We start from the raw sequence: 72,089 nt of genomic DNA, 5'->3' as shown, positions 1-72,089 counted from the left end.
TTTCAGCCAGTGTTAGTCCACGTCTGGGTTTCTGGGTTGAAGGTAGGGGTTATTCTGTTGTTTATTTGAACTTTGACCAATTTTGTTAAAATCTGAGAAAATTTACTAAGTTATTTTAAAAATTGATTATAGAATTGAATAAGTGGTAGAACACTGAACTTAGTTTCAGTATTTTGTGTTTAAAAGGAGAGAGAAAATTGTTCCATTCACTCAATAAAGATTTCCATCTTAAATGACTTAAACAGTAAAGAAAATTGTAGCATGAAATTGTAGCTTCAATTATATGAAAAGTTCATCTGTGTCAGGATCTTAAATATTGCAAGGTAGAAAGACACATGAGATTATCTTCAGTAATGAAGGTTATTTCAAAGAAACAGGGGAATATGATCTAATCTTGTGTCATGAAGAATTAGACAAGAAATATGAACCATTCAAGTTATAATCAGGAGTCTTGTTTCTGCAGAGTTTTGATCTCATTACATCACAGAGGGAAGCATTTTATAAACTAATTAAAATCATATAAATTTTATTATATAACCTAATTAAACTCACTCAAGTTATGAGTGATTCATAGCTCCCATATCATGACCACTTCAATGTATTTTTATTTTAAATATTAGGCATTGGAAATAAATGTTTTACTAAAAGGAATAAAACTCAACTTTACCAGGTAGAAAGAGAGACGATTTTTACTTAAAGGCAGGGAAGTCATTTTAGTGTCAATAAAACAGTGTTTTCTAGGCAGCTACCTATCTGTGCCATGGATGTACACCCCCAAAATCATAGCACTATGACAGAAGCTTCATCTAGGTAGGGACATGTGAAACAGTGTCTTATTTTGCTTACTAGCATAGGTAAATTACTCTGTCTTCTCATTCTCATAGTCAAACTTTGTTGAATAATTCAGTTCTTACCCTAAGATTTTAATAAATTTGGTTAAAGTTCTATTTTTAAAAAAACACCAGAATTATTCCCTCCTTGACCTTGATGTGTAGGATCAGTGGCTGAAAACGTCCTTTGAATATAACTAGATGTTGCAGGAATTTAAGAAGTATTATTTATAAAAGCAAATGACAATGCACATTTTTCATTGGTAATCAAAAATATTTTACTTCTATGAGTCAAAGACATTTTCATAAAGTAATTGAGCTATGAAAAGATATTCTGCAACATGCATAAGGCATTGATTTTCTAGTAGAATATAATGAAATAGAACTTGAACAATTTGCTTTCTCTATAACTGTGATGCATAAAAATTACACTCAGGCCAAACTTTCAAGCACAAAATCAATAACACTCTGATATCGCTGCATTCCATTAAGTATAAATGATTACTTGGAATATTATTAGGGCAAGTATAAGGACTCAAAGAACAAAAAAGTAATTTGATTAATCTGTTTGTAATGGTTTACATAATTTAGTCAATTTTAGTTTTAATATTCTTAACTGTATTCATTATAGTTAACCAAAAAGCTACATATCAATGAAACAAGAAGCTGTAGGTTTTTTAGGTAATATTTTAAAAAATTATTTGAACCTTGCAAAATACAATATGACCCTGCCATCTGAATAAGATATGAGTATAATGGCTACTTCACATTCATTTTAATTATTAGTTACCATTTTCTTTTTCACATTGGTTAATTACATATTATAGTCTCCCTCTTTGTCTATGAAAACCATCATAGTAATGCAAGAAATCCTAGCGCTTTCATTTTCAAAAACCTGTTTTAAAGAAGCAATCTATGTAACCTTCAACAGTAACAATTATTTTTTCCTGAGAAGGCAAGAAATGCTCTTTCCCAGATATGAACATAGTTTTCTTTTTCACTTTCTTCAAATACCTATTTCAAATGTAACCACACTGCATATGATTTCTCTAGTCACCGTATATAAAATAGCAACCTCATTCACATCCAATTACACATCTTTCATCCTTCTTACTCAGCTCCATTTTTCTCTGTAACACTTATCACCAGACAGAAGGCACAGAGAGTGCAATGGCCCTGAGGTCTGCTTGGCATTTTCGATGAACAGTGAGGAGGCCAGTATGGTGACAATTTCATAGAGGGAGTTGGGACCCAAATCATGTAGCTCAATGAACAATGTTGTAACATGATTTGACTTGGATTTTAGCCAGATCACCCAGGCTACTATGCTGAGAATAAGCTGAAGGGATCAAGCACAGAACAAGGAAGATCTAGAATAAGGATACTATGGTTGTCCAGATGATCAAGGACAGCTTTTGGACAAGGTGTACAGCAGTGAAGGTGGTGAGAAGTTTTTAGAATCTGGATATAAATTGAAGATAGAGTCAAGATGATTTGTTGATAATTTGATATGGAATGAGAGAAAAAAGGATATGTTAAAGACAGCTAGACGATTTTTGGTTTGAGCAAGAAGGAGTTGTTATTTACTGAGATTAAGAACATTATGAGTTGAACAAATCTGAGGGTGGAATTCAGGAGTTTCACCTTAGGTATGTTAGGATTGAAGTGCACATTAAACATTAAAAGGAAACATCAGGAGGGAATTATGATACACAGGTGAGGAATTCAGAGGTAAGGATCAGAAAAGACATAATTCATAAATATAGTCTTAAGATGATCTTTAAAGCCATCATACTGGAATAGGTCACCTTGGGAATGACTGAACTGAGTTTGAATTGAGCTTGAACTGTGGGTCTTGGGTCACATAGGTAAATGGGAGGGAATAACAAAAGAGGCTAAGAAGTAAAAGCAATTGAGGAGGAGGAAAACAAGGAATGTGTGGTATCCTGGAAACTAAGTGAAAAAAGAAGTGTTGCTGATAGATCAAGAAAGATAAATATCATATTTAGTAATATGGGGCTATTGGTGTCCTTGAAGAGAACTATTTTCAGTAGAGTGGTTGGTAGCAAATGCCTGATTGGAATGGGCATAGAAAATGGGGGAAGAGAATTTAGGAGATGAAAGGTTTAAACAACTCTTGAAAAGTTTTGCTTAAAAAGGTGTTGCCTGGACTTCACTGGTGGCACAGTGGTTAAGAATCTGCCTGCCAATGCAGGAGACACCAGTTCAATCCCTGGGCCAGGAAGATCCCACATGCCCCAGAGCAACTAAGCCCATGCACCACAACTGCTGAGTCTGTGCTCTAGAGCTTGCAAGCCACAACTACTGAGCCCATGTGCCACAACTACTGAAGCCTGTGTGCTTAGAGCCTGTGCTCTGCAACAAGAGAAGCTACCCCAATGAGAAGCACACACACTGCACTGAAGACCCAATGTAGCCAAAAATAAATAAATAAACCATAAGAAGTTATTTTAAAAAAAGCATAAAGATGCAGAATACAGTAAAAGACATAAAGGCATTTAAATTAAAATGGAAAACTTAAAAAAATTAAAAAATAAATAAAAAAATAAAAAATAAAAGGTGTTGCCAGCAGAAATAGAAATGAGTTTTTTTTCCTTTCCTGATAACTAGGGAAAACAAGGAAACAATGAACAGGATGGGGAAACAACATAAACAGGCCTGAAAGAGTTAAACAATCTTGGTTATTCTTTAGCTGTTACTACTAACAAACACCTGTAGCTAGACTTGTCCTTCAAAAAGCTGATTACTCTGTGACTCCATACAAATTACCCTTTTCACCTGCCATTTCTTCTCCCCCTACACTCCCTTATAGCACTCTTCATTTCAGAAAGAAAGTCATGGGCCAATGACTTCAAGGACACCAGACCTGGTTGCTATGCCACCTGATGCCAGCTTTGGCAATGAATTTGTAGAAGAAAAGAAATGCAAGACCTTTACTACTTTTAACCCTTATCATATTCCCCAGACTGTGAGCTCCACTTATAAAATCTTCTCTGATTCCCCAAGCAGGGCATCACAGTTCTTAAGGCACTAGCCTACTGTGTCTTCCATTTGCCTGGCAAAGAAAATAAAAAGCCTCTCTATTTCTTATTTTCCAATTCTCTGTCTCCATATTTTATTCAACATCAGTGTACAGGGAGTCAGATTTGGCAACAAAGGGAGTAGAAATATGCTGAAGAGTGATGTGGGGTTAAGACAGGCTATTTTTTAAAGCAGACAGTGAATGAAGCATACTTATTTGCTAATGGGCTTGATCCAATAGAGAGGGAGAGATTAATGATGTGGGAGAGAATTGAGAATTAGTGAAACAATGTTGTTAAGTGGGTGAAAAGGAATGGGAATTCTAAGTAGAGGGCCTGCACTTAGGTAGGATCATGATCAGTTAATCCATAGTAATATCCTTTCTAGGTAGAATATATGTGCACAGATACAGACAGGTAGGGGGTGGAGGGGCATGAGAAACTTCTTTTCTTACTGCTTCCATTTTCTCAGTTACCAAGGAATCAAGGTCATCAGATTGGAATGAGGAACATGAGAAAGGTTTTGGAGGTGTGAAAACATCAAACTGCCATGGCCATCTAGGAGAGTGAAATAGTTAATGGACTAGAGGAAGAGACTAGAGAGAGATTGAAGGGCAACACTAATGTCCTACTTGAGGTTAGTGGTCATGAATTTAAAATGAAACTAGTCAACATAGATGTGTGTTTTTCTTCACTATGTTCACCTGTGTGAGTGTGGCCTTAGAGTGTTGGATTTAATTAGGGTTGAAGTTTTGCATGGTAAGTGAGATGAAGGAAGGAGGGTGTGCATGCAAGGGAGTGACCATAATCATGGGCCATAGCATCTAAGCTGGATAAAGAAGTATATAGGGACATAAAACAGGTGACAGACAGTGTAAAGGTGGTAAAAATCAATGGAAGACAGTTGCTAGTGTGGTTGAAGGATAATTGGAATTGGGACCCTGCAGATAATGAGTTGGAGATACTGACAATGGCTGCTTGAGATAGAATTACATAAAATTGAGATTATGGGAAAATCTAAGGAATGAATCCTCAGCCATGGAAGGGAATGGATAAGTGTAGGTGGAGGACCAATATCATTAGAGGAGAGGAGGTTCAAAAACTCAAAATCCAAAACCTCAAAGGAATTACTAAGAATTATGATGAGTAATATTTTAGAATACTATAGTGACTCAGGAGCTAAAATAGGTGGGAGAGGGAGGGAAGTAAACAAATTGTCTATAACTGGCAACTATCATACTTCCAGACCCGTGACATGAGATTACATACATAAAGTGCTTAGCACAGTATTTGGAATATATTAAGGGCGAATAAGTGTTAGTTATTGCTAAATATATTAACTTATATAATATTTTTAAATTTATAATGCTTTTTGAATTTAAATGATTTCCTTCTTCCCAAAAATCTTTTAAGACAAAAATTCATACTCTTCGTTGTACTATAAACATTGTTGCACTGGAAACAACAGGATGGAATGAATGACTTTTAGAATCATGATGAGTTGCAACTCATAAAAATTGTTATATTAGAGGCAGCAATATGAGCCAATTCTAAGGTTTGGTCATGGTCAGAGAATGTCTCTTCAGTGCAGGACATCACATATCTCACCACACACTAGTCTTGCTCTCAGATAGGTACATTTTGGCAGCAGTGTCCAGGCAACAAAGCTAGGCTGCTGGGGAAATTTTAAATTAAATAATGCCATGTTGGTTAACAGAAGGAGGCTTGGTAAGCATAGACAGATGCTACGGCTGGATCTGAGGGGGTTATACTATTTCTCTACTTATCCTACTAATGCCTCACTCTGACATCAGTCATGGAAGCCTCTGGTCTGATACAAAAAGCAAAGAGTTTACTTCCTCTTCTCAGATTTCCATTCAGAAAAGTTTTATAAAAATCCTACATTTTGGAGTGTGCTGATTGCCCTCCACAATGTGGGTGGTCATCATCCAGTCCACTGAGGGCCTTAATAGAACAAAATGTGGATGAAAGAGAATTAGACTTTTTTTTCTGTCTGACCATTGATCTGGGTCATCAGTCTTCCCCTGCCCTCTGACTGAGACTTAAACCATGGGGTTCCTTGTTCTCAGGCTTTTGAATATGGACTGAACTATACCACTGGCTATCCTGGGTCTCCAGCTTGCAAATGGCAGCTCTTGAAACTTCTCAACTTCCATAACTGCATGAGCCAATTCCTCTAAATAAATAAATACATATCCTATTGGATCTGTTTTATCCTATTGATTCTGTTTCTCTGGAGAACCCTGACTAATATAAAGTTTTGAAGTTCTTCAGAGGGTTTCAATTATTTACTTGTAATGAATACACTAAGTCTAACATTTTATAAAGCAATACTTTTGTTAGTGTGATTGCAGTTACTATATGTATCTGAGTCAGAATTTCTCTCAATAATGTGCCATTCAGGCTGTACTTCTTTACCAATGAGACAGACTAATAGAAGTTCTGCTTCCTTATAACACATTCCACAACTGAGCACAAGTGATTTGGACATGATTTGTGCCAAGGTCTTCTTCATCAGCACAGATATTTAAAAGGTTTTGGAAGCTATTGATAACTGATAACCCTGAGGTGGTTCAGGAAAGATTAGTTCTAACCTGTCAGTCTAAAATCTAAGTTTATTCCTGAAAAAACATTACCCTTTCAATGAACTTATTTTCTTCACTGAGGGCCTGTTCTGGTAAAAATAAAAATAAAAAGAAAGAAAGAAAGAAAGAAGAAAAGGAAAGGAAAGGAAAGGAAAGGAAAGGAAAGGAAAGGAAAGGAAAGGAAAGGAAAGGAAAGGAAAAGAAAAAAGAAAAAAAGAAAAGAAAAAATTCTTGCAGGAATTAGACTACATGGAAATCTTTCAGTATAAATAGCTTCATATCAATGCCTATAAAGGCCCCTTGAAGTTAAAGTTAAACCTTTAAGGAACTAAAATTTTTTAGTTCATGGCTTTGCTAAATATTCTTTTCTTTTATAGAACACCCATATAGGAAGATGAAAATATTAATAAAATATTAGACTTTATCTTTCCAATAACATATATTTCCTGAATATGAAAAAGGGGCTTACCAACATTCATCTAAATGTCCTCTATGACAGCATGATATAGTAGAAAAATACTAGACTAGGACTCAGACAACACAGTTATAGTCTTATCTCTGCTAGTGCCAGGCAACCTTAGAACAAATTATTTAAAGTTCTTATGCCAGTTTTCACATTAGTAAAAGAAGATAGACAAGTTGATTCTATACTTCCCTTCTGGCTCTAACATTCTATGATTATTTTTTAATAACTCATGGAGAAATATTTGGATGATACTTACATTTACTTCTAGGTTTGTTTATTTTTTTGTTTTTGTTTTTTGCAAATAGGATGTTGCTTCTTGTAAATATTTTATCTAGTATCTGGTCATCCCATTAGCTTTTCATCTCTATAAGGGCAGAGGCATCATCTTAACTAGTTTGGTTCAATTCCATATCACTAGCATATGGCACATAATACATATATATTTAATAAATATATTTAAAATGGATGAAGGGAATTTAAATGTTTCATTTGCCAAATGAGGTAAACTCTTCATTTCATTATGTCTAATAATTGTTTTCCCAGTGTTTTTAGATATTGAAATAAGAAAGTTGTCCTTTCCACTAGGATGTCTACTATACTATAAGCTTCTAGTTTGACACAAGTATTTCAGTTCTTCTCTGTTTACAATTTAAGTTGGACACACCTTTGCAAACTTCAACAGCTTCATGATGAGGCAATTTCAAGAAAAAATAATCTTTTGAAGAAATGGAATATATGTCAAATGTTGTAAAGATAAAACCTAAAGCTGAGCTCACAAGAGAGCAGTAACCAATACTGTTAGTCTTTGAAATCATTAATGAAACATTTTAGGTCACTAAGCATCCAATGAGTGTATCTGTTAATCCTCTCTATTTTTCATCTATAATTTGTTGTTAATAAAAAATGTAAGAACCAGGGTAATAATAGGGTTGACTTAATAAAATGCACAATGTGAGAGTTGTGAGTCAAGCTTTATTTGGGGCAAAATGAAGAATATAGCCCAGGGGACAGCATTGTATAAAGCTCTGAGAAACTGCTCCAAAGAGGTAGGGGGAGAAGGTCAGTATATATATATGATTTTGGTGAAGGGGCAGTACATGCAATCAAGCACATTTTTTTTTTTTTTTGCAGAAGTTTACTGCTAGTCAAGAGGAGTAGATGTCACCATGAAGGATTTTAGTGGTTTTCTAGATAGGAGGAGATACAAGAATTGGGCTCATAAAATCAGCTTCTGAAAATATCTAACTATATGAAGACCTGTTCTGCCAGTTTTTCTCAGAGCACAGAGTGCCTCATTTCTGTTCTCCACCCTGAACTCCTTTCAGGACATGTTGAAAATCAGCAGCTGCAGCAGCATGTAATTTAATCCTTGTAGAGGTAGATAGCAAGTGCCAATGGCAAGTGCCAATTTGTAGTTGACAGGGCCTCCCTATGATCAAAAATTCAACCATGCTTTGGGAGGCACTTCATGACCATTTCATTCCATGGTTCTAGGAAAGCTCATTCCTAGGTCTGGTGAAGTTTTCACTCATAGGCTGCTCAAAGTGCTATCACTGGACTAAGTCTTTTTACAGTAACTAAGGTGTCTTGACCAACTGTCTTACTAATCTGTTATGGTCCAGGAAAATTCCCTCTTGTTGTATCCTTCCATATCTAGAGTTACACTATTATAATCAATTTATCTCATATGAAACTATATATTTTTGTCAGAGGCTCAGTCACACATTTAGTAATGCAAGAAACAAAAATCTCATTAAACGGGTAAAATACAAATAACATAGCTAGCAGTATTATTAAAGTCATAAGAAAGAATTAAGCCAAGAACTTCCATTAGTTGCAGCCCAATATATCTTCAGGTCATCTGACTTAGTCTGTTCTGTACCAATCCTTATCTTTCCAGGAAATGATATATTGGCACTGTCCATAAGGCTCTCAGCCTAATTTCCTAGTGTTACTTGGCTGGTTATCCTTAGCATAATTTGATTCCAAGATAAAGGGGGCTTTAAAACTTAAATGACCATAACCTGGTGTTAACCATATAAATCTATCCCATAATTGTGGGAGGTTTTATTCCTTGGCTGAAATTTTGCTTGTTGCTCTGATTGAGCTTGAGTAACTTTAGAGGAAAATGCATTTTTATGCTCAGGGTCAGAGCAAGTATTATTAATTGTCTAGGTGAGGGGATCACATCTAGTAATATCAAAAGTAGCCTGAACAGGACTGAACTTTCTTTCTTCTAAAATAAATTTCCTAAGGGCCATCCAAATGTGCCTTGCAGTGGAGAAATCCACCAAGAAAATCCAGAAGCACTAGACACAGGTAATTGGCCACAAACTCAACAATCAGGTTGATTTTTTAAACTAGCACAGGATTGTGTCCATGATAGAAAAACATTTGATTTATATGCAAAGCTCCAAGAAGTCAAGAAAACTTTATAAATTATCATATGAATCAGGTCCAGCATCTTGGGTAAGCTGTCTACTTCTGATATCATCTTATTCTCATCCTGGTGTGACTGTAGCTTCCTCTGTTTGAGGATTAGCCATCATCTCTATAGACCAGTCTAATACAGGGGCCATTTTTAAGTAGCAAATATGAATCCAAGAGTCAGTTCCCTTTAGTTTTGCTGCATATGAGCTAGTTAAGAGTACCTGGTGCTGGAGGAAAGATGGCGGCAAAGTAGAAGGATGTGGAATGCATTCTTCTCCACAGATGCATCAGGAATACATCAAAAGATGCAATAATTCCCACAGAAAACCAGCTACACAAGCATAAGACCTTGGACACCAGAAGGGACTGCAAAGATCCCAACATAACTGGGTAGGACAGAAAGAAAAAAAAAAGGAGAAAGAGGAGGAGAAGAAAGGAAAGGGTTTGTCCCACACCTTGGGGCAGGGGGATCTGAAACAGAGAGAAGATTGCTGAATTCGGGGAAACGTCCCCTATCTGATGGGGAAACCCCTTCTCCAATGGGGAATTTCATTGGGTCAGAAGGGAGGAATTTGGAACTGTTCAAAGAGGGTGAAGTGCCTGATCTGTGGCAGACAGGAAAGAGTGAGAAACACACAGAAGGTCCACACCACAGCTCAGCTTGTCCTCACTGAGACATGGATTCACAGCTGAACAGGGGGTTTGTGAGCTGGAACATGGGAACCAGAGAACTGGTTCAGAGTGAGAAACATTGTTGGCAGTGGGGAGATGGACTGAGGGGACAGGAGGGAAGAAATCCGTGGTGAAGAAAGCCTACCGTGGAAAGCTGGGTGGCCATAGTGATGGCTCAATACCGCTGACTCACAAGCTGGGGGGAGGAGCCACATGTGTAGGCTCTTTCTCAGCACCTGCAATGAACAAAGGGAGACCCCCTCTGGGCCTGGCTATTGCAGTCAACAAGGGATAACAAAGGCCCTCGGATAGGGCAGGCCTAGAGTGCCTGCAGCTGAGAGCCAAAAGTCCACAGAGTGGCCCAACTCTAGAGACATTCTGTTACATCTGAGCCACCAGCTTCCATATGCAATAGGCACTGCCACCACCACCAGGGCTCCCGCGACCCAGGCAGGGTGCTACTGTAGAGTCATACACAGTGAGCAGGAGCCGCAGTTGCAGTTTCTCTCAGCCTGAGCTGCCAGCTTCCCTCTGCAACAGACACAGCCACCACTGCCCAGGATCCCACAACCCAGGCAGAGTGCTACTGCTCACTCACTCCCAGGGAAAGAAGCCACTATTGTACCCTCTCACTCCCCACACACCAGTGCTTACAGACAAACAATAAAGAAAGCTCTCCTGGTCACAGAGTAATACAAAAAGCCCAAGGTGGGTAGAAGGACACTTACAGCTGAGACCCCAAGGAAACAGAAATATTATTATTAATTCTATTGATCTGGTCCATTCAGGGGTCAGTTCTAGCTTTTTATTTTTTTTAATTATGATCTTAGTCCTAAGGGAGATACACATTTTATAACATATTTTTATTCTATTTTTTCTTCTATTTTTATTTTTAGCCTTTTTATATATTTCTATTTCTAGTGAAGTTCTTTGTAGTGCTGATTGTATCACTTCTACCTTCTTTTCTTCTCTATCTTTTACACATTTCTATTTTTTTTCTTTTTCTTTTCATATTTCCAGTCACACTACACTCTTCTGTTGCCCCGTCTTCTATTTTTTTTAGTTTATTTTATCTTAATATACTTTTAATCAATATTATTGGTCTGCTCTATTTCCTTGATTTATTCTCCAGATGACACACTGCTTTGATTTTTCTTATTAGGTTTTGTCTTTATCTTAGTTCTAATTATAATTGCCTGATTTTGTTTTGGGAATCTTCAATCCTGCTCTTTATTATATTTGATCCTCGCTTTCAAAATTTCCCTGGATTTGTGTTTGTGAGTGTGTGTGTGTGTGTGTTTTGTTTTGTTTTGCTTTGTTTTGTTTTGTTTTGGTTTTGGTTTTGAATTTTTGTTGGTTTTCTCTTTGATTGTCTGATTGCATACTGGGGTTCTCCTGTCAGGTTTTTCTAATGTTTTATGTTCTATTGGGTTTGGTATTTGTGTGTTTTGTGCATGTATGTGTTTTCTTCATTTAGTATTTGTTTAATTCAACACTCTGCCATTAGTCTGGGACTTCAACAGTCTTTTTTAATCCCTTTTATTCCCAGGACAAGCAACCTCTGAGGTCTGGAGTACTCAATCAGAATTCAAGTAGTAGGCTCTGAGGAGCACCAAATCCAGGATGCTAGACCACTATGGAATCCTCAGCCACAGGGAAGATTAACTTCAGAGAATTCTCACAGAGCCCTGTATCAGAGTCTAAGATCTGGCTTCATCCAACTGTCTGCAACTGCCAGTGCTGGAGACCTCACACCAAATTACAAAAAAGAGAGGAATACAAACCCACTCATCAGCACACACACTACCTAAAGCCATATTAAGCTCACAGATACCCTAAAACACACCACCTGACATGGCCCTGCTAATCATAGAGAAAAGGCTCAGAGACACACACCAAACAGCAGGCACCAGACCCTCTCACCAGGAAGTCTACTCAAGACACTAGAGAAACCCCACTACAGGAGGTAGAGAGCAGAAATAAAAGGAATTACTACTAGGCAGCATAGGGAAAGGAGACATCAAATTCTATAAATTAGACAAAATTAGAAAACAAAGAAACACCTTGCAGGCTAAGGAGCAGGAAAAAAAGAAACACAAGCCAAATAAATGAAGATGAAAGAGGAAAATTGCCTGAAAAAGAATTCAGAGCAATGATAGTAAAGATAATCCAAAACCTCAATAAAAAAATAGAGAAAATACAAGAAACAGTTAATTAAGACGTAGAAGAATTAAAGAGCAAACAAACAGTAATGAACAACCCAATAACTGAAATTAAAAACACTCCAGATGGCATAGACAACAGAATAACTGAGGCAGAAGAACGAATAAGTGAGTTCGAAGATAGAATGGGGGAATAACTGCCACAGAGCAGGAAAGAGAAAAAGGAATAAAAAGAATGGAAGACAATCTCAGAGACCTTGGTGACAACATTAAGCACACCAACATTCAAATCATAGGCATCTCAGAAGAGGAAGAAAAAAGGAAAGGATCTGAGAAAATATTTGAAGAGGTTATAGTGGGAAAACTTCCCCAACAGGGGAAAGGAAACAATTAATACAGTGCAAGAAGTGCAGAGAGTGCCATACAGAATAAACCCAAGGAGAAATACACTGAGGCACATATTAATCAAACTAACAAAAATTAAACACAAAGAAAAAATATTAAAAGCAGCAAGAGAAAAGCAACAAATAACATATAAGGGAAAACCTATAAGGATAACAGCTGATCTCCCTGCAGAAATTCTGCAGGCCAGAAGGGAATGGCAGAATATACTGAAAGCCCTGAAAAAGAAAAACCTATAGGCAAGAATACTCTACCCAGCAAGAATCTCATTCAGATTCGACAGAGAAATCAAAAGCTTTCCAGACAAGCAAAAGTTAAGAGAATTCAGCACCACCAAACCAGCCTTACAACAATTGCTAAAGGAACTTTTCTAAGTAGGAAACACAAGAGAAGGAAAAAACCTATAAAAACAAACCCAAAAGAATTAAGAAAATGGTAATAGGAACATACATGTCAAAAATCACCTTAAATGTAAATGGATTAAATGCTCCAACCAAAAGACACAGACTGGCTGAATGGACACAAAAACAAGACCCTTCTATATGCTGTCTACAAGAAACCCACTTCAGACCTGGGGACACATATACACTGAAAGTAAAGGGATGGAAGAAGATGTTCCATGCAAATGGAAGTCAAAAGAAAGCTGGAGTAGCAATACTCATATCAGACAAATTAGACTTTCGAGTAAAGACTACACAAGAGACAAGGAAGGACACTACATAATGATCAAAGGATCAATCCAAGAAGAACATATAACAACTGTATATATCTATGCCCCAAGCATAGGAGCACCTCAATACATAAGGCAAATGCTAACAGCCATAAAATGGAAAATCGGCAGTAACACAATAATAGTAGACTTTAACACCCCACTTACATCAATGGACAGGTCTTCCAAACAGAAAGTAAATAAGGACACACAAGCTTTAAATGACACATTAGACCATCTCCTCTTCATTGATATTTATAGGACATTCCATCCAAAAACTACAGAATATACTTTCTTCTCAAGTGAACAAGGAACATCCTCCAAGAGAGATCATATCTTGAGGCACAAATCAAACCTCAGTAAATTCAAGAAAGTTGAAATTGTATCAAGCATCTTCTCTCACCACAACACTATGAGACTAGATATCAATTCCTGGAAAAAAACTGTAAAAAGTACAAACACATGGAGGCTAAACAACACACTATTAAACAACCAAGAAATCACTGAAGAAATCAAAAAGGAAATCAAAAAATGCCTAGAAACAAATGACAATGAAAACACAACAACCCAAAACCTATGAGACAAAGCAAAAGCAATTTGAAGAGGAAAGTTTATAGCAATACACTCTTATTTCAAGAAAGAAGAAAAATATTGAATAAACAACCTAACCTTACACCTAAAACAATTAGCGATAGAGCAAAAAACCCCAATGTGAGCAGAGGAAAGAAATAAAGATCAGATCAGAAATAAATGGAAAAGAAATGACGGAACCACAAAGATCAATAAAACTAAAAGCTAGTTCTTTGAGAAGATAAACAAAATTGATAAACGATTAACCAGACTCATCAGGAAAAAAAGGGAAAAGATGCAAATCAACAGAATTAGAAATGAAAAAGAAGTAACCACTGACACTGCAGGAACATAGAAGATCATGAGAGACTACTACAAGCAACTATATGGGAATTAATTGGATATACTGGAATAAATGGACAAACTCTTAGAAAAGCATAGACTTCCAAGACTGAACCAGGAAGAAACAGAAAATATGAACAGACCAATCTCAAGCATGAACATTGAAACAGTGATTAAAAATCTCCCAATAAACAAAAGCCAAGGGCCAGATGGCTTCACAGGAGAATTCTAACAAACATTTAGAGAAGAGGTAACACCTATCTTTCTCAAACTCTTCCAAAATATAGGAGGAGGAACACTCCCAAACTCTTTCTATGAGGCCACCATCACCCTGATAGCAAAACCAAAGACATCACAAAAAAAAAAAAAAAAAAAAAAAAGGAAAATTACAGGTCAATATCACTAATGAATATAGATGGAAAAATCTTTAAAAAAATACTAGCTAACAGAATCCAAAAGCACATTAAAAAGATCATACACCATGATCAACTGGGGTTTATCCCTGGAATGCAAGGAATCTTCAATATACATAAATAAATCCATGTGATACACCATATAAACAAGTTGAAGGATAAAAACCATATGATAATCTCAATAGTTGCAGAAAAAGCTTTTGACAAAATTCAGCATACATTTATGAAAAAAACTCTCCAGAAAAAGGGCACAGAAGAAAATTACCTCAACATAATAAAAGCAATATATGGCAAACCAAAAGCCAACATCATTCTAAATGGTGAAAAACTGAAAGCATTCCCTCTAAGAACAGGAACAAGTCAACGGTGCCCACTATCACCATTATTATTCAACATAGTTTAGGAAGTGTTAGCCACAGCAATCAGAGAAGAAAAAGAAATAAAAGGAATCCAAATTGGAAAAGAAGTAAAATTGTCACTTTTTGCAGATGATATGATATTATACATAGAAAACCCTGAAGATGCTACCAGAAAACTGCTAGCACTAATCGATGAATTTAGTAAAGTAGCAGGATACAAAATTAATGTGCAGAAATCTCTTTCATTCCTATACACTAACAGCAAAAGAGCAAAAAGAGAAATTAAGGAAACTCTCCCATTTACCACTGCAACAAAAAGAATAAAATACTTAGGAATAAACCTGCCTAAGGAAGCAAAAGACCTGTATGCAGTAAACTATAAGACACTGATGAAAGAAATGAAAGATGATACAAACAGATGGAGAGATACACCATGTTCTTGGATTGGAAGAATCAACATTGTGAAAATGACTATACTACCCAAAGCAATTTACAAATTCAATGCAATCCCGATCAAATTACCAATGGCATTTTTCACAGAACTAGAACAAGAAATTTTACGATTTGTATGGAAATGTAAAAGACCCCGAATAGCCAAAGTAATCTTGAGAAGGAAAGATGGAGTTGGTGGAATTATGCTTCTTGACTTCAAACTATAGTACAAGGCCACAGTGATCAAGACAGTATGGTACTGGCACAAAAATAGAAAGGTAGATCAATGGAACAGAAGAGGGAACACAGAGGTACATCCACACACATATGGGCACCTTATCATTGACAAAGGAGGCAAGAATATACAATGGAAAAAAGACAGCCTCTTCAATAAGTGGTGCTGGGAAAATTGGACAGCTACATGTAAAAGAATGAAATTAGAACACTTCCTAACACCATATACAAAAATAAACTCAAAATGGATTAAAGACCTACATGTAAGGCCAGACACTATAAAACTCCTAGAGGAAAACATAGGCAGAACACTCTATGACATACATCAAAGCAAGATCCTTCATGACTCACCTCCTAGAATCATGGAAATAAAGTCAAGAATAAACAAATGGGACCTAATGAAAGTTAGAAGCTTTTGCACAGTGAAAGAAACCATAAACAAGACAGGAAGGCAATGCTCAGAATGGGAGAAGATACTTGCCAATGAAGCAACTGATAAAGGATTAATCTCCAAAGTATACAAGCAGCTCATGAAGCTTAATACCAAAAAAGCAAATAACCCAATCCACAAATGGGTGGAAGACCTAAACAGACATTTCTCCAAAGAAGACGTACAGATGGCCAACAAACACATGACAGGATTCTCAACATCACTAATCATCAGAGAAATGCATGTCAAAGCCACAATGAGGTATCACCTCACACTGGTCAGAATGGCCATCATCAAAACATCTAGAAACAATAAATGTTGGAGAGGGTGTGGAGAAAAGGGAACCCTCCTGCACTGTTGGTCAGAATGTAAGTTAGTACAGCCACTATGGAAAACAGTTTGGAGGTTCCTTAAAAAACTAAAAATAGAACTACCATATGATCCAGTAATCCCACTCCTGGGCATATACCCAGAGAAAACCATAATCCCAAAAGAAACATGTAGCATAATGTTCATTGCAGCACTATTTACAATAGGCAGGACATGGAAGCAACCTAAATGCAATCAACAGATGAATCGATAAAGAAGATGTGGCACATATGTACAATGGAATATTACTCAGCCTTAAAAAGGAATGAAATTGAACTATATGTAATGAGGTGGATAGACCTAGAGACTGTCATACAGAGTGAAGTAAGCCAGAAAGAGAAAAAACAAATACAGAATGCTAACTCATATATACGGAATCTAAAAAAAAAAAAAAAAAAAAAAAGGTACTTATGAACCCAGTGACAGGGCAAGAATAAGGATGCAGATGCGGAGAATGGACTGGAGGGCACGGGGTTGGGGTGGTGGGGGGCAAAGGGGAAGCTAGGACGAAGTGAGAGTGTAACATAGACATATATACACTACCAACTGTAAAATAGATAGCTAGTGGGAATTTTGCTGTATAACAAAGGGAGATCAACTCGATGATGGTTAATGCCTTAGATGGCCAGGACAGGGAGGGTGGGAGGGAGTCATGGAATGGAGGGGATATGGGGATATATGTATAAAGGAAGCTGATTCACTTTGATGTACCTCAAAAACTGGCACAACTGTGTAAAGCAATTATATTCCAATAAAGAGCTTAAAAAAAAAAAAAAAAAGAGTACCTGGTGAGGGCCTTTCCATCTGGATTATAGTGAGTCCTTTAAATGATGTTTTTGTGGTATACATAGTCCCCTGATTGCAGGTCATGGGGCATCTAATCTTCATCCAAAGATAGATTACTGAGATAAGCTTCAGAAACATACTTAGAGTGTTCTTTTAATAATTCAATTTAACTTTATATCAATGTAACGTAACAGCAAGGAACTATCTGGGAAGTGAGTCTTTGTAAATACAGGCCTCCATTAACAAGACTGGGATTTAACATGCATTGAAACATCTTTTTCTTTCTAAAATTACCCTCATTTCCACCAAATATAACCAAAGTAAGACTAATTTGTTTGTAAAATAAGTCTGGTCTCAAAAACTTGGACTGATAATTATATAACTATTACTGATCATGTAGGCTTTTTGCTTTGCTGAAACTTTTATAAGGAGTCTCAAACTGAGCTTTTAAAAACCTCTCAGGGCTAGGAAAGTCACACCAAGGGCTACTCACAGATTTTGCCTAACAGATCTAGGTGAATTTCTTCCTTTTTTTTGGTCCCCAAAATACCTTGAGGTTTCTGTACCTGTTACTGAGTGGCCTTCCTAATTTATCTGATAAAGCTGCTGTGAACCTAAGATTACAATCTCTGGAGGAAGCAGATAGAGAAAAAAGATGAATTATTCAATTCTGCTTACAAAGGTATAATTTACCAAATTACTGTAAGCATAATTAGTTTGAGGGAAATATTTCCTTATACCTGGAAAACACAGATATAATCCAGTAATTTTTCAGATAGAAACCATAAAAATTACAACCATATTCACCAGTTTACTCAGTCTTATGTAACTAACTCTTTTTGTTAATAGTTTATAAAGTCATCAGTTTTCTCATTTGGATTCTTCAATTTCTTACCCAGTTCAACATTATGGTCTAAAAGTCAGAAACTTTTATTTATCCAGAAGTCCTTTTTACAAATCTTGAAGAGGTACCATTTTTGCTAAGGCATCAGAGTAAAACCATAACTGTCTAAAATAACATAAGACTTAAGAAGACAGGTTTAAAATCTGATTACAATGCAATTGACAAAGAAACTTGTTTACTGCTGTGACATATAACACTTTAAGATAATAACTAGAATTATGACTGATAACATTTTACTAGAACATATCAGAACTTTAGGAACTCCATATAATTTCTAGGATATCTATATTAGTAACATTTACCATAAAATATAACCTAAGAAGATTTATTACTCATTTGACCATCCTTTCCATGTAATTTAATACACCAAATGAACTTAGTTTAATATCTCTCTTTTGGCTGTTTCAGGAGCTCTTTGAAACATCCCAAAGTTAGCTAGAGGTCAAAAGAACCTCATTAGAATTTGCTTTAGGAAGTTTTGTCAAAAAATATCAAAAAGGGTTTAGAACACTCAGTCAGATAGGATCACAGGTCACTGTGAAACAATAATTATTCACTTAGCCAAAGCACAAATAAAATATTTCAAAGGCAAATATGGAACAGATCACTTAAAAAGTAAAGAAACTGATGTCTGTTATCAAAGGTAGTTCCACATTTTAAGAAATCTTGTCCTCTTAAGAAAGAGGAAAACAAAATTCAATTTTGCACCCATTTACATTTAAAATTCATTTACTCAAATTTATTTTAACCTTAGTCAATCCTAACCATGCACAAAACTCTTTTCTCAGGGTCCACTTTCCACAAACCTTTCTTCACTTTCTGTATCCATCACTATATTTTCCCATCAGAAACAGCCACCTGTAAGTCAGACCGACTTCCTTTTCTCTTAATAAAATGTAATTCCATCCCTCATATTTTTTTTTTCTGAAAACACACATCCTACTTTCCTACTGTATACTGAAATGTTTCCTTTATTATTTCTATTATCTTTAATTACATTTTAAATTAGAATCCTCTGCTACTAAAATCTTAATTTCTTGTGAAAACTAGGAAGTAAGCAATTATGACTTGTTCTTTACATTAGCATTCTGTAGATTGGTGAATACAAATACCTGTGATATTTTCTAAAAACATTTGCTTTCTTCAGAGAATGTGGCATCAAACATCTTCATTAATAGTCCTAAATACCTTTTGTTTCTGTTTAAAGGAAGCCAGTGTACAGTAATTAATGCTTCAGTGTCTGATTTCATTTGGGAATGATCCAGCTATTCAATAATCTTCCATCACTTAGCTTAATATAGCACAACTCTAGGATTTCAAGTTACCAGAATCTGGAGAGACTATTTTAGATAAACATTCCTAAAGCATAATTATTCTTAATAGAGTTTATCTAAAAGCTCTTATCTCATTTACATTTTTTCCTTAAAAGTTTCTTCACATCTAATTACTTTCCTTGCTGACAAATTTGTAACAGATATAATAAGATTTTATTTAGCTTATATTAAACCTAGGCACAGGTATTGTATTTAACATTGATGACTCTAAAGAAATGTCTATATTAATTAGATCAACAAACATTAATATCAGGTAACAATTTTTTAAGCTCTTTATTGGAGTATAATTGCTTTACACTGTTGTGCCAGTTTCTGCTGTACAACAAAGTGAATCAGCTGTATTTTTACATATATCCCCATATGCCCTCCCTCCCATGACTCCAGGTAATAATTTAAAACTATTTCCCAGTTCACGTGAACATGAGATTCATTTAGCTTAATTTCTCTTGTACTTAGAATTGTTTGATTTGTAAGTGCTTAATTTTCTTTAAGCCAATTAAATAGAGCTCATTTACAAGTTAATATTATCCAAAGACAAAGACGCATGCTGAGACATACATATATCCAGACACATCAAGAGATCTAGCTTCATTTTCTAAACTTAGTCTTGAATCAGATATCATAACATGAAACTAGTTTGTAAATAACAGTTGGAATAAGAAAAATTTTAAAGGCTTCATTCTCTGTTTTATCCTCTGTTTAAGAAGTTAGAGATGGTCTAGATAAGTGTTCCTGAGAGTCCTGGTCTCAAGGCACAGAGAGAGAAAATCAGGTTCTCCTAGTAGGACTTATTTCCTCAGGGTAAGAATTCTGAAGAGATTTCTTTCCCTTCAAGCTAGATTTCTCTACTGGTTGGGAATTAAAGGGGGTCAGTTAACCTTCAACTGGCATTACATACTTTATTGGCTCAATTGAAGGTTCATAATTTTCATAGATACGTCCTTTTCTTTCTTTTTTTCTGGTATAGTTTCAAGAAGTTACTCTATCATTTCCTTTTTTAGAAGCTTCTAGATACCAAAGTAAGCATTCCTTTCAGTTCATTTGATCTTACAGCTGGCTTTTTTCCTAACTGCACACAAAAATATCAACTTTGGAATATCAAAAGAACCTCAACTTGGCCATCTTAAGTTGAGATCTCCTTTAGTATAATTTCCCCAATTAAGTAGGCACTTGCAATTATGAGTTTTATACATACATAAACCTGGCTGAGGTGTTAGAGGCTGGCTTTCTGAGGGCCCTTGATTCTGTGTTTGAGAGGTGCTATTTCCCAGTTTAAAGTTGAATTTGTCAAGGATAAAATTTACTAGTGAAATTGTGTGGTAGGTGTCACCCCAGTGTCATTTCAACCCTCCTACATGTCTCAGTGTCTCCCTTCGGTAGTCTAAGACCACTGCAGGTGCTCGGATCACTGAATGGCCAATTCTTATTCACTACCTTTTGACGAGCAAGTGTTTTAATTAATGAGTTGTGTTTCCCTATGGGACCACTGCCTCCTCCACTCCCGCCTGAGAAAGCTGTAACAAGCTGGGAGGAGTCTTGTCTCTTTTCTTTGGAGCAAAGATCTCAAGTAATATCTTCACTTTTATCCTGACAAATTCTATTAAGGTAGCTGAACTGAGGAAAAGCAGCAGATCAGCCTCTTACCCAGGCACTCAGTGTAGACCACTCATTCTCCTACAACTGAGCAAACACTGGTATCTTTCAAGCAGCCCCCTCCCCAGTATCTTTCATCTAGGTGAGTATTCCCCAGTATCTTTCAACCAAGCATCCCCCCAGCATCTTTCAATTGGACCGGTATTTTCCTGGTATCTTTGAGACAGTACACCCCCCCCCCCCCGCCACCAAGTATCTTTCACCTGGGTTGGCATTCCCTGATATCTTTTGACCAAGCACCCCCCCCCCCCCAGTATCTTCCAACTGGGAGGGGGCAGATGCCTGCTATACACCTCCAAATAAAACTCAAGAACATTAACCAAAGTGGGACATCCAGGAACCAGGAGAGACTTACTCAAATTCGTCCGGACTCTCCAAGGAGGCAGATGGGCGCAAGGGGCCTCTGTTGGTACCAAGGCTCTGGTTCCTTGCAGAGTTCAGGTGAAGCAAAGAAGTGCACCCTGAGTCCCTTCATGGTCACCATAAAACTGTCAACTTAAAAAAAAAAAGCACAATGTGAGAGTTGTGAGTCAAGTTTGATTTGGGGCAAAATAAGGAATATAGCCCAGGAGACAGCATTTCATATAGCCCTGAGAAACTGTTCCAAAGAGGCAGGGGGAGGAGATCAGTATACAAATGATCTTGATGAAAGGGGAGTATATGTAATCAAGCATGTACTTTTTGCAGAAGTTTTCTGCTAGTCATGAGAGCTAGATGTCACCACGAAGGATTTTAGTGCTTTTCTAGATAGGAGGAGATACAAGAATTGGGCTCATAAAATCGTCTCCTGAAAATATCTATCTATTAAAACCTGTCCTGCAAGTTTTTCTCAGAGCACAGATTGCCTCATTTCTGGTCTCCACCCTGAATTCCTTTCATGGGGTATTGAAAATCAGCAGCTGCAGCAGCACATGATTTAATCCTTGTAGAGGTAGATGGCAAGTGCCAATTTAAAGCAGACAATAGCATTCGTGGTAAAAGATTTGCTTTCTCCATCCAAAGAGCATTTAGAAGAAATAATAGAAGCATTATTTTTTTAAATAAATTTACTTATTTATATCATTTTTTTTCTTTGCCTGCATTGGATCTTCATTGCTGTGCATGGGCTTTCTCTACTTGCAGCAGCAGGGGCTACTCTTCTTTGTGGTGGATGAGCTTCTCATTGTCATGGCTTCTGTTGTTGCAGAGCACCGGATCTAGGTGTGCAGGCTTCAGTAGTTGCAGCACATGGGCTCAGTAGTTGTGGCTAGTGGGCTCTAGAGCACAGACTCAATAATTGTGGTGCACAGGCTTAGTTGCTCTGCAGTGTCAACTATAAATTGGAACTTGCCATCTGCCTGTACAAGAATTAAATCACTTTGTGCTGCTGTAGCTACTGACCTTCCACATCCCTGAAGGGCATTCAGGGTGGAGACCAGGAATGAGGCACTCTGTGCTTTGGAAGATGGGCAGAACAGGTCTTTAGATAGTTAGATGTTTTCAGGAGCTGATTTTATGAGCCCAACCCTTGCATCTCCTCATATCTAGAAAAGCACTAAATCCCTACATGATGATGTCTGCTCCTCGTGACTAGTAGAAACCCCCTACAAAAAAGTGTTTGATTTCATGTACTCCTCCTTTACCAACAATACATATATCTTCTCCCCTGCCTCTTTGGAACAGTTTCTCAAAGCTATCTGGGATGCTGTCTCCTGGGCTGCAGTCCTCATTTTGCCCCAAATGAACTCAACTCACAACTCTCATGTTGTGCATTTTTTGTCTACAGTGTTGGCAACCATGAAGGAACCCAGAATGGACTTCTCTTGTTTTCCTGAACTCTACAAGGAACCAGAGCCTTGGTACCAGCAGAGTCCCCTTGCACCCTACCCACCTCCTCAGAGAGTCCAGATGAATTTGGGTAAATTTCTCCTGGTTCTCAGATCTCCCATATTAGTTGATGATCCTGAGTTTTATTTGGCAGTATAGCAGGTACCTGCCTCCTCCCAGTTGAAAAATACTGGGGGGAGGGGGGCTAGTTGAAAAATACCAGGGAAATACCCACCCAATGGATAAATACTGGATTGGGCTCAGTTGAAAGATACCGAGGAATACCCACCAGGTGAAAGACCCTGTGGAGGCCTGGTTGAAAGATACCAGGGGAATTCCCACCCAGTTGAAAGATACTGGGGGGAGCTTGGTTGAAATATACCAGGGAAGAGCCACCCAGGTGAGAGATACTGGGGGGAGCTCGATTGAAATATACCAGGGAAAATCCACCTAGGTAAAAGGTCCTGGTGGGGGGGGGGGGGTTCTAGCTGAAAGATACCAGGGTTTGCTCAGTTGTAGGAGACTGAGTGGTCTTGGCTGATTGGTTAGATAAGAGGCTAATCTGATGCTTTTCTTCAATTTGGCTGCCTTAATTGAATTTGTCGGGATAAAAGTGAAAATATTACATAAGAGCTTTGCTCCAAAGACAAGGGACAAGACTCCTCCCAGCCAGTACGGCTCTCTCAGATGACTGAGAGATTTATAGGAGTGGTGGAGGCACAGTCCTCATACCATGCAGTGGTCCCATAGGGAAACCCACTCATTAATTAAAACACTTGCTCACTGGGGGTTGAAAAATAAGAATTGGCAATTCAGCAATCCAAACACCCGCAGTGGTCTTAGACCACTGAAGAGAGGATCAAGGCACGTAAGAGAGCTGAAACTACTCTGCGGTGATGCTTAGAGGAGTTAAACTCACAAGCAGCACACTGGCCCACCACACAATTTCACTAGTGTTTTTTTGTCCTAGACAAATTTAACTTTAAAGTGGGAAATAGAGCCTCTCACAGAAACATGGGGCATCAGAAGGCAAGCTTCTTTCTAACACCCCAGCCAGGTTTATGCACGTACAAAAACTTATACTTGCAAGTACCTACTTAATTAGGAAAGTTATACTAAGGGAGATCTCAACCTAAAATGACCAAATTGGGGTTCTTTTGATATTCCAAAAAAACATTTTTGTGCACACAGTTAGAAAAAAAAAAAAAGCTGGCCTTAAGATCAAACAGATTGAATGGAATGCTTACTTTGATTCTTATCTAGAAACTTCTAAAAGAGGAAAACAAAGAAGAACTTCTTTGCAGGAAACCCAACAATTAATTACTTGAAATTATATCAGACCAGCTTTTCAAAACCATTAAAAAAAAAAAAAAGGAAAAGGGGGTATCTATGAAAATTATGAACCTTCAATTGTGTCAATTAAGTACACAATGCCAGTCGAAGGTTTAATTGACCCCCATTTAATTCCCAACCAGTAGAAAAAGCTAGCTTGAAAAAAAAAAATTTCTCTGCAGAATTCTGACCCTAAGGGAATATAAGTCCTACTAGGGAGAGCCTGATTTTCTCTCCCTCTGTCTTGAGACCAGAACTGTCAGGAACAAATATCTTATCTAAACCATCTCTAATTCTTGAGATTGAAAAGGAAAAAAAAAAAAAAAACTGGAAGAAGCCCTTTAAATTTTTTTCTTATTCCAATGGTTTATAAAAACTAGTGAGTTTTTATATTGTGATATCTAATTCATGACTAAGTTTGGAAAATGAAGCTTTGAGATCTCTCTTTGTGTCTGTCTGGATATATGTATATCTCAGTGTGTGTCTTTGTCTTTAGATATGGTTGTTGAGGTTAATTTGTAAATGAGCTCTATTTGATTGCCTTAAGGAAAAATAGGTGCTTACAAATCAAACAATTCTAAGTACAAGAGAAATTAAGCTAAATAAATTCCAGGTTCACGTGAACTGGGAAATATATAGTATCAAATTAATAACTGGTATTAATATTTGTCTGTTGATCTAATTGTGGCTCCAAAAGTAATCCAAAGTCCACCAATTCTTTTACCACTACCAAAAGCTTCCCTATATATCTTAAGAGGCTTGTATGTATTAAACAAAGGGGAAACAAGGTCATCTTAGGAGGAACTTTCTTGTACTTTTGAGAGATAAATGTCTTATCTAGTCATCTAAGGAACCCTTATCTCTGCTATCCTTTTAAAAGCAAATTTAAAAAGAGGTAAAGTAATTTAAAACTTGTCAAGGATAAATAGAAATCCTAAGTGTCTTTTCTGTAAACAGTAAAAGGGTTTAGCCATCTAGATAGGTGACCTCTAGATAGGTGACCTCGATTTGTTCCATCTGCTAGAAGCCAATTTGAATCCAACCCCTTGTGACTGATGGCTTTTATGTTGTACCTGACTCAGTGCTGAAATTTTGGAAAGAGAACTACAAGGCCTCTGTGTTTGTGTGCTCATATATATCTATGTTTGCTGTCAGTGTATGGTATTGCCAAAAAGGAATTCATGAAAGAGCTCTAATTGGTTTAAAAAAATTAATTATTAAGTGCTTATATAAATACTCAGAAATAGAAAATAATCTGGCCAGGATGAATTTCAGGTTCATGTCATCTGGAAAATTCAGTACTACACTGATATTGCGTATTGAAGGTGGCTTGAGCTTGTTGGTTTGATTAATATAGACATGTTTTAGAGTCATCAACATTAAGTATAATTTTATATAAGTTTTTATTGTGCCTAGGTGTAATATAAGCTAAATGAAATCTTGTTATATCTGTTACAAATTTGTCAGCAAGGAAAGTAACTTGATGTGAAGAAACTTCTAAGGAAAGAAAATGTAAATGAGATAAGAGCTTTTAGATAAACTCTGCCAAGAATTATGCTTTAGGAATGTCTACTTAAAATAGTCTCTCCAAATCCTGGTAACTTGAAATTCTGGAGTTGCCCTAAATTAAGTGATGAAAGCTTATTGATTAGCTAGATCATTCCCAAATAAAATAAGATACTGAAACATTAATTACTGAACATTGGCTTCCTTTTACAGAGAAACAAAAGGATATTTAGGACTATTGATGAATGTGCTTGGTGCCACGTTCTGTAAAGAAAGCAATGTTTTTAGAAAATATTACTGGTATTTATTTTCACAAATCTACAGAATCCTATCATAAAGGACAGTTCGTGATTGCTTAAGGAAAGTAGGATGTGTGTTTTCAGTAAAGAAGGCCTGAAAAATGGAATTACATTTTATTAAGGGAAAAGAAAGTAGGTCTGACTTACTGGTGACTGTTTCTGAATGGGAAATAAATTAATGATACAAAAAGTGATAAGAAGGTTTGTGGAAAGTGGACCCTGAGAAAAGTGTTTTCTGCATGATCAGGATTGACTAAGTTTAGATAAATTTAGTTGAGTAAATTAATTTTAAAAGTAAGCTGGTGCAAAACTTGAACTTGGTTTTCTCTCTGTTAAGAGGACAATTTTTCTTAAAATGTTGAACTGCCTTTTGATAACAGATTTTTAAGTTTCCTTACCTTTTAAGTGAATTATTCTTGTTAACTTGGCTAAGTGAATAACTATTGTTTCACAGCGACCTGTGAGCCTATCTGACTGAGTGTTCTAAACCCTTTTTGGGTATTTTTGACAAAACTTCATAAAACAAATTCTGATGAAATCCTTTATACCTTTAGCTAACTTTGGGATGCTTCAAAGGGCCCCTGAAACATCCCAAAGAGAGCTATAAGCTAGGTTTATTTGGTACATTGTTACATGGGAAGTATTGTCAAATGAATAATAAATCTTAGATTTTAGTGCATGGTAGTTGTTATTAATATAGATATAATAGAAATTATATGGAGTTCCCAAAATTCTGATATGTCCTGGTAAAATGTTATCAGTCATAATTCTAGTTATTATCTTAAAGTGTTGTATGTCACAACAGTAACCAAATTTGTTGATTGACATTGCAATTAAATTTTAAACCTGTCTTCTTAAGCCTTATGTCATTATAGACAGTTATGGTTTTATTCTGATGCCTTTGCAAAAATGCTTCCTCTTCAAGAAGATTTATAAAAAGGACTTTTGGGTAAATACAAATTTCTGACTTTCAGACCATAATGCTGAATGGGGTAAGAAATTGAAGAATCCTAATGAGAAACCTGATGGTTTCATAAGCTGTTAACAAAAAGGATTATTTACATAGGACTGAGTAAACTGGTGAATATGGTTATAAATTTTATGGTTTCTATCTGAAAAATTGGTGTTTTAAATCTGTGTTTTCCAGGTGTAAGGAAAACCTTCCCTTCAAACTAATTTTGATTTACAATAATATGATAAATTGTACATTTGTCAGCAGGATTGAAACATTTATCTTTTCTCTCTATCTGTTCCCTCCAGGCATTGGAAACCCTTAGGTTCCCAGCAGCTTTATCAGATAAATTAGAAAGGCTACCTCACTAACAGGTATAGAAAACTCAAGGTATTTTTGGAACCTTGAAAAGAGAGGAATTCACCTACATGTTAGGCAAAAATCTGTGATGAGCCCAAGCCCTTGGCATGGCTTTCCTAGCCCTGAGAGGTCTTTTAAAAGTTCAGTCTGATACTCCTTATAAAAGTTTCAACAAAGCAAAAGCCTATATGATCAATTATAGTTACATAAATTATCAGACCAAGTTTCTTTTGAGACCAGACTTATTTTGCAAACAAATTAGACTTGATTTGGTTATATTGGGTAAAAATGAGGGCAATTTTACAGAGAAAAAGATTATGTTCCAATGAATATTAAGTGCCAGTTTTGCTGGTGGAGATCTGTATTTACTAAGATTCACTCCCTGGATAGTTCCTTGCTGTTACACTATAGTAATGTAAAGTCCAACTGAATTTTTAAAAGGACACTCTAAGTTTGTTTCTGAAACATCTCAGTAATCTATCTTTGGATGAAAATCAGATGCAGATGGATTTTCATCCAATCTATCTTTGGATGAAAATCAACCTGCAACCAGGGGATTATGCATACTAAAAAGGACATAATTTAGAGGACAATCTCCAACTTCGACAGAAGGATACTTATCAGAGAAGAAAACTACACTCATACCAGGATGAGGAGAAACCAACCTCAGAAGTTGACAGCTAGCCCAAGATGCTGGACCTGACTCATATGAGCATTTATAATGTTTTCTTGACTTCTTGGACCTTTACATATAAATCAAATGTTTTTCTATCATGGACAAAATCCTATGCTAATTTTAAAAATTGATTCAATTGTTGGATTTGTGGCCAACTACCTCTGACTAGTACTTTTGGGTTGCCTTGATGGATTTCTCCCCTTCAAGACTCTAATAAGATAGCCCTTAGGAAATTTACTCTAGAGGAAGAGAAAAAATATATAATCCTGTTTGGGGGATCCCCTCGCCTGGCCAATTAATAATACCTGCTCAGATTTCTGCCTTAAGCAACCCATTCCCAAGTCTTGACCTCTTCAAAAACTGGTTTGGTGTGGGAAGCTCTTGGCTTAAATATTTACTTGTAACTCTATTAATGTTATTAGCTATATTGTATTTTGCCTTTTTCACAAGATTGTTGGTTTTTTTTCTTTTTTTGTATTACCAAATATGTGGCTGAACCGCCAACAAAAATAATGATGACTAGGCTACTTGAAGCAGTTGATCAAATATATAGTTCTGTATGTGATCAATGATTGTAATAGTGTAAATCTGGCTATGGGAAGATGCAACAAGAGGGAATTTTTCCTGGACAATAATAGCTTAGGAATACAGCTGGTCCAGAGAACTTTGACTTTTGTTACAAAGACCTAGCCCAGTACTGGCACACTGAGTGGCCTATTGGTGAAATCTTCATCAGACCTAGGAATGAGCCTTCCTAGCACCGTGGGATGAAGTGATCATGAAATACCTCCCAAAGCATGGTTGAATTTATGATCGTGAGGGGGCCCTGTCAACTATAAATTGGAACTTGCCATCTGCCTGTACAAGAATTAAATCACTTTGTGCTGCTGTAGCTACTGACCTTCCACATCCCCTGAAGGGCATTCAGGGTGGAGACCAGGAATGAGGCACTGTGTGCTTTGGAAGATGGGCAGAACAGGTCTTTAGATAGTTAGATGTTTTCAGGAGCTGATTTTATGAGCCCAACCCTTGCATCTCCTCATATCTAGAAAAGCACTAAATCCCTACATGATGACGTCTGCTCCTCGTGACTAGCAGAAACCCCCTACAAAAAAAATGTTTGATTGCATGTACTCTTCCTTTACCAACAATACACATATACTAATCTTCTCCCCTGCCTCTTTGGAACAGTTTCTCAGAGCTATCTGGGATACTGTCTCCCGGGATGCAGTCCTCATTTTGCCCCAAATGAACTCAACTCACTACTCTCATGTTGTGCATCTTTTAAGTCGACAGCAGCATGTGGGATCTTCCTGGACCAGGGATCGAACCCATGTCCCCTGCATTGGCAGGCAGATTCTTAACCACTATGCAACCAGGGAAGCCCCCAAACCATTATTTTTAATTGTATATTGTTGCAATTCAAAACTCCCAAAGAGCACCTCTTTGCAGGGTGTGGGAGCATGGTGGATATCATATATCATTCATAGCATATCATCTCAGAAAAATTGCACAGAACTAAAATATCTAATCAAACTGATAAAACTGCATATTCAAGAGCAGAGACCTCCATTTCTGTGCCTCATTGAAGGCCTGTTCAAAATATGAGAAATAATTAACTTTGGTCTTGATTCTGAAATTCTACCATTTGAAATAACAAAATTGCTAATATTTGCCTGGCACTAAATTTGCAGGGCTCTTATGTCCATATTTTCTAATAGTATATTATGGTTTCTTTTTTGCAAGTAAATCTTAGATTCAACTGGAATTTATTTTGGTGTAAGGAACAATGTGGGAAATATCACCCTGATACAACTTATTATATATGTGCATCAGTAAGAAATCATTTAGTTGCAAATAACAGAGATTCTGATTTATTAAATAATAATAATTTAACCAAGTAAATTTAAAGATCTAATTGGCTTTATTAAGTGATTCAGGAAACAGGCACCATCCTCTCAAGCAAATAGAGAGATGATCTGAGGATTTGTACAAAATGGAAGTTTTTTATAGGCAGAAGGAGGGTGGGGCAAGGAAGTTGTTAGCAAAAGAAAAGAAAGGATGTTTCAGACTAAAACACCTTCTTTTGTGGGAAGGGAATGGCAAGGATTTGATCATGCAGATTATTTTATTGACCCTAACCAGAAAATTCCAGACTGACCAATTAAGAATACAATACTGGGGAAGGTCAAAACTGCAATTAGGTCAGGTATTAAGTCTAGGTTTGGTGTCATGGGCTTTAGTGCAAGTGACCCTTTTTTGAGCCTTTAACAGATTCACTCTGAGTCAAATAATAAGGACATTATTGGCTCATGTAATTGGAAGTCCAATGTTCAGTGGAATTCAGAATTGATCCTTCTAGTGGACCCAGTTTCCCTTAATTTCTTTGCTATGTCACATAGAGTCTCTGCTTAACCCCAAAGTCAGTTTCTCCCTTTGAGAGAAGTTAGCTGCAACAATTCCAAGCTTCATGTCCATATGCCACACCATGGAGAAGGACAGAAAGAATGTTGTTGAGAGTCACACCTACTAGATTGCCCTAGATTACATACTCTCCTCTGAACCAATTACTCTGACCAAGGAATGTACTGAGTGGATTTATGCCAATCAGTGCCCACATTTGGAGCTGGTGGTGAGGTCAGGTGCTCAAAAAACACATTAACTACATGAGAAAGGGGTGAATGCTACAACTGAATTCTTTGCTGTTAGAAAAGTCAAGGAGAGGAATAAGCAAATGTACACTACACCATTTTCCACCCACTGATTAGAAAGAAGCCTTTCTATTCAGTTCCATTTATTTGTTTAACTCTTCCTTTGTCAGTGCTTCCTGTGTTAATTAATATTTTATTTTCATATAGAGTAGGACAAAGCTTATTCATTAGGCTTCTTTTTTTCAGAATTGTCTTGTATTTTCACATTTTTCTTTTTCAGATACACTTTAGATTTATTTCCTCAGGATATTTAAAAACACATCATTAGGAATTTGCTGAGGATTGCACTGAAATTGCTGATTAACTAAAGAGAATTGATATATTTAAAATAATATGGCAATTTTGTCTAAGGAAGGATGTGTGTATTTGCAGTTTTCTTCATTTTTAGTATCTATAAATGAGTTTTAAAGTTTTCTTCAAATTGGTCCTGCACATTTCCTCTTGAGTATATGCTTAAATATTTTATGTTTTGATTTTGATATTATCTTCTTTGATACATATGCTGTATGAATAAATCCTGCTCACCCTCATGGGCTTTTTTTTTAAGGACTTTTATTGAGATATAATTGACATGCAGCAAACTTCATATATTTAAAGTGTACAATTTGGTATTTTTTTCTTATTAGTAATATATATATGGCAATCTCAATCTCCCAATTCATCCCACCCGACCCCACCCCCCTTTTCCCCCACTTGGTGTCCATATGTTTGTTCTCTACATCTGTGTTTCTATTTCTGCCTTGCAAACTGGTTGATCTGTACCATTTTTGTGGATTCCGCATATGTGCACTAATATGCATTATTTGTTTTTCTCTTTCTGACTTATCTCTCTCTGTATGACAGTCTCTAGGTCCATCCATGTCTCTACAAACATCCCAGTTTCATTCCTTTTTATGGCTGAGTAATATTCCATTGTATATATGTACCACATCTTCTTTATCCATTCATCTGTTGATGGACATTTAGGTTGCTTCCATGTTCTGGCTATTGTAAATAGTGCTACAATGAACACTGGAATGCATGTGTCTTTTTGAATTATGGTTTTCTCTGGGTATATGTCCAGTAGTGGGATTCCTGGGTCATATAGTAATTCCATTTTTAGTTTTTTAAGGAACCTCCATGCTGTTCTCCATAGTGGCTGTCTCAATTTACATTCCAACCAACAGTGCAAGAGGGTTCCCTTTTCTCCACACCCTCTCCAGCATTTATTGTTTGTAGATTTTTTCATGATGACCATTCTAATCAGTGTGAGATGATACCTCATTGCAGTTTGATTTGCATTTCTCTAATAATTAGTTTAGCAGTTTTTCATGTGCCTCTTGGCCATCCATATGTCTTCTTTGGAGAAATGTCTATTTAGGTCTTCTGCCCATTTTTTGATTGGATTGCTTGTTTTTTAGATATTGAGCTGTATGAACTGTTTATATATTTTAGAGTTTTATCTTTTGTCCATTGATTTGCTTGCAAATATTTTCTCCTATTCTGAAAGTTGTCTTTTTGTCTTGTTTGTAGTTTCCTTTGCTGTGCAAAAGCTTTTAAATTTCATTAGGTCCCACTTGTTTTTATTTCTATTACTCTAGGAAGTGGGTCAAAAAAGATCTTGCTGTGGTTTACATCAAAGAGTGTTCTTCCTTTTTTCCTCTAAAAGTTTTATAGTGTCTGGCCTTACATTTAGGTATTTAATCCCTTTTGAGTTTGTTTTTGTGTATGGTGTTAGGGAGTGTTCTAATTTCATTCTTTTACATGTTATTGTCCAGTTTTCCCTGTACCACTTATTGAAAAGGATGCTTCATTATATGTTTAACTGACTATTGTTAGTTCATAAAATGGCTATTACTTTGCAGATATTATTTTTATGAATGACTTTCTGAAGTTTCCTGTCATTTCTAATAGTTTTTTAGATGGATTTTCTTGTATTTCCTTGATGCCATCATAACATCTGCATAAAATGATAATTATGCTTCTATTTTTTTCCAATGCTTCCACATCATATTTTATTCTCTTATCTGATTGGTTTGCTAGTACTTACTTCCAGAACAAAATTATAAGAGAAATATTTTTTAGCACTAGAATGATTATATACATTCAAGACAATAGAAACTTTTTTACTTTAAGAACCTTCTTTCACATGGTACTGATATATATTTTATTTTTCATGATTCTTTGAAATATATTATCATTGCAACATATTACAAGTTGAAGGCACACTGTAGTATAATAGATTCCAAACTTCAGGGGACATCAAAATTACTTATTTTCTTATTAAAATTCAGACTCTTTGTTCTATCCCTAGAGATCCTATTCAGTAGGCACAGACAATTTTAAATAATTAAGAATATATCAAGCAGCTTTTAATTTTTTCTTACTTTAATTCAAATGCTTTTGCTACTTTAGTCAAACATGACGTTGCTCTCGTTTATACATGCAGGGAGAAATTGGAAAGTCACAGGAATTTTGCAATAATAATAGATGAATGTCTAAAATTTATCTTGTGTATTCTCTTTGTCAGAGTTTGGCAACAGTATTATACTGATTTCATTAAAAAAGAAATAGAAAGATTTATCTCTTTTTTAAATATTACATAATACTTTATAAACATCAGAAATAGATTTTTCCTTAAAGATTTAAAGAACTTATTAAACCTGCTAGTCTTTATATATTGTCATGGGATAAACCTTTCACTGACTTCTTAATTATTCCCATTGTTACAAGTCTATTTAGCGTTTCTGCATCTTCTGAAGGCATTTTTGTGATTCACATTTACCTGGGGAAAATTCCATTTCACCCAGGTTTTTAAATGTGATAGCATAGAATTTTATGATGTATTCTTATATGTTTTTCCAAGGGATCAGATTTTATATGTTTTCAGTTATACTGTATTTCTGTTTTCTGACAATATTTCCTGTTTTTATCTTTAATGCTTTCTTCTTTTTGCTTTCTTTAGATTTAGTTTATTTTTTCTTATTAAAACTTCTTGAAATGAATGTTTTATTTTTGTTTATATAGTATTACAAATGTTTAAGGCTATAAAATTTCCTCTAAATATTGCTTTGGCCCATTACATAAGTTTTGAAATAAAGCTTTTCATTGTTTTCTATATATTCTGTAGTAATGATTTTGGTTCCCCCATACACTTGAGTTGTTTAATAGAGTACATTTGACTTTCTGTTATAGAACTCAGATTCAGCTGCTTGCCAGTCAAAAGCCAATAATTGAGATCCAGGTGTTGGTAGAAGGGAAAGTTGCTTTAATCAGAAAAGCCAGCAATCTGCAAAGAAGATGGACTCATGTCCTGTTACCAACTCTGAGGATTCTGCTCAGCCATGGCAGTTTTTAAAAGGAAAAAGGGGAAAAAAAATCTCAGGTATTTGTTGAGGTAGGAGGTCAGATTCATTGTCACTTTTCCATTGTGTGCAGACCTGCTGACTTCTCCTGATCTTTCTTTAGATGCTATCCTGCCTGCATAGTTGGCCTGCAGTTGAATGCTATCTTGGCCCTGTGGCCTGCCTGAAAATTTGCTAAGGGGGAAGCTGTGGGTAGAGAGTCAATCATTCTTTAACTACTTAATTCTTCATTTTTACTCCTTTTAATCCAGGAAAGGAACCAACAGATTAGGCAAGGCATTGTGTACATTCATTAGAGCAGAAGTCAGAGAGTTAGGTTAAGTGTTACCTAGTGATTTCATTTGTATAATCAAGGTTTAAGGGGAACAGAAATAGTCAAACAGGAAAAGGGCAAAAGAACTGCTTACATTTCCAAGGAGGTAGGTTTATCGATTATTGTTGTCTTTATTTTTACTTTATTCTAGATTTATGGTAGAAAAGGAATGTGTTATTTTAATACAATGTTTACTTTAAACAGTTATTCATGCACACAGTCAAATTCTTCTATAAGATTTGTTTAAAGTGAGCATTTTAAGCCCTCTGTCCCTTCCCCTCAGTTACCCTTCCATGGAAGCAGCCACTTAAACTTCTTTTTTAACTTTTAGCTTTTTCAGCTGATTCTTTTGGTGTTTACCTCTATATATCTAAATAACACACTTTCACTTTTGCTTCTTAAGTTTTCAGTTTTAAGTATCTTCTATTGACTTTCCACTGTGGAAGATAATGATTATCTTTCTTCATCACACATTCAACACTCACATGCACCTTCCTGATCATTCTAATTACATCATAATTTGGGCTTGATTAATATTCAGTTCAAACTTCACCAAGACTATAGTGATGCTAGAACTAAGCCATTTAGAACACTATGGCTACTTTTTATTCCTTCAAAACTTAAATTCTGGACAAATTTAAAAAGAAATCTCTTTTCAATATATTCAGACATCTGGTGTTCTATTTATTTCTTCTTTGCAGAGAACTCTCTCCTAAAGCTTTCTCATCTGCCTCAAAATAGATTGGGTTATCCTCTTCATTTTTTCTGAGCAGTCATCCTGGGACTTTCTGTCACCATTTCCTTTGAGACTTCCTTCATCTCTCTCTTTCATTTTGAATCTCCTATATCTTGCATCCCATATCTTCCTCTTTTTAATGTTTCCCCTTATTTTGATAGAGTATATTTTCCAGTAGATTCCTGAGAAATTGCTTATGAGAAGTAGTTGTTTGTGGCCATGAATGTCTGAAAATGACTTTTTTTCTAACCTCATCTTAACTGATTTTTTTTTTTTTTTTTTGTATGGTAGATAGCCACATTGTCTCTTCTAGTTTCTGATGTTACTGTTAAGAAGTTAAATGTCATGCTGACTCTTCATAATTTGTACATAATTTCCCCCTCTGCTCCCTTTTTGGAGACTTGTAAATTCTGTGCTTTGATCTTCATGTTTTGAAATTTAAAAATAAAGTCTTTGTATTTTATCTCAAATATGTGTCATACCTGGCAGCCCTTTTTGATCATGTCTTTCATTACTGGAAAATATATTTTTTATTTTTTTTGGTGTGATTGTTTACCCTCCATTTTACCTCTGTGCTCATTTTGGATTGCCTATGTTTCAGATATTGGACTTCCTGGATTTGTCTTCTAATATTCTTATCTTTCCTCTCTTAATTTCCATTTCATTCTCTTTTTTCTCTTTTCTGGGTGATTTTATCTTCAAACCCTTTGTTTTCAAACATTTTTAATTTCTGCTATCATTGTTTTAAGTTTCTGAGAGCACTTTAAAAGTATCTGAAGTTTCCTTCTTTATATATATATATTTTTTAAGATTTCTTACTTCTGAACAGTCACCATTTCCTACAAGTTGTATTGTTTCCCTGTTTGGCCTTGTTAGAGGCTTTCCTCAAAAGTCTTGTAACAATTGATTGTTTGCTCATAATTGAGAATGGAGAATAAAAAATTTGATTTGAAGTTCTGAGCACTACTGAGCATTAGCTGGGCCGATTTCCTGGAACCACTTGATGTCATTATCTTGTCTTTGCTCTTGGGCCAGTTGACTTCTCCAGAGAAAACATCAGAATTTCCTGCCTACACATAAATATTGATGCCAGCCTCTGAGAGCCAAAGAGGGGTTAAAACAGCTAGGAGGGTCATGTTTCAGCACTCAGGAAGCAAATGTTCTTCAATCCTCTTAACTTTCAGTATGCCAATTCCACACAATTGTTCCTGGTGTTGTCCAATCCAGAAGATGTCTCATTTATTCCAAAAAAAACTTTGTGTATGTGTGTGTGTGCATGCGCTAGGATGGGAAATGTGATTTGAGACTTTATTTCCTAAACATATTTTCAAATTATTCTCTCTATTTTACAATCCTCTTCTTTTCTATTTCCAAAGGCATTGCCACTGCCAATTCCTGAATATTTTAGGATTCTGCAATGTTGATTGAGTTGGCTCCAGGCTTTCCTCACCTGTAGGTTTGGATTCAGTTTTCTCTGGTTTACTAAGTCACTTATCACCCATTCATCTCCCTTCTAGTTTTTGGGGTTTAGGGCTTAGAAAATTATACTTTACAGTTTGGTAGGGAAGGAGAATGGGGACTGGGAAGCAGTAAAAGTAGCTGCATGCACTCAATCCAACATCCCTACCTGCAAGTCTGGAATATGAATTTTCCTTTTTCTGTTTTTTGTTTGTTTGTAAATTACTAAGATTTTCCTTGGTGCTTATTACATGGCTACTTTTATATATATTCTATGGTCACTTGAAGGTTTTCTATTCTCTGTTTTGTGGTTGTAGAGTAACATATTTTTTCAGTGTTCAGTGGTACTCAGTATATGTTCTGTGGTACTCAAGGTGGTTCATAAAAAGAAATTCCAAGTATGTGTGGAAACACTGTCTATTCAATCTATTTCTAGGTATTTCATAATACACATTAGTACATTAACGGCCTGTGAATTCCTGCAGCTACAAAATCATTTAACTTTGTAATATTTCCCAAATTTATTTGGTCATGAAATTATTTTTATATATTATAGCAGCTACTCACTTTCCACACCATCCAGATAAAGGCTGTATTAGATCATCCTTATATCATTGTTCAGTTCTGCTGTTACCTTATTTACTTTCTATATCTTTTATCTGTCAAATATAAAGAATATTACATTAAAGTCTCTTTATACTGATTATTAGTGTGCTTCTCACTTTATAGTCACACAAAAATCACATTCATGGGTAGCAAACTTAGTTTATTATTGTTCTAAGAATATACATTTTAAAAGAAGTTGACTGCAGTTAGTTGATAAAATTATGAATATATTAGTTGGCATTTTAAGGACTTTTATTGAGATATAATTGACATACAATAAACTGCATATATTTAAAGTGTACAATTTGATTTTTTTTCTTATTAGTAATGTATATATGGCAATCTAGTTGGCATTTTTTAACTATTCAGTTTTGTTAGCCATTATTACTGATATTACTGTTGTTTAAGTTTATGTCTATATTAGTCAGGCTTTGCTAGGTCTACTCTTCTGAATACCTGCTTTCTAAACTTGAATGTGCAGTAAGTGAAAAGTAAGCTTCTAAAATATGAATATTCTTGCAAAAATCTACAGTACATAGAGACAAAGAGCACAAGGTTTGGATTTAGACTACAAAATTTTAAGCCTTGCTCCATCACTCAATAAATAATTACCAAAACTCTCTAACCTTCAATCTCTCATCTGTAAACTAGGATTAATGACAGCATGTCCTCATAGGGTTGTTTTTAGGGTTAAATGAGAATACATATAAACTGGCATATAGCAATAACTGCTCAGTGCTAAGACATTGTTAACAGTATGTATTCTGGCCATTTCTTAAAAAATAATGAGGATGTTTGATGAATTAAGAGGTAAATAACCTGGAGCCATGCATTTTTATAGTGACTAACTCCTGTATTGACATTAGTTCACCTTGCATAAAGAATTTCTCTCTTTTACACTCTTTCTGCCTTCACTTTTAGTCCATAGAATTACTTGGAATATTGGAGAGACTAGTTTTCACATAATGGGCAAGAAAATCTCAGATTGTCTATCTAACAAGATATCTTGCTAAATAGAAGTGAAAGATAATCAAGTTTTCAAAAACAATGAAGGCTTTTTACATAGCAAACAGATTACAGTAGCTTTCTTGGTCACTTTCCTAAAGAGGAACTCTGATTTTCAAACTGCTGAGGAATAATAATGAAAATGAAATCCAAGAAGAACTTTTTAGTATCAATATTCTAGTAACTCCATAAACCTATCATCAAGTTTTACTGTGAAAGAGAAAAGAAAAAAAAACTAACATAGCAATTGAACAATAATCATCAATGGAGGGTATGTAAGAGGGGCACTGCACATATGCTTAATGCTGGGCCCAACTGCTGTGGTTATTTAGTTGAAGTTATCCTTGCCAACAATTTAACACTCCAGAAGACAGCATGTGTTTATCTCAATAGGGCTCTTTATTTTATGACACTTTCCTTGAATGTCAACATAACTATAAAAAGAGAATTAAGGCTTTTAGATATGTTATAACCAAAACCTTTTTGACACTACATACTCTATGGTTGATGAATGTCAACTGAGGCTTCCTGTGGTGTGCTCAATGAAATATAATAAATCAACTAAAAATACAACTACAAGCATTTTGAAAAATACAAGGATCACAGCAGAATAACTAACTGTTCCATCCATGTCAATTACACTGAAGCCATTTGATGGGGATAGTCTTCAGGCTCAGTTGAGTAGACATTGACATTTATTTATTATCAGAATCAGTAAAAGATTCTTTTTATGGTCTTAAAGTATTTCTTTACCATAGACAAAGTGGTATCTGCCAGCTTTCTTCACTATAGAGGTAAATATTTCCCCTTGTAATTAACTAATTAATAATTTATAGGAAGATATTTTGAGAGTGTGTATATTTCTCCCCAGCATACTCTCACTCAGTAATTAACAATTAGAATCCATTGATGAGTTTTCCTGAAGCAGTTATTACTACAATGGTTGTGAAAATGATGATTTTCTATCAATCCTTCTCCATTTCTTAGTTGGCATTATACTGGTTTTATTCATAACAAGTCATTATTGCCATTGATGATTGGAAGAAATTATAATGGACCCCACTTTTGTGATATCCACACATGGCAACTTGCTTTTGAGCAATACTCAGGCTCTAACTCTTTTTTGTCTTGCTTTGTTTTATTTATATATAAATTATATATAATTTTAAAATGTCACATTCTGACTGGACAGCCATGTGTTTGTCAACTGATCAAATATTTTGACCTGCTTAGGAAGATAATCAATGTAGGTCAGGGTGAAAATTGTCTGTTACATTGATGTATTAAATAAGATTAAGAAGCTTGGAATTCCAACACATTTTGTGTGTCTTTTCTATAATGTTTTACAGTGAAACTGTTATCATTATCATGATTATTACCTTTGTGCAAACCATAGAATGTTATTTGTGAAGTAGATGGAGTGTCTTGACATGAAGTTGCTTTTTCACCACACGTCCATGTTATTAGTCTTAAGAAGGATACCATTGTTAGGATTAATCCCCAAGAGATTGAAAATAAACAAGTTTTGTAGTAATTTGCTAAATAAGTGGAGATTAAATATTCTCCTTCTGGGCCCTTTTGGGAGATAGAGCAGAGAATATCATGTCCAAGTTTTAGAACAATTCTGTTCTTAAAGAATGTGATAAGTTATCCCCTTATATATTTAGAAACTCCTTTAAATTTTTGCTATTTTAAAATACTCATAAAATTCTTTGTTATGCTTATACTAAACAATGTAATATTTCTGTGACATTAGAGTGTATTTTTCATCATTTCCTAATGGCAATGATAAATACTAAAATTAACTGACTATAGCACTTTATTTATAAAGAGGAACTTAAATGATCAGCACCTACTCTAGTTCATTGACGTTTAAAAGAAACATCCCTTAACCATGAGATAAAAATTCTTTTTTTTCTTTCCCCACTGGTTACCACTAGTTTGTTCTCTGTATCTGTGAGTCAGTTTCTATTTTGTTATATTTATTCATTTATTTTATTTTTTAGATTCTGCATATAAATGATAACAAAATATTTGTATTTCTCTGTCTGACATTTCATTAAACGTAATAACCTCCAGGTCCATCCATGTTGTTGCAAATGACAAAATTTTATTCTTTTTTATCACTGAGTAGTATTTCATTGTGTGTGTATACACACACACACACACACACACACACATCTTCTTTGTCCATTCATCTGTTGATAGAAACTTAGGTTGCTTCTGTATTGGGCTATTGTAAATAATTCTGCTGTGAATATCAGGGTGCATGTATCTTTTCAAATTAGTGTTTTCATTTTCTTTGCACATATACCCAGAAGTGGAATTGCTGGATCATATCATAGTTTTATTTTTTGTTTTTTGAGGAACCTCCATACTGTTTTCTAAAGTGGCTTCACCAATATGCTTTCCCACTAACAGTGTACTAGAGTTCCCTTTACTCCACATCTTTGCCAATATTTGTTATTTGTAAACCTTTTGATGATATCCATTCTGACTGGTGTGAGGTGATATCTCATTGTGGTTTTGATATGCATTTCTCTGATGATTAGGGATGTTGAGCATCTTTTCATGTGCCTGGTGGCCATCTGTATATCATCTTTGGAAAAATGTTTATTCAAGTATTCTGCCCATTTTTATTTTTGGGTTGTTTGTTTTCTTGATATTGAGTTATATGAGCTGTTTATATGTTTTGAATATTAACCCCTTATTGGCCATAATATTTGCAAATATTTTCTTCCATTCAATGGGTTGTCTTTTTATTTGTTAATGGTTTCATTTGCGCTACAAAAAGTTTTAAGTTTAATGAGGTTCCATTGGTTTATTTTTGCTTTTGTTTCCTTTGCCTTAGGAGACATATCCAATAAAAATATTGCCAAAATTTTTGTCAAAGTGTGTTTTACCTATGTTCTCTTTCAGGAGTTTTATGGTTTCAAGTCTTACTTTTAAGTCTTTAATCCATTTTGAGTTTATTTTTGTACATGGTGTGAGGAGTTGTTTTATTCTCATTCTTTTACTGTCCAATTTTCCCAGCACCACTTATTGAAGAGACTGTCTTTTCTCCATTTTGTATTCTTGCCTTCTTTGTCATAGATTAGTTAACAGTAAGTGCATGGGCTTATTTTTGGGCTCTCTATTCTGTTCCATTGATGTGTCTGCTATTGTGCCAGTATCATGCTGTTTTGATTACTGTAGCTTTGCAGTATATTCTGAAGTCTGGACTAGTTATAACTCCAGCTTTGTTCTTTTTCCTCAGGATTGCTTTGGCAATTCTGGGTCTTTAGTGGTTTCATATAAATTTTAGAATTATTTGTTCTAATACTCTGAAAAATATCATGTGTATTTTGACAGGGATTGCAATAAATCTGCAGATTGCTTTTGGTAGTGTAGCCATTTTAACAATATTGATTTTTCCAGTCCATGAACATGGGATATGTTTCCATTTCTTTATATCATCTTCAATTTCCTTCATCAATGTTTTATAGTTTTTAGACTGCTCAAGTTTATTCCTAGGTATTTTATTCTTTTTGATCCTATTTTAAACTGAACTTTTTCCTGCTTTCTCTTCCTAATAGTTCATTATCAGTGCATAAGAAAGCAACAACTTTCTGTATATTAATCTTGTATCCTGCAACTTTGCAGTATTCATTTATTAGTTCTAATGATTTTGGGGTGGAGACTTTAGGGTTTCTATAGTGAAAGTTTTACTTCTTCTTTTCCAATTTTGATGCCTTTATTTTTTTTTTTTTTCTTGTCTGATTGCAGTGGCTAAGACCCTCCATATTATGTTAAGTAGAAGTGGCAAGAGTGGGCAACCTTTGCTTGTTCCTAAGTTTAGAGAAAGCGTTTTCAGCTTTTCAGCATTGAGCATGATGTTAGCTGTGGGTTTGTCATAAATGGCCTTTATTATGTTGAAATACGTTGCCATTATACTCACTTTGATGAGAGTTTTTATCATGAATGGAGGTTGAATTTTGTCAAATGCTTTTTCTGTGTTTGTTGAGATGATTTTTATCCTTCCTTTTTTTAATGTGATTTACCACACTGATTGATTTGTGAATGGTAAACCATCCTTTTGACCCTAGAATAAATCCAACTTGATCATAGTGTAACATCCTTTTTTATTTATTGTTGCATTTGCTTTGCTAATATTTTGTTGCAGAGTTTTGCATTTATATTCATTAGAGATATTGGCCTGTAATTTTCTTTTTTGTAATGTCTTTGTCTGGTTTTGGTATCAGGGTAATGTTGACCTCATGGAATGAATTTGGGAGTGTTCCATCTTCTTCAATTTTTTGGAATAGTTTGAGAAGTATAGATATTAGTTCTTCTTTATATCTTTAGTAGAATTCCCTTGTGAAGCTCTCTGGTCCTGGACTTTTGTTTGCTGAGAGTTTTTTAAATTACAATCTCTATTTTACTGCTAGTGAACTGTATGTTCAAATTGTCTGTTTCTCCTTGATTCAGTCTTGACAAATTGTATGCTTCTAGAAATTTGTACACTTCTAGGTTTTGCTGTTTGTTGCCTTATAACTGTTAATAGTATTTTCTTATGATTTTTTTTGTATTTCTGTTTTATCAGTTATTATTTCTCTTCTTTCATTTCTCATTTTGTTTATTTGGATCCTCTCTTTTTTTCTTGATAAGTCTGACTAAAGAGTTATCAATTTTGTTTATCTTTTTAAAAAACCAGCTCTTGGTTTCATTGGTCTTTTCTATTGTTTTCTTGTTTTCTGATTTATGTATTTCCTCTTGGTTACTTATTGCTCCTTCATTCTGCTGACCTTGGGCTTTGTTTGTTCTTTTTCAAATTCCTTTAGATTGTACATTAGGTTGTTTATTTGAGATTGTTCTTGTTTCTTGAGGTAGGCCTGTATCTCTATAAACTTCTCTTTTAAACGGCTTTTGTTGCATCCTATATATTTTGTAGTGTTCTGTTTCCATTTTCATTTGTCTTGAGGTATTTCCTGATTTTCTCTTTCACTTCTTCATTGATCTATTGTTTTTTAAGTCACATGTTATTTAGTGTCCATGTGTTTGTTTTTTGATTAAAGTTATTTTATAATACTTTACTCTTAGATTTTAAAAGTTTGGATTGAATGCTTTTTGAAAGCATTCATGTGCCATAAAATATGGTTATAGTAATTAGAACTCTCAATTGCACCCAATTCCATTCTGGTTAGTTGAGGCACAAAATGGATTTATAGAGGCTATTATGTAGTTAATAGAAATGTTACTAGTACCAGAAAAGTGGACTTGAAGATAAGCTTCCAGTAACAATATTAAGAATCACACTGTAGAATTGGACTGATGAGGAAACTGCAGCTGTTGCCACCACTGCTCTTGCCCATACTGCAGTTGCTGGAATCTCAAATCTATTGCAACTTCTATAACTGATTTACAAAACTGATTTACAAAACTGGGTGCTTCTGTCATGACTTAGGCTATAGCAATACATGACCTCCTCAGAGCCTGGCCCACTCAAAGCCTTTCCTAACACTCCTTGGTTCTGAATTAGAGTCTTAAGTTGGTGTACCTGCAAAATCATTTAAGTGCATCCTAGCTTAAAGTGAGATCAAGAAACTAAGTGTTCTGGATTTCAATTTGGGAAGGTGAGAGTCAATATATGGGACCCTAACAAAATGTAAAGATGGTTTTCAAAAGATGTTGGGCATCCTCAAATGACAGATGACTTCTATATGTAATATTCTATAAAGAACACACATACCCCCATGCATACATACATGTACACATTCACAGTCCACACAGAAAAAAGTCAGCCCAGGGTTCAAGTTATTCTGCTTGGTAGCTAGAAGACTTTGGTAAGATATCTAACCTCTCTAACTTCTCTAAGATTTCTCTTCTAGATGGAAGTAAAGATAGCACCTACTTCATAGTGATTTTGTTAGTATTAAATGAAATAATTCATGTAAAGCTTTCAGCAATCTGCCTTGTGAAAAGCAATGACTAACTAAAAGTAAGCTTTTAAATTTATTAGTTCTTATTTTAGTCCCTTCTCTCTCCCCTTGGATTTTATCTTTTTTCTTTGATTCCTAATATGTAAAATTAACTAACAAGTTAGATTATAAAGGCATAGAAAAAGAGAAGTGTTAAACTTTAAAACAAGCAGGAAAAAGAAGTGATTAAATCAGAGATATAGAAGTAAATCATTACAATTTGTAGTGAAAGGCAAATCTACCTTACAAAGTTCTCTTGCATTGTCTTCAAAGAATATTGGTTTTTCTTTTGTTCTTTGTAACTGGTTCAATCTTACAATACATATGCTAAAACTTTCTATGATTATAACCTCTTCCCTGCACTGATGATAATTCAAGACTATTCATTCATAGGCTTTTCCTATAATAATTTAGCCCCCACATTAAAATTGTCATGCACAGTATTTTTGTCAATCTTAAGCTATGAAAACAGTCAGAAGAAAGAAAGAAATGAAAGGTCATATTTATAACTATAATTATAAACTTTTAAAACCAGCCCTCTGATTTTACAAAAATTGTAAGGAAAATAAAGTTTTCATAATTTTACAAGATGCAAAAGAGCCTATCAGCTGCATTTTCTTTCCTAAGATGGGTTTGATCTTTTCTTATCAATTGCCACTGTTATCTATAGTATCCAATAGTGTAAGAAGTAGAAACACATATTTCCCAGTTGTTATCAACATAACCAAAAGAAATTATGTGTCAAAAGAAAATCACAAGAAGATAGAGAACAGACTTGAGGACAAGGGGCGGGGAGGAGAGGGCGAAGGGGAAGCTGGGACGATGTGAGAGAGTAGCATTGACATATATGCACTACCAAATGTAAAATAGATAGCTAGTGGGAAGCTGCTGCATAACAGGGAGATCAATTCAATGATGGGTGATGACTTAGAGGGCTGGGATAGGGAAGGTGGGAAGGAGTAGTGGGAGGGAGGGGATGTGGATATATATTTAAAAATACAGCTGATTCACTTTGTTGTACAGCAAAAACTAGCACAACAGTGTAAAGCAATTATATTCCAATAAAGAGCTTAAAAAAAAAAAAAGAAAATCACAAGTGGTCATTTGGAATGCATATTCCACAGTGCCATCTATCATGTCATCTACATAGAAGACAATCAATTCTTATTTATTGTTAGATGTACTTTTTCCAACCAAAAGTAACAGTAACATGTTTGTCTGGCCTACTTTATACGTTCTGTGCTTTATGAACTATAAAAGAAAAATGTCAATCACATTTGAAATACATATGTGATTGGAAAGGAGAGCATTTCATTCCAAAGACGCTGAATATTGAATCTTTTTAATAAAAATTGGGTACTACTTTGTTCTTCAACTAATCACAATTGGTCATTTCTCAGACCAGTCTTCTTGAAGAAAAATTCTATTCATTTAAACATTATTGTTTGTAATTGTTTAAAAAAAGTAGAGAAATGTAAGGTGTTAAATATATCTTTTTTAAAGTTACAATCCTTTAAGCTCTGCAAATTACATGAGCAGACTATCCAATGAGAATCAATCTTTATTTTGTAATGGGAAAAAAATGGCTGCACCACAAGTTTATCTGGCTCACTTAGTATACTATTTACTTGTCTCTGCGTCAACATTTAATTAAACACATTAAGTACATGCATGGATATATAGGATGTTTCCTTTCATGCTTAGTTTCATTACCTCTCACATTTTCAGTAATAATAAAAATGAATTCATTTTGCTGTACAGTAGAAATTAACACAACATTGTAAAGCAACTATAGTCCAATAAAAATCATTTTTAAAAAAATCAAAATTTATTCAGTAGAATAAAAGAAGAGATTTCTTGTAAATTTGAAAAGTAATATCAGAATGATCTAGTCTGTCAAATTCAGACCTTAATTTTCTGTATCATATTGCCTGGAAATATGTGGCTTTAAGCAAGGAATATAGGCCAAGGAAGTACCAGTTTCCTTCTAACAGGCTAACTCTTGAAAAAATGTTAGTTTAGTAGCAGATAATGAACAAGTGTTTTTCAGTCATTAATTCAATAATTGAGTTAAAAAATATTTTTTGAGTAACTTTATGTTTCAAAAACTCTTCTCAATACTGGGAATACAGAAGGTACTGGAGATATAGCAGTAAATCAAAACAGAAAAACCAATCCTTGCCATCATGGAACTTATTTTCTAAAAGAGGAGACAATAAATGAGTAAATAAAAATAAATTTAATAAATGCAATAAATATATATGTGATTATATGTAATATACAAAAATGTTAGATATTAGATATTGATAAAGGCAAAAGAGAAAAAGAAGCAAAGAAGGAAGATAAAAAGTACATGTGAGGGTTGACATTTATTTATTGTGGCCGAGGAAAGCCCTACTGAAGAGGAAACACTTGAGTGAAGATTTGAACGATATAGAGGTAGGAATCATGCCAGTATCCCATGATTGAGTGTTGAAGGCAAGTTCAAAATTCCTGAGGCAAGACTTAGTCCATTCAAGGAACAGGCAGAAACCAGTGTTCCTAGACATAAATAAATGAAATAGAGTGTAAGAGGAGGTGGTGTCAGAGCTGATAGTGTTCCAATTAATGATTTTTTATGTCTGGGTAATGAGTTAGTCTTTAATTTTGATGAAACATAAAACAATCAGAGGTTCCCAACTTCTAGTATTTTATTTCTTCCTAACAATAATAACTATAAACTTAGGACAAAATAAAAACAACAATAATGACAATTTCTGAAAGTATTGAAAAATAATCAAGAACAGACAGAAACTGAAGAGGATTCAACCCTTGAACAAGCGAAACCAGGTTGAGTGAGATCCATATTTATTTGACTTTTTCCTTGGGAGGAATCCCCAGTTCACACACATTTGGGGTATGTAGTTCTAACAGGGTGAGAGAACAGAGTTTGTGTGGAAAGTGAGAGAAGATATTCTAGAAAGAAGGGAGACAAAATTGGGACCTTCAAAATTCCCAAATAAATTCCCCTCAAATCTTTAGCTTAATTTTAAACTTACATGCAGAATATGATACTTCAAATAAACTAGAGGAAAAGGACAGATGGAAGTCTGCAAGAACTGAACAGAGATTTTAGCATCTATTTTAACTTGAATATCAAAGTTTGGAGTTAAAAGTACAATGAGTTAGAGAGGCTTGGTAAAAATCTTTGGCTTTCCATTGAAAATCCAGATGGATACACTTAAGAAATATAGACCATGTCCTGAAAGTAGAACATACATCCTAGAGAGTGTGAAACCAAAATAAGCCCACCCTAAAAAAACCCAAATCCATGCCTCCATTAGACCAAGTTGATTCATTAAACTACAAGTCAGCATGTTCCACAGAAACATTACAGAATCCACAGTCTCTGTAATATACCATTTACAATGTCCAGTACACAATAAAACATTGGTAGTCAGGCAAAGAAGCTGGAAATTGTGAGCCATAGTCAAGAGAAAATCAGTTAATAGAAACATAACCACAGGCAACTTAGAATTAGCAGCAAGACATAGTTTAATGAAACTATGATAAATATGTTAAAAGATTGGTTTAGTGAGTAAAACAGTGCAAAATTTCAGAGAGATAGAAACTAAAAAGAAATAAATAGAAATCAGTGAAATAAAAAATACTATCTGAAACAAAATTTATTGGATGGAATTAAAATCAGATTAGAAAAAGAACAAAATAAAGAATGAGTGAACTTAAAGACAGGACAATAGTAACTAGTCACACAGATACAAGGAAGAAAAAAATTGAAATATAACATTAACAGAGCTTCAATTTCATATAGGATCAGTCAGTCTAACATATAGACAATTGAAATCTCAAAAGGAGAGGAAAGGTAAAACATAATTAGAAATATTTAAGGAAATATTGGATGAAAAATTTCAAATTTTTATCAGAAAGAACAACATGCATGTCCAAGAAGCTCAGCAAACCCAAAACAGGATAAATACAGAAAAAAAACCACACCTTTGGAGAAGCACTGGAATTTGGAGCAATGGATTACAGTATAACTCAGGTTAGGGTTCTTTTTGTAATACAACTTCAGTTTTTCATTGTGGCTGTTATGGTGATGTTCCTACTCTTTCACACATGTATGTATAGTCCTACTAATAAATCTCCATTAACTTTGGTTTGCATATTTTCAAGGGGTAAAGCTAATCATTGAGGTCAGTTTCCCCTGAATAAAGAGTTCTTTTCTTTTCTTTCTAACCATGATGACTGTAAGTCTGTCATATCCATCAGGGCTGCTGCTAGCCCACTTGGGCTCCTGTGAAAAATAGAAAAAAAACACATCTTCCCTAGAGCAGATGCAGTCCTTAGCCAGAACACAGGGTTAAGTGAGCAGAGCACAGTTTGATTTCAGATGTCCTTGCTGCTTGATTACAAGATTCTTGTTCAGTGAACAAAATTTAAAATTGTTCTTACCATCATTGTGTAACCTAATAGTATATTCTTCAGTAGATATGTATGCAAGTGTGCATGTTGCATATACATCTTTTTGTGTAGGTGTGTATGTAGTGATTGAGAGAATTGTGAAGGAAGAACTCACTATAAAAGAGGGAGGAAGTCTTCAGAGTGGATGCTGCCTGACCTTTTCCCTTCACAATAATAGAATCACAGCAAAGATGCATTTTGTTTAGTGCCCAGCTTTTATTATTTAGGTTTGTTCATTATTCATATATCTTAAATCCAACAATATTCCATCAAATCATAATTAGAAATAGTTGCATTGAGGAAGAAAAAGTCCTTCAATGGGTTGACCATAAAATCTCTGAGTAAAATAATTGCTCCAATCTTAAACTTCACATTTCACTAGTTAGAACAGTATACAACTGATTATCAACAAAGCAGAAATGTTTCAAATATCAATTTTAAAGAAGAACATCAATTACTAATCCAGTTGTGTGAACTGACTGCTTATTTTTGCTTTAGTGGAAAACTGGCTAATTTTTATAAATGCTTTCTAAAATTACAATATAATTTGTAATGCATAAGAAATGACATGAGGGCTTCATAAATTGCACTCAATTCCCTAAAAATACTTTTAATAGTATGCCATTAATCTCTGTTATTGCCCATCATGAATAAAGCCAATGGAGTTCAACCTGTGAAGAAATGTTTAAAGGAATTATAAGCCTAATGTTTAATTAAATAGCAGGTCTCTGTACCAACTTTTCACCAACTGTAGCATCATTGTAACTCTTTCAATAGAAAAAGTCTAGCAACATCAGCCTTTAGTCAGCAAATAATCTGTTGTTAATAAACTCCATATAATTTGAGTTTCTTTGTAATGATAATAATAGGGAATGTTGCTCCAAATTGCTTTACTTTGGAAATTCAGGCAATCTTAACAAACCATATATGTATATGTGTATATATACACACACATATATAATTAAAAATTTAAATAAAATATATTTCCCTTTAAATATGTGCAGCTTATTTTATGCTAATTATACCTGTATAAATCTGCTTATATATTAAATAAGTGATATGTTTAATATATAATAGCTTTATTGACTTCTGTCACTCCAGATTCTATTTTCTGGAGTTTCATATAAATGAAATCATAGCATATACCATTTTTTTTTTATCTTTTTTCACTCTTCATAATTATTTTGAGATTTATCCATGCTGTTCCCTTTATAAATATTCCCTTCTTTTTTTTGCCGCTAATTAATGCTCAATTGTACAGATATGCCTGTTTGTTCATTCATTCACCTCTTGATGAACATTTGAGTTATATCCACTTCCTCTTGTGAATAAAGCTGCTATAAACACTCATGTACAAATCTTTGAATGAACACATATTTCCTTTTATTTTAGGTAAGTACCTAAGAGTGGTATGGCTTGATCATATTGGAAGTGAGTGTTTAACTTTTTAAGAAATGACCAAGTTTTTTGACAGTGATTGTACCATTTAACATGATACACAATGGTTGTGTGAGAGATTTAGTTGTTTCACATACATACCAGTACTTGATATTGTCTGTCTTTTTTTATTTTAGCCATGCTATTAGGTGTGTATTGTTACTTCACTTGAAAAGAATGTGTATTCTGCTTTTGATTGGAATGTTCTATATGTATCTATTAAGTCCATCTGATATAATGTGTCATTTATTTTCAGTGTTTCCTTATTGATTTTCTGTCTGAATGATTTGTCCATTGATGTAAGTGGGGTGTTTAAGTCCTAAACTTTTATTGTGTTACTATCAATTTCTCCCTTTATATGTTAATATTTGCTTTGTGTGGGAGCATTTGTAAATATATATGCTCCAAACAGAGGAGCATATATTTTTGCAATTGCTATATCTTCTTCTTGAATTGATCCTTTGATCATCAAATAATGCCCTTCTTTGTCTCTTGTTATACTCTTTGTTTTACTATCATTTTGTGTGATATAAGTAATACTACTCTTGCTTTCTGTTTGTTTCCATTTTCATGGAACACATTTTTTAATTGCTTCACTTTCAGTCTTTGTGTCTTTAAATTTGAAGTGAGTCTCTAGTATGCAGCATATATATGGCTCTTGTTTTTGTTTCAGCCATTCTGTGTCTTTTGGTTGGAGTATTCAGTACGCTTACTTTTAAAGTGCTTATTGATAGGTATGTACTTATTGCCATTTTTTTCATTGTTTTCTTTAATTCTCTTTCTTTCTTTCTTTTATTTTTATTTTTATTTTTTTGGAATTCTTCTCTCTTTTTACTTTACCCTGGTCTATTCCCTTTGTGGTTTGATTATTTTCTTTAGTGTTATATTTGGGTCCCTATCTCTATTTTTTATGTATCTATTCTATGTTCTTGGTTTGTGATCACCAGGAGGTTCATAAATATTGACCTATATATACATAGCACTATATTTTAAGCTGATGGTCACTTAAGTTTGAACATATTCTAAAAGCCCTACCTTTATATTCCCCCTCATTTTATGTTTTGATGCCATATTTTGCATCTTCTTATTTTGTATATACCTTAATTATTTAATATAGTTATAACTGATTTTACTACTTTTGTCTTTTAACCTTCATCCCAGATTTATAAGTGGCTGATCACTGCCTTTCCTATATATTTGCATTCATTAGTGAGAGTTTATCTTTCTTATATTTTCTTTTTTCTAGTTTTGGCCTTTTCTTTTCGGCTTAATGAAGACTAACATTACTTATAAGGCCAATATAGTGGTGATGTACTCCCTTTTTTTTTTTGCTTTTCTTGAAAACTGTTTATATCTCCTTCAATTCCTAGTGAAAACATTGCTGAGTAGACTATTATGGGGTGTAATATTTTTCCTTTCAGCACTTGAAATATATTCCACCACTCCCTTCTGACCTGCAGTATTCCTTCTGAAAAACCAGCTGATATTCTTATAGGGATTCCTTTGTATGTGATTCATTGTTTTTCTCTTGCTGCCTTTAAAATTCTGTTTATTTTTAAATTTTGCCATTTTAATTATGACATGTCTTGGTGTGGACCCCTTGGGGTTCATCTTGTTTGGGATTCTCTGTGCTTTGTGGACCTGAATATTGTCTTCCTTCTCCAGGTTAGAAAAATTTTCAGTCATTATTTCTTCAAGCAAGTTTTCTGCCCTTTTCTCTCTTTTCCTTCTGGGACTTTTATATTTTTTTTCCTCAGATCTTTATTGGAGTATAATTGTTTTACAATGTTGTGCAGTTTCCACTGCACAACAAAGTGAATCAGCTGTATTTACACATATACCCCGAATCTCCTCCCTCTTGAGCCTCCCTCCCCTCCTCCCTATCCCACCCCTTTAGGTCATCACCAAGCATCAAGCTGATATCTCTAAGTCATGCAGCTGCTTCCCACTGGCTATTTTACATTTGGTAGCATAAATGTCTATGCTACCCTCTCACCTCATCCCAGCTTCCCCTTCACCACTGTGACCTCAAGACCTTTCTCTACATCTGCGTCTTCATTCTCGTCCTGCCCCTAGGGTCATCAGTACTGTTTTCTTTTTTGTTGTTGTTGTTGCTTTGTTTTGTTTTCAGATTCCATATATATGTGTTAGCATATGGTATTTGTTTTTCTCTTTCTGACTTACTTCACTCAGTATGACAGAATCGAGGTAAATCCACCTCACTACGAATAAATGAATTTCATTCCTTTTTATGGCTGAGTTATACTCCATTGTATATATGTGCCACATCTTCTTTATCCATTCGTCTCTCAATGGACATTTAGGTTGTTTCCATGTCCTGGCTATTGTAAATAGTGCTGCAATGAACATTGTGGTACATGTATCTTTTTGAATTATGGTTTTCTGAGAGTATATGCCCAGTAGTGGGATTGCTGGGTCATATGGTAGTTCTATTTTTAGTTTTTTAAGGAATCTCCATACTGTTTTCCATAGTGGCTGTATCACTTTACAGTCTCACCAACAGTGTAGGAGGGTTCCCTTTTCTCCACAGCCTCTCCAGCATTTATTGATCCTAGATTTTTTGATGATGGCCATTTTGACTGGTGTGAGGTGATACCTCATTGTGGTTTTGATTTGCATTTCTCTGATGATTAGTGATGTTGAGCAGCTTTTCATGTATTTGTTGGCCATCTGTATGTCTTTTGTGGAAAAAATGTCTGTTTAGGTCTTCTGCCCATTTTTGGATTGGGTTGTTTGTTTTTTGATATTGAGCTGCATGAGCTGCTTATATATTTTGTGGATTAATCCTTGGTCAGTTGCTTCATTGGCAAATATTTTCTCCCATTCTGAGGGTTGTCTTTTTGTCTTGTTTATGGTTTCCTTTGCTGTGCAACAGCTTTTAAGTTTCATTAGGTCCCATTTGTTTATTTTTGATGTGAGTATGCTTGCTGTTGTCTCAGAGGTCCCTTAAACTCTCCTTATTTTTTTTAATTCTTTTTGCTGATTTGATTCAGTGATTTCCACTATTCTATCACTGATCTGTTCTCCTATATCATATAATTTGCTGTGAATTTCCTCTAGTGTATTTTTCATTTAGTTGTAATCTTCAGCTCTGGCTGGCTCTTTCTTATATTTTCTTATGCTTTTTTGAAGTTCTCACTCTGCTCCTTTTCTCTACCCAATTTAGTGAGCATCTTTATGATCATGACTTTTAACCTTTTATCAGGTATATTGTTTATCTCTGTTTCACTAGTTTTTTTCTGGGGTTTTAGCTTGTCCTTTTGTTTGGAACATGTTTTTCTGTCTCCTCATTTTGTTTGACATTCTGTGTTGGGTCTTATGAATTAGCCAAAACAGCTACCTCTCCTTGTCTTGAAGGTTTGGCCTTGTATAGGAGCTTCCCCTGTGTAGACTGCATGTGCTAGACACCTTAAGCCAGCTGGCTGGAGCTGGAGTAGGCTCTATATGCACGTGTAAATTTGGTAAGTCCCTGGGAGGAGGTACATTCAGGGTCTTCCAAAGCCTCCATCTTGGATTGGAATTGGAAATGTTTTCTTAATTTCATGTTTATATTATTCATTGATACTATATATAAATACAATTGATTTCTGTATGCTGATTACTATCCTGCAAATTTTCTAAATTCACTTATTTGTTCTAGTAATCTTTTTATATATTTCATCATATTTACTACTTAGATGATAATGTCATCTGCAAGTAAAGACAGTTTTTACTTATTTTCAATCTGTATACCTTTTGTTTATTTTTCTTACCATGTTGCACCTACTAGATCTCTCTTCCAGTGTTGAAATTGTGAGAGTGAATTTGCCTGTCTTGTTCCTGATCTTAGGGCAAAAGCATCCAGTCCAATGTACATATATGTGGTGCCCTGACACATGTTTGCTTTTTCTAAGTCAGTGGCTTTCACATGAAGATAACATATCTCCTTCTAATGGAGGGATATTTGGCAATAGCTGGAATATCAGTGATTGTCAAAACTGAGGAAGAGCTACTGGTACACAGTGGGTAAATGCCAGGAACACTGATTAACACCCTCTAATGCACTAAATAGCCACCCACTCCCAACACAAAGACTTAACTGGCCCAAAATATCAATAATGCCTAAGTAGAGAAATCTGATGGAAGTTTTTGTTCTTTATGTTGAGATAAGTAAGTTATTAGTTGTGATAATAGTGTGGCTAGGAAGATGAAAAATGATCTTTGACTACAGGCATAATTTATATAGTTTCTGTGTTTATTTGAAACATTCACTGTGTAAGTAGATATAATCATATCCAAATGTAACAATGTTTTCAGTCAATTCAGTTTCTTCCCCTTAATTCTTATGGCTTAACTGCCTATTTCTATCTTCTATTTTTTTAAAAGAAGGGAAAAGTTGGGGCAGTATTATTCAAATCAGTTAGGGATATTTGTTACAAAGCAATTTTGAATACTTAAGAAAAAAATTGCCAGAAAAAGTAAAAGACAATGTAAATACAGTCTCATTGTTATATAATACATTTTATATTATACATATTTTTATATGTAAGTAATTTATAAAGACCTATATGGTCTCTGCAAGTTGCCAAGTAGCTAAGTAGCTAGACATGGCTTATATTCCATTACCAGAGCAGCTGATGACAAATCTCTCCAGCAGTCTTCCATCTCCAGGTTCTAAAGTTGCCACCAACTAGAGGTAACAATGCAGTATGTATTATGTAAGATTCCGTTTCCCCCATTAGGCTGTAGTTTCCTTGAGGAAATTAACCAGTATGTTCACCATTGTATGGTCAGTACCAAGAAAAGTGCCTGGTGCATAGCATTTTCATAATAAATATTTGTTGAATTGCATTGAATTTATCAGTATACTAGTGACTTGACATTTGTGATATGAGCACTTCCAGGTATTCAGAGACAGGGCTTCAATGGCTTTGCTTTTAACATGCTGGAGTGGTTCCTATTTAGATAATAGATCTGACAATCACTCCAATGTCACTGCCTTTTTTTTTTAATTGGTACATAATTGTCTTACAATGTTGTGTTAATTTCCACTGTACAGCAGAGTTCTCTGTACTATACAGAAGGTTCTCATTAGTTATCTATTTTATACATGTTATTGTATATATGTCAGTTTCAATCTCCCAATTCATCCCACCCCCTCTCCATTGTCATCATTTGATTTTTCCTTAAGATAATCATAATACTATGTCAGAAAAATTTCTTAAACTTTTCATTGTTGACAAACATTAACTAATATAAAATGAGAAAATCCACTGCAAATGCTTCATATTCTATATTGTTGCCTAATTTTCAGCCTAATTCAGTCTTTCTGACACCATAGGATATACTTACATTTCATCACAAGCTTAGACTGGTAAAAATGCGCATAAGAAGAGGAAATATATTCTTCACTGCTGTATCAATCTTTGGAAACATATAAATAGGTTTAAAAAACTTACAGACACCCTGGCCTCTAGCCTGCTAATACAACAACCAATTTAATCAAAATATTGCATAAGGGAGCCCCTGGAGGAGAGAGCAACAACAGATGTGTGGAAGGCAGAGCAGAGGGATTTCCACATGGGGGATTGGTGCCAAGCAACACTTCCCAGCCTTAGATGCTTGTCTGCTTGCCCACTGGGGTGGGTGGGGACTGGGTGTTGAGGCTTGGGCTTCAGAGAACAGATGCCAGGGAGAGGACTGGGGTTGGCTACATGAAAATAACCTAGAGGGAGCTAATGCACCACAGCTAGCCAGGAGAGAGTCTGGGGAAAAGTCTGGGCCTTACAGAGAGGCAGGAGACCTTTGTTTCAGGGTGCTCTAGAGGCAGTCTACCATAGGAGCTTCCTGATCCATGTGCCCAGAGACTGCAGGGCAATGTCTATGTGAGTGCCACCACAAGCTGCAGCTGTTACATCAGAACACAAAGCCTGCCACTACAGCCACCAAGGGTCCTGTGTGCAAGGCATGTCACTGTTCACACACTCCTGGCAGCCAGTGCAGCCCACCACTGCCAACGGTCCTGTGTTCAGGACCAAATTTCCTGGGAGAATGCATGGCACACCTCAAGCTTACACCGACCTCTGCTGCTACAGGCACTATGGCACATTTCAATTAGACTGCCATATCCCTCCCTTCCCCCTTGGCCTGAATGAGCAAGTAAGCCCCAATGACCCACTTTTGCCCCCTCTTTCCTGGGTGGGGTACCGATGCCTAAGAGCCACCCACATTCAGAGATGGGACCAAAACCAAAACTGATCCCCAGGGACTGTGGGACCAGAGAAGAGAAAGGGAAACAGATGCAGGAGGAGCAGATTAAATACCCACAATCACCTTGATAGACCCTGCACCTGCTGATTACCTGAATAGATGAGTGTTCCTACAATTGAGGCTGTAGACTTAGGAGGCAACTGTGGACTTTGGGGGCAAGCACACATGGCAGTAAGGTTAGATCAGAGTCTGAGCTGAAACCACAGTGCCCGCAGCAGGTGTAGAGACCTACCTAGAAATATTGGAGGACTTCCTGGTTTATTTGCCTTGTTCCTGGTTCTATGTATTTCTTACTTAAATATTTAGCATATATTTTCATATGTGGTTTTATTTATTGATTTGGTTCCTCTGTTCTTTGTTTTCTCCTTTTTTTTCTTTTTTCTCTTTTTCTTTTCCTTTCTTCTCTTTTTGTGAGTGCGAGTGTGTACATCTCTTTGGGTGATTTTGTCTGTCTAGTTTTGATTTTACCACTTGTCTTGCAGTTTTGTCTGTTTTTTGTTCTCTTTTATTTTTCTCTTCTTTTTGATTTTCCTCCATGCTGTGCAGCTTCCCGGGTCTTGGTGCCAAGGCAGAGGGTGGGACTTTGACCTCCAAGGCATGATAGCTGAGTCCAGGATGTTGGACAACCAGAGAACTCCCAATTCCATGGAATATTAATCAACAAGAGCTCTCCCAGAGGTCTTCATCTCAACACTAAGGTCCCGCTCCACCCAATGATGAGCAAGCTCCAGTGCTGGATGCCTCATGCCAAACAACTAGCAAGACAGGAACACAACCCCACCCATTAGCAGACAAACTGCCAATAGTCATAGTAAGCTCACAGACTCACCAAAACACACCAGCAGACATGGCCCTGCACATCAGAAGGACAAGATCCAGCTCCCACACAAGAACACAGGCACCAGTCACCCCCACTAAGAAGCCTACACAAGCCACTGGACCAAACTCCCCACCGGGGACAGACAACAGAATTAAGAATTAGGACACTGAAGCCTGAGGAAAGTAGACCCAAATACAGTAAGTTAAACAAAATGAGAAGACAGAGAAATACGCAGCAGATTAAGGAACAAGGTAAAAACCCACAAGAGGAAACAAATGAAGAAGAGATAGACAGTCTACCTGAAGAAAAAATCAGAATAATGATAGTAAAGATGATCTAAGATCTCAGAAATAGTATAGAGGCACAGATGGAGCAAATGAAAGAAAAGTTTAACAAGGAGGTAGAAGAACTAAAAAGCAAACAAACAGTGATGAACAACACAATAACTGAAATTAAAACTACTCTAGAAGGAATGAATAGCAGAATAACTAAGACAGAAGAATGGATGTTACCTGGAAGATAGAATGGTGGAAATAATTGACAGAATAAAGAAATAAAGAAAGGAAAGAATTGAGGACAGTCTCAGAGACCTCTGGGATGACATTAAATGCACCAACATTCAAATTACAGGGGTCCCAGAAGAAGGAACGTAAAAGAAAGGGTCTGAGAAAATATTCGAAGAGATTATAGTGGAAAACTTCATAACATAGGAAAAGAAATAGTTAAGTCCAGGAAGCATGGAGAATTCCATATAGGATAAGCCAAAGGAGAAATAAGCTCAAAAACATATTAATAAAACTATCAAAAATTAAATACAAAGAAAATATATTAAAAAGAGCAAGGCAAAAGCAACAAATAACATACAAGGCAACCCTCATAAGGGTTCTGAAATTTCAGCAGAAACTCTGCAGGCCAGAAGGGAATGGCAAGATATATTTAAAGTGATGAAAGGGAAAAACTTACAATCAACTTCACTCTACCGAGCAAGGATCTCATTCAGATTTGATGGAGAAATGAAAACCTTTACAGACAAGCAAAAATGAAGAGAATTCAGCACCACCAGACCAGCTTTACAAGAAATGCTAAAGGGACTTCTCTAGGCAAGAAAAAAAAGAGAAGGAAAAGCCCTACAAAAACAAATCCAAAACAATTAAGAAAATGGTAACAGGAACATACATATAATCACCTTAAATGTGAATGGATTAAATGCTCCAACCAAAAGACACACACTGGCTGAATGGATACAAAAACAAGACCCATATATATACTGTCTACAAGAGACACACTTCAGAACTAGTGACACATACAGATTGAAAGTGAGGGGATGGAAAAAGATATTCCATGCAGATGGAATTCAAAAGAAAGCTGTGGTAGCAATATTCATATCAGACAAAATATACCTTAAAATAAAGACTATTGCAAGAGACAAGGAAGGATACTACATAATGATAAAGGGCTCAATCCAAGAAAAAGATATAACAATTGTAAATATTTATGCACCCAACACAGAAGCACCTCAATACATAAGGCAAATGCTAATAGCTAGGAAAGAGGAAATCAACAGTAACACAATAATAGTAGGGGACTTTAACATCCCACTTACACCAATGGACAGATCATCCAAACAGAAATGAAATAAAGAAACACAAGCTCTAAATGACATATTAGACCAGATGGACTTAATTGGTATTTATATGACTTTCTATTCAAAAACAACAGAGTATACACTCTTCTCAAGTGCACATGGAACATTCTCCAGGATATATCACATCTTGGGTCACAAAGTAAGCATCCATAAATTTAAGAAAATTGAAATCATATCAAGCATCTTTTCTGACCACAACACTATGAGATTAGATATCAATTACAGGAAAAAAACTGTAAAAAATACAAACATATGGAGGCTAAATAATGTGCTACTAAAGAACCAAAAGATCACAGAAGAAATCAAAGAGGGAATCAAAAAATGCTTAAAAACAAATGGCAATAAAAACACGATGACCCAAAACCTATGGGAGGCAGCAAAAGCAGTTCTAAGATGGAAGATCATAGCAATACAGTCCCACCTCAAGAAACAAGAAAAATCTCAAATGAACAACCTAACACTATATCTAAAGCAATTAGAAAAAGAAGAACAAAAAAATCCCAAAGATAGCAAAAGGAAAGAAATCATAAAGATCAGATCAGAAATAAATGAAAAAGCAATGACGGAAACAATAGCAAAGATCAATAAACCTAAAAGCTGGTTCTTTGAGAAGATAAACAAAATTGATAAACCATTAGTGAGGCTCATCAGGAAAAAAAAGAAGACCCAATTCAACAGAATCAGAAATGAAAAAGGGTAAATAACAACTGACAGACTGCAGATATACAAAGGATCATGAGAGACTACTACAACTATAGGCCAAGAAAATGGACAACCTGGAAGAAATGAACAAATTCTTAGAAAAGTTCCAAGACTGAACCAGGAAGAAATAGGAAATATGAACAGACCAATCACAAGCACTGAAATTGAGACTGTGATTAAAAATTTCCCAACAAACAGAAGCCCAGGGCCAGATGGCTTTAGAGGCAAATTCTCCCAAACATTTAGAGAAGAGCTAACACCTATCCTTTTCAAAATCTTCCAAAATATAGCAGAGGGAAGACCACTGCCAAACTCATTCTATGAGGCCACCATCACCCTGATACCAAAACCAGACAAAGATGTCACAAAAAAAGAAAATTACAGGCCAATATCAATGATAAACATGATGCAAAAATACTCAACAAAAGACTAACAAATAGAATCCAACAACACATTAAAAGGATCATACACTGTGATCAGGTGGGGTTTATCCCAGGAAAGCAAGGATTCCTTAAGATACACAAGTATAAGGATGCAGATGCAGAGAATGGACTGGAGGACATGGGGTTGGGGGGGCAGGGGGCGAAGGTGAAGTTGAGACAAAGTGAGAGAGTAGCATAGACATATATACACCACCAATTGTAAAATAGATAGCTAGTGGGAAGTTGCTGTATAACAAAGGGAGATCAACTTGATGATGGGTGATGCCTTAGAGGACCAGGACAGGGAGAGAAGGAGGGAGTCATGAGAGGGAGGGGATATGGGGATATACATATAAATACAGCTGATTCACTTTGGTGTACCTCAAAAGCTGGTACAAGATTGTAAAGCAAATATATTCCAATAAAGAGCTTTAAAAAAACCTTATGATGATAATCACTTGGGGAAAAAAATCAATCAATCAATCAATCAATGTGATACACCATATTTGCAAATCGAAGGGTGAAAACATCTGATCATCTAAATAGATGCAGAAAAAGCTTTTGACAAAATTCAACACCCATTTATGATAGCAAATCTCCAGAAAGTGGACATAGAGGGAACCTACCTCAACATAATAAAGGCCATATATGAAAAACTCACAGCCAGCATCATCCTCAATAGTGAAAAACTGAAAGCATTTCCTCTAAGATCATGAAAAAGACAAGGGTGCCCACTCTCACCACTATTATTCAACATAGTTTTGGAAGTGTTAGCCATAGTAATCAGAGAAGAAAAAGAAATAAAAGGAATCCAAATTGGAAAAGAGGTAAAACTGTCACTGTTTGCAGATGACATGATACTATATATAGAAAATCCTAAAGATACTACCAGAAAACTACTAGAGTTCATCAAAGAATTTGGTAAAGATGCAAGATACAAAATTAACACACAGAAGTCTCTTGCATTCCTATACACAAACAACAAAATATCTGAAGGTGAAATGAAGGAAACATACTCATTAACCATTGTAGCAAAAAGAGTAAAATACCTAGGAACAAACTTACCTAAGGAGGTAAAAGACTTGTATGCAGAAATTTATAAGACATTGATGAAAGAAATCAAAGACGACACAAACAGATGGAGAGTTATACCATGTCCTTGGATTGGAAGCATCAGCATTGTGAAAATGACTATACCATCCAAAACAATCTACAGATTCAATGCAATCCCTATCAAATTACCAATGGCATTTTTCACAGAAATAGAACAAAAAATGATATAATTTGCATGGAAACACAAAAGACCCCGAATAGCCAAAGCAATCTTGAGAAAGAAAAACAGAGCTTGAAGAATCAGGCTCCCTTACTTAAGACTATACATCAGAGATACAGTAATCAAGACAGTATGGTAATGGCACAAAAACAGAAATATAGAGCAGTGGAACAGGATAGAAAGCCCAGAGATTAACCCATGTACATATAGTCAGTTTATCTTCGACAAAGTAAGCAAGAATATACAATGAAGAAAAGACAGCTTCTTCAATAAGTGGTGATGGGAAAACTGGACAGCTACTTGTAAAAGAATGAAATTAGAACACTCCCTAACAACGAATGCAAAAATAATCTCAAAATGGATCAAAGACCTAAACATAAGGCCATACACTAAAAAACTCCTAGAGGAAAACATAGGCAGAACACTCTATGACATAAATGACAACAAGATCCTTTTTGACCCATTTCTTAGAGTAATGTAAATAAAAATAAAATAAACAAATGGGACCTAATGAAACTTAAAAGCTTTGCATAGCAAAGGAAACCATAAACAAGACAAAAAGACAACCCTCAGAATGGGAGAAAATATTTGCCAATGAAGCAACTGACCAAGGATTAATCCACAAAATATATAAGCAGCTCATGCAGCTCAATATCAAAAAACAAACAACCCAATCCAAAAATGGGCAGAAGACCTAAACAGACATTTTTTCCACAAAAGACATACAGATGGCCAACAAATACATGAAAAGCTGCTCAACATCACTAATCATCAGAGAAATGCAAATCAAAACCACAATGAGGTATCACCTCACACCAGTCAAAATGGCCATCATCAAAAAATCTAGGATCAATAAATGCTGGAGAGGCTGTGGAGAAAAGGGAACCCTCCTACACTGTTGGTGAGACTGTAAAGTGATACAGCCACTATGGAAAACAGTATGGAGATTCCTTAAAAAACTAAAAATAGAACTACCATATGACCCAGCAATCCCACTACTGGGCATATACTCTCAGAAAACCATAATTCAAAAAGATACATGTACCACAATGTTCATTGCAGCACTATTTACAATAGCCAGGACATGGAAACAACCTAAATGTCCATTGAGAGACGAATGGATAAAGAAGATGTGGCACATATATACAATGGAGTATAACTCAGCCATAAAAAGGAATGAAATTCATTTATTCGTAGTGAGGTGGATTTACCTCAATTCTGTCATACTGAGTGAAGTAAGTCAGAAAGAGAAAAACAAATACCGTATGCTAACACATATCAATGGAATTAAAAAAAAAATAGTACCAATGAACTCAGTGGCAGGTGAACAGTAAAGATGCAGATGTAGAGAACAGACTTGAATACTGGGGGTGGGGGTAGGGCAGGGAGGAGAAGCTTGGACAAAGTGAGAGTAACATTGACATTTATACACTACCCAATGTAAAATAGATGTCTAGTGGGGAGCAATTGCATAACATAGGGAGATCAACTTGATGATTGGTGATGACCTAGAGGGATGGTATAGGGAGGGTGGGAGGGAGACTCAAGAAGGAGTGGATATGGGGATATATGTACAAATACAGCTGATTTACTTTGTTGTACAGTGGAAACTAGCACAACAATGTAAAGCAATTATACTCCAATAAAGATCTGGAAAAAAAATAAAAATATTAATTCTTCCAAAAAGATAAATATATAAATACATACATACAGGCCATAAAAAATGTTATATAAAATTAAGTTAGATTTCAGTAATTACATTATCAGATTAGTGATAATCTACCTGAGAAAATAAGATTTTATATGAGTTTTGACTCATTTTCATTAATAAATTTTTTTGCAATTAAATGGCACACATTTTTCTTTAGCTAATCCATTTTATAATTAATGTGCACATCAATAAGAAATATTTAACTGTTTATAAAACTATAAAATAAAATAAATATTTCAGAAATAGAAGTCAATGATTTCTATGTTCTATATGAATAAAATTCTGCACAGAGAAGTTACATTTTCACTATGATTTAGACAATGCTAGTGACAACTGACCCATATTTATCATTAAGATAGTAGAAACCAATCAGAACATATTTTATCTTTGACCAGACCATAAGAATATGAAATGTGTATCTTCTTTTTAATCATGATATCTGTCATATTTGATAGAGTAATAATTTCAGTATTTGGGTAATGAACATAATGCTCACAGAAACCATCTTCAATAAGCCAAAGAAACAAATATTTAATGAAGCAAAGGACACAATCGGAATCATTTTATCTAAGGAAAATTTTGTTTGGTCAACAAATCTATTTTGAGTCAAGACAAATGCATTATTTCTTCATAGCATAAGTAATAATATTTCAGCTTATTTAAAAATGTGACAAACCTCATTCTGGTAGCTGGATGTTTAAAATTCATTGGAAACCTCTCAAGGCTATAATTTAGATTTGACAGCAATCAGTGTTTGCAATCTTCTTTACTAAGGTTAAAGTTATCTTTTGGTTCTAAGTTTTCTGATTGCATTTGTCATTAGTGGAGTAAAGCAACTTCCTTTGATTTTGTCACTTTAAATTCATGTCTACAGATATTTGGTGATTAAACCACAATATACCTATATAGACACAGTGGTCTTATTAAAAGTACAAGGTACTTAAATCAGACACAGAAAGACAAATACTGTATATTATCACTGACATGTGGAATCTAAAAAAATAAAACAAACAAATGAATATAACAAAACAGAAATGGATTCACAGATATAGAAAATAAACTAGCGGTTACCAGTGGGGATAGAGAAAGGAGAATGAGAACAGTAGGGGGTAGGGGATTAAAAAAAATCATGAAGTGTGGGAAAAAAAGTATTCTTCTATTTTGCTTTGTCTAAAGAATCTTCGGTTTTGTGTTTGGTAACTTTTCCAAGCACAGGCCTTATCAATCTTAGTGTAGGAACAAGACAATGTAACTGTTTTTTAGTTTTTGTAATTTTGTTAAATTCATAGTCACATGAAATGTGGGGTTATGGAATAATATCCAATATATATGGGATTAAAACATGCATTGTATTAATTTTATGTAACTTTTTAGTACTCTCAGAATATTACCCCAAAACTGGGTTCACTTCTTGGTGGGTGTCAAGCCAGCAGAAAAAACCATGCCAAAGATCACAAGAAGGAAGGATTTATTACTTGCAGCAAGTAAGGAGAACACTGGAGATATTTCCCAAAGCGATTTCTTCCCAGACAGCAAAATTGGGGATGTTTTAAGCTAAGGGTACATGCATATTCATTCAAGGGCTTGAGCAGAAGAGAATTCAGCATAGAATTGGGGCAAAAGTTGGCAGAGTCCAAGCTTTAGTTGCTTGATGTCACAAGGGTCAGAAAAGGTCAACATCATCATTTCTTAGCTTCCTGTTGATCTGGTGGTTGAGTGACTGAGGGGGTTTGAATTCTGCAAAAAAAGCTGAAGAATGGGCTTCAGGCTAATCTTTACCATTGAAACAGAACTGGGAATCTTTGCAACTGATATATTGTTTCTGATATGGTTACCTCTCTGGCCTGGTAAAAGTTGTTTATGTTTACCTCCTTTTGTTCCCTTAAAATTATTAACTACTGAGACCTATTCTGCAAGGGCAAGCATTGTGACCAGGCTTAGATCACAAAATGGCTTAGGCCTAAAATGGCTTCTCATGTAAAGAAATCCAGGCCTGGTTCTCTTTTTCCAGGTAGCCCATCTGTTTACAATAAGGATCCTTTGTTATGCATGCCAAAGTAGATTGCTCAGAACAAAAAACAATGAAGAAAATAACTTAAAAAAGAATTCAACAACATACAGACTATTTTGAAAAATGAGAAAATTTTTAGGGGAAGAAGGTAGATTGTATAATTAAAGTAATAATAGTAAACTTAAACTAAAATTCATTAACTCTTTATAAGCTTAAAACAAACCAAAAAAAAGGTAATGCTGAATCAGGTAAATGCTTTCTGAGTGATCATTTTGACATCTGTTTGCACTGAGTAGCATAAAATGTGTCACTAAGGAAAAGAGTAGAAAATTATTTAGCACCTGGAAATAGAAAATAAAATTAGGAAAAATTCTATCTGTAGGTTATTTGTATTACCTCACAGAACTTTTCTTAAGATTTTAGGTCTCCATGTCTTTAAACAGACTGTTTTATACACCTGAAACTATATTTTCCTTACCCCAATTAGTTGTCAATCCAGCAAATAGTGTATATTCTTGAGCTAAGCTTCTCTGGATGTTGTTAAAACTCATCACAGGGAAACAAATGAGGGTGGTTGATTACTTTGTAAGCCATCTAAGCCTAAACAATGGCTAATCACTCTGCATTTTTTCACATCCTTTCCAAGTCTACCCTGTAATCTAAATCAATGAGGAATTTATCAGCATATGATATGTTCTGTAAAGAGATTTTGTCCATTAAGTTGGACTTTCAGGGATGTTTACAAAAATATGAATACACTAAATATACTAAATATTGATTGAACTTGGAAGTTCATTGGAAAAGAATATTAAGAAAGAAAATATTAAACACATTCTTAAATAAATTTTCTGTTCTGTGAGTACACTCTCCACCTGTTTCAAATTACTTTGCATTTGATTATTTCTTGATGAGTTGTGTTAAATATGACAATTGATAAACATTTCCAAATGTATGCTTCGTTCATCCAAATAATTTGGCATTTCAATCCAATACAACAGGTATTTAAAACTTCATAATTTGAGGTAGTCTGCATTAATTATCAAATAATTTCCATAATTATATTAATATTGGGCTAAAATATTCACCTTTATGGCTAAAACACAGTTGTTGGTTTTTTTTTAGATTTTAATAAAACTCTGTTTGTTACATTTCTTATAAATTTTACTTTTACAAGTAGCCAGGTATATTTTTTATTGTTAAATAGTTTGTTTTATACTCTTTTCCCCAAAGTTCTGTATGACTACTTCAAATCTGTATATATTAATGATAAGAACAAAGGTCAAGAATAAGGGTGCTGGGAGCTGATCTGGGGAACATTCCTAAATTTAAGTCATCAAGTGTTCCAATTTAAGTAGGATGTTGAACCAAAAACAAATCAAACGGCAGGTCCAAAATCTGAGTGACTAAATTTAAGATTAGGGAGTAGGTACTGTTCCCACAAAACATAATCTTGATACAAATGTAGCAATTGGTGGACAGTAAAGAAGACTGTTAAGAAATGGTTGGGGTCAGGAAAAAGGGGTTGTGAGAGCAGGGTAGGCCAGTAGCAATTCCTGAGCTGAAAATCAGGTCTTCAAGGGTAACTTTATCATTTTACTAATGACATAGCTTTTTAAAATATTCCTTAAGAAATGGAGGAGAACAGAATATTTACCACCCCAAAATATTTCTGGCATTCAGATTATTTTGAGCTGAAAACAATTGAGGTCCAAAGAAAGATTCAGGAAGAAACTTTGACCTTCCCTGTAACTGCCTGAAGAATTCAGACAGAGGGCTTATAATAGGAATGGAGCTGTCACCAGAGATATTTGCAAAGGATATGGGCTAGGTGTGGTATGGGAAAGCTCTTAAAGATCAGAGTCTACTCTGTGTCCAATGTCTCTGTATGGCCCAGCAAGCATTTTTTTTAAACCAAATGTTTGCTTTTCCATCTCTATGTGAATTGTTTTCCTCCCCTTTCAAGTCCCAAACCACTCCCCGCAACATCCTCTTTTGTCTTTTGCTGGAGATGGTATTTAAGGTGAGGGTTTCAGACATTTTAGTGAGTTGCTTAGTTCTCCTGGGTCTCTCCCATGTATACATGTTATTAAATTTTTATTCAATTTTATCCTGCTAATCTGTCTCATGTCAATTTAATTCTTAGACCAGCCAGAAGGACCTAGAAAGATAGAGGAAAATTTCTTCTTCCCCAACAGAAACAATGAAATGGTCAAGTGATATCGGGCTCAATGAGAGCCAACATTTCAAAAGTGTTATTAATTCTCTGGAAATAAAAAGTTTGCAAGTGACTCTAATTTGGGCAGGCACTCAAAACAATTTGCAAGGCAAAAAGTAGTATCCAAAATGACCTGCTTAGTTTAACATAGCACCATTGGGGCACCTGCAAAATAGTACACATGGGTACCAAAGCCAAACTATAGAAATATATGTTGGAGAAACCACAACTATACACATGTTGGTAGAAGGATATCTTCTGATTGTAAGGGAGCACACAGTGAAAAAGTCAGTGTATTTTGGTGTCATTACAGTTGGAGAGACAGTGAAGTGAATTAAGAGAGAATTAACTTGCTGACAGCAAACATATACCACATTAAAGGATTGGTAAGTGTTCTTTTTGTCTCAAAAAGAATTCTCAAGATCCTTAATAACTTATTAATTTGAAACATTTTTGATAATGGAGTTGCATAGAAAATATACTCTGAACTCTTGTCAGTGTCCTAGCCAACAGGTCCCCAAAGTTCATATGAGTAAGTGAGAAAGAGGAATGTGACATATTTTGAAAGCTTATATAATGCATATTTATTTCTATTAAGTATAATATATTGTGAGTATTGCTAAAATACTACCACTGCTACCATTTATTCAGCTTTTATAATATGCTAGGAAAAATACTCACACTATTTCATTCTTACAACAAACACATAAGGTAGATATTATTTACATTTTTATAAATAAGGGAAATAAGGCTCAAAGAGTTTAAGCAATTTACCCAAGGCTCCACTGCTACCAGGATATTTGAACTCAGGCCTCTCTTATGTTGAATTCTATCATCTTCACCACTGCTACAGTGGAGGGTCAGGAGTGTCATCTTAGTATGTGAAGTAGAGGTATCATTTATTATTAGAAAAATTGTAATCAGATTTTTAGAGAGAAAAATACAGTGATAGAGATAGGTACATATAAAAGAAAGGAAGGTAAAGAACAATGAAAAGAAGAAAAGGAAAGGAAGAAAACTGAAGAATCCAAGGAAGAGGACCAAATATATAGGATGTACCAAAATATGGCTAAATATTAATAAGAAAATTTAAACAAACTGAAAATAATTGTTTTCTGCTCATGCAGTTGATAAAATTGCTAGTGAATGATGTGAGAGCCAGCACAACTTGAACGAACTTCCTAAATCAAGCCACACTTCATAGTCATCCTTCGGTATTTGCTGGAGATTAGTTCCAGGACTTGCCACGGATACCAAAATCTTGACGCTCAAGTCCCATAGCAGGCCTTCCATATCCATGGATTCCACATCCATGGATTCAACCAGCACTAGATCATAAACATAGCATGTATTAATTGAAGAAAATCTGCTTATTAGTGGATCCCCCACAGTTCAAACCCCTGTTGTTCAAGAGTCAACTGTATATAGACCACATATGATTTGTGATGTCAGTCAGAATGTACCACACAGGCTTTAATGGAAAACAAAAGCAGGTTCAGGTGAGCATTTTAGAAGGGAATGCTAAAAGGTCACTTAATGACCTTCAAAGACAGAAAGTCTGAACATAAAAAAAATACTATGAACCAGTCAAATTTCATCTCCAAATAACATAAAATGAAATTCACACAGGTTGTAGCAAGAGTTAGGTTAAATAGAAAGAACACAATTGCAGAGATGATTAACAAGCTGCCAAGTGACCACTATCTACTGGCTGCCATCTTCTAGGATGACCTAGATTAAATGGTGATCACTTTGGTCAAGTGATATGCTGGAGCCAGAATATGGTCTTCCGACAGCCAATTGCACTCATTTTTTCCCAACTGTGTTCAATGACCATTGATGTACTGATAGCTTAGAATTAGCCATGAAAGGAGTATTTACACCACAGAAATCAAAGAACTCTATAAATCAGGACTTCATATTTTGAGAAAGTCATTCCTGTTAAACATTTACCAACACACCACTGCTTAGAGTTGAACCAACTTTGGAACTCTCTCCCAGTTCCATGATTCTCTAGGTAAGTCTATACTTTCTGACCACAAAATCTATGCAGGCAATTCTGTTTTGTGAAACATTTTTTTAGGAGGTGAAAGGAATATTACTGAGTTGTAGGGGTAGATTGGGTGCTATATAAAATAGAGGTCAGTTATCACAGAAGTAACAAGATGAACAATTGGTAGGTTTAAGTCTCATTAAGAAGACTGAAATAATTAAGAAGACTGAAAATGATGAGCTTGATCTGGCTATTTCAACTATTAATTTAATTACTTGAAAATTGTTTATTTAACTTTCATCCCAACCCTCATTCTCTTTTTCCTAAAATCCAAATATGAATTAAATGCACCACATATAAGTTTGATCTATACTCAAATGTTTAATATGTAATGTTTCATATCTTCAATGTGTATTTTTGTTACTACTGGCTTCCGTAAGATCTTATGGAATATCCTGAATGAACTTTTTGGCCAACCCAATATTATTCATGGTCTGCTTATTTCCAAAATTTGAAATGTGTCGGATTATTAGCCTGCTAAAAGAAGTATAACACTAGACTAAGATAAAGAACTTTTTTTCTGGCACTGACCTTAAAAACATACTTATTGCATGAGTACATTATGAGAACATTGAATAGCATAATGGACAGTGTCATCCATACTGTTTTCTGAAAACTGTAGGAAAGCAAGTCAAATAGACACATATTTTACTGACTCTAAATAAAAAACTGTGGTAATAATACTAAATTACAAATCAATGTAATCATTTATATGGGAGATTATAGCATGGGTTCAAGTATGTAAGTTTCTGGTGGTTTACTTGATAATAGGGTTTATTAGAGAAGTCAGGCTAGAGGAAAAATTACTGTGAAAGTCTCCTACACCATCTAATCTTCTAGAATATCAGTTGTCTTAAGCACAATTTTATCAGGAGCTAGACACCAATTGTGTGGCAATTTTAGTTGTTTTTACTAAAACGATTTTATTATGTGAGGGTATATTATGCATAAAATATATTCTGAAAGATAATACAAAATGACCTCTTATTAATAAGCCATACAACTTACTTAAACAAATGTAAAACTATGGTATGTTAAGCTTGATGCTCTACTTATTTTGGATAGTACAGAAAAATGGTAAATACACTTGTAAAGGTTAAGCTGGTGCTATTGTTTAAATGTGTTTATTGCAAGGAGTTTATGCCCTTTAAATATGCTTCTGTTATGTTCCCACTTTCCTGTTGTTTGCTTCTTTTAAAACATAACATATTATTAGTTGATCTGTTAATCTAAAAAGAACACTGGGGCTAATTACATGAAAAATGTTAACTCACTGGAAAATAAGATACTAAAGTCAGCAGTTGTTCTTTTTCACACTCCCAGCACATCCCAAGGTTGGCATCTCTTGAGGAGCAATTAACTTTGGCAGGGCAACTGAATTCAAACACACTGAGATTTCATTTTCTCTACATTAAGAATCATAATTAATAAAGAAATTATAACATGTTGTCACAGACTATCCAATTATGGTGATAACATTCCTTTTCTTTGAAAGCTTTTTAAAGCACTGAGGTGGCAGTAGAAAATGCCTTCCTGAATATTAGAGTTAAGATACAGTCAGAATAACTATTGCTGCATATAGGAGGGCAATTATAAAATTTATTTATATTTCTTAAAATATCCTCTTATTCCACATAGATATTTTTTTATCTAGATAAAATGCCAAATTCCAAATAATACTATAAGAATGCTTTTAATGATAAGTATTTTACTCCTATATAATAAAGCTATTAAAAAGTCATACCATAATTATTATGTAGCAAAGTGACATTAGAGCCACGGGCAGGATTCTATTAGGATGTAATTTCCACAGGATTTTCAACCACTTTTAAAGTTGCTTAGGAAATGAATGCAGAAAGACTTATTGATCTTAGTGTTGTTTATATTTCCCTGTGCTAGCAATAACATATTTACTTAGGGCAAAATTAAGCCAGTGGAAAAACTGGAGACATTCTCTCTTCCAGGGAGATGATGAGAAGATAGAAAAGAAGGAAGAGGAGGAGAAGGGAGAGGAAAATGAACAGAAGGAGGAGGACAGTGGTGGGAGGAGGATGGGGAAAGGAGGAGAAATCTGAAATGTGTATGGCATCCTGGTCGGGAGACAAGCAGTGGAAGGTTGGAGTCAGGGATAACTTGATGCTCTCCAAATTTATCCAAATTGGAAGCATCCACCTTCCTACCAATTTCAGTGATTTTTCACTACCCTAAGGTGCAAACACAGGCCTAATATGCTTGGGTATTCGTAAAATGGAAGGTAGACCTTGCTTTATGTATGTTCCATAATTTCAGAGCTGTCCTGGTACATTTCATGAGTACTTGTTCCAGAAATTTAAGACTACTGTCAGATAGCTGTATTGTCTTGAAGCAGAGTTCAGCCATCTCTGGGTTTGAATGACTGAAACTGGACCACTAACTTACGCCATATACAGAAGTTAAGATTGAAGACTTAAATGTACAACCTGATACCTAATATCATCATACTGGGAATTGTTTCAACATATGAATTTGGAGAGATTTGCTAAAGCATTCAATCTATAGCATATATATAATGTAGGGTTCCATTTCTGTAAAGTTCAATAATCAGCAATATACATTTAGATTGATAGAAATGAGAAGCATGGTTGCATATGAGTGAGAGAAGATGACTGGAAGGGGAATGTCCTGGTGTGCTGGAAATGTTCAGTTTCTTAAATTGGGTGGTGATTACATAGTTGTAATTTTTGTCCAAATTCATCAAATTGTACACTTGAGATTTATGCATTTTGCTTTACGAAAATTTTACCTCAATAAATAGAGAACAGGATGAGATAAACAGAGTCTCCATGTGCAACCCTTTCAAAAATTTTGCTCTAAAGGAAAATTGA

The sequence above is a fragment of the Hippopotamus amphibius genome, chromosome X (assembly GCF_030028045.1).
Source record: "Hippopotamus amphibius kiboko isolate mHipAmp2 chromosome X, mHipAmp2.hap2, whole genome shotgun sequence".
Taxonomy (NCBI): domain Eukaryota; kingdom Metazoa; phylum Chordata; class Mammalia; order Artiodactyla; family Hippopotamidae; genus Hippopotamus; species Hippopotamus amphibius.
Note: the sequence above shows the minus strand (reverse complement) of the source record.